Here is a 72,089-nt window from a genome sequence, read left to right as displayed (position 1 = left end):
AGAGGCCTAATCTCACCCTTATGCCTACCTGCATATGTGATGAAAGACACTTGGGGTCATCCCTTATCAAAATGTCAGACCCCCTAATGATGTATTTGTTAAAATGTGGCGACTGATCAGCAAAGTATTGTACACTCGACATGTATCCTCGCCGGGGTCCAGGGCCGGGCAGGGGTTTGGGGGCGGCAGCCCTCGAGAAAAGTGGGGGTCCCGCCCCCGAGAAATTTTTTTTTTTGGTATTTTTTTGATGAAAACCGACATTGTAATAAAACCCTAAAAAGGCCGATTTTGTTTTTGCCCTAAAAACGCATGTTATAAGCGGCTGGGATGCTTAAGGCATTGTAAGGTTGATGTATTGTTTTTGCTGGATAATAAGAAAGATTGGACGGCTGTGTATGGTGGACGTAACCCATTCTGGGTGAAACACGTTAAATCTCTGTGTTATCTGTGTCCTGTTTTATTTCTTTATCTTTTGTATTTAAATCTGCATATAATTGTTAGTTCATATTTGCTTCGGATCTGCTTGAAACCCTAACAATTGGTATCAGAGCGAGGTTTTCTGTGAATTGGCAAGACTTTCAGATTTGAGTGGGAGCAATGGAGGATTCCAAATTCAAGGTCGAAAAGTTTAACGGCCAGAATTGTCAGTTATGGAAAATGCAGATGGAGGATTACCTGTATCAAAAGGATTTGTGGTGACCATTGGAAGGAAAGGCAAAGAAACCGACTACAATGTCAGATGAAGAGTGGGACATTTTAGATAGAAAGGCACTGGGATCCATTCGATTGTGCCTTGCGCCGTCTGTATCATTCAATATAACAGAAACAAAAACGGCTGTAGATTTGATGACAACATTAGCTAAGTTGTATGAGAAACCCTCAGCTTCAAATAAGGTATTTCTTATGAAGCGTTTGTTTAATTTGAAAATGAGTGAGGGAGGATCTGTAGCGGAGCACTTAAATGAATTTAATACAATTACCAGTCAATTGTCCTCGGTAAAAATTACCTTTGCGGAAGAGGTTAGGGCTATCTTGATTTTATGTTCTTTGCCAGAAAGCTGGAATAGCTTGGTTATGGCTGTAAGTAACGCTGTCTCTGGTAAAAATACTTTGGTATTTGATGATATTGTTGGTGTTATCCTAAGCGAGGAAATGTGAAGGAAAAGCACAGGTGAGACTTCAACATCATCGGGTAGTGTTTTGAATGTGGAGAATAGAGGAAAATCAAAAGAAAGAGGAAAAGGCCCTGAGAATGAGAAGTCATGAGGGAAGTCAAAGAAATGACGCTCTCAATCTAGAGGAAAGAAAGATTGCTGGTACTGCGGAAAGCCTGGTCATCTAAAGAAAGATTGTTGGTCTCGAAAAAACAAAGAAGGAGACAAAAATGAAAATGACAGCAAGGAAGCTAATATTGCAAGTAATACTTTACAAGATGCTTTAATCTTATGTTTGGATAATGTTAATGATTCCTGGGTAATAGATTCTAGGGCTTCATTTCATGCTACACTCCATAGAAAATATTTTCTAGATTATGTTCAAGGTGATTTTGGACAGGTATATTTGGGCGATGATGAGCCCTATCAAATTGTTGGAAAAGGAAAGATAAAGATCAAGTTGCAGAATGGTAATGACTGGTTTCTGCAGGAGGTAAGACATGTTCCTAATTTAAGAAGAAATTTAATTTCTGCAGGGCAACTAGGTAGTGAAGGTTGCATAGTTACCTTCTCGGACAGTATGTGGAAGGTCACTAAAGGATCATTAGTAGTAGCTAAAGGTGCGAAGGTAGGCACATTATATCTGTGTACTGGTAACACTTACTCTACCTTAGCTGTTACAGATAAAGTTACTACAGGGACAACAACAATAAATGTTGCAAGAACAGATTCAATAATGTGGCATCATAGGCTTGGGCACATGAGTGAGAAAGGGATGAAAATCCTTCACTCCAAAAATCTATTGCCAGGACTAAAGAAGATTGATTTAGAGTTCTGTAAAAATTGTGTTTATGGTAAACAGAAAAGAGTCAGATTTCTCAAGGTTGGGAAAGAGAAGAAGAGTGAGAAGTTAGAGCTTGTACATTCAGATGTATGGGGACCGGCTCAGGTATCATCTCTTGGTGGCTCTTGTTATTATGTTATTTTTATTGATGACTCAACCAGAAAAACATGGGTATATTTCCTAAAACAAAAATCAGATGTTTTTGGAACTTTTAAGAAATGGAAAGCTTTGGTTGAGAATGAGACAGGAAAAAAGTTGAAGTGTCTCAGATCGGATAATGGAGGTAAGTATTGCAGCAAAGCATTTGAAGATTACTACTCCTTAAATGAGATTCGAAAGAAGAAGACAGTTCCAGGAACTCCACAGGAAAATGGTGTGTCAGAGAGAATGAATAGGACTATCATGGAACGCGTAAGGAGCATGAGATTGCATGCTGGATTGCCCTTACATTTTTGGGCAGGTGTTGTACATACTGCTGTCTATTTGATAAATAGAGGACCTTCAACCCTTTTGGATGGTGGTATTCCAGAGGAGGCATGGACTGGTAAAAAGGTAAATTATTCTTTTCTAAAAACTTTTGGTTGCGAAGCTTTTGTCCATGTTGATAAAGAAAATAGAACCAAGCTTGATGCTAAATCTCAGAAATGTACCTTTATTGGATATGGGATAGATGAATATGGCTATCGGTTATGGGATTTTGAAAATAAGAAAATAATTAGAAGTAGAGATGTTATATTCAATGAGAAGGTCATGTATAGAGAACAGATGCAGGAAAAGAAGCATAAACAGGACAAACAAGAATATGTGGTGTTGGATGAGATTCCTGAAAATGAAATGCCACAGGTACCTGATGCTCAGCAACAACAGATTGTCCCACAAACTCCTGCAAGTGTTAGACGTTCTACGAGGACAAGTAGACCCCCTGAAAGATTTTCTCCTTCTTTGTATTCTATTTTATTAACGGATTCTGGTGAACCAGAAGAATATGAAGAAGCAATGCAGGTAGATGCCAAACAACAGTAGGAGCTAGGCATGAAAGAGGAGATGGACTCCTTAATGAAAAATAAGACTTGGGACTTAAGTCCCTTTACCTGCAGAAAAAAGAGCCTTGCCTAACAAATGGGTTTATCGGCTAAAGGAGGAGGAAAGAGGTCAGAAAAGATATAAGGTCAGACTTGTGGTAAAAGGTTTTGCACAGAAAAAGGGTATAGATTATGATGAAATATTTTCTCCAGTTGTAAAAATGACTTCAATTAGAACTGTACTTAGTCTTGTGGCTGCAGATGATTTACATCTTGAACAATTAGATGTCAAAACAACTTTTCTCCATGGAGATTTGGAGGAGGAAATTTACATGTTGCAACCACAGGGATATGAGGTCAAAGGTAAGGAGAACTTGGTGTGCAGGTTGAAGAAAAGTCTGTATGGCCTAAGCAAGCACCCCGACAATGGTATTTAAAATTTGATAGTTTCATGGCTGAACACAGTTATCATAGATGTCATTCTGATTATTGTGTATATTTTAAGAGATTTGATAATGGCAGTTATATTATCCTGTTGCTTTATGTTGATGACATGCTTGTTGCTGGGTCTAACATGCAACATATAAATGATCTTAAACAGAAATTAGCTAGGTCATTTGCTATGAAGGATTTGGGTGCAGCGAAGCAAATTCTCAGTATGAGGATTACACGGGATAGGAAAAATAGAACCTTGAATTTGTCCCAAAGTGAGTATATAAAGAAGGTGTTGAAAAGATTTAACATGCAGGATGCAAAAGCAGTTAGTACACCTTTGGCTAGTCATTTCAAATTGACTAAGAAGATGTGCCCAAAGGCACAGGAAGAGGTTAATAAAATGTCTAACATCCCGTATTCATCAGCTATTGGTAGTCTGATGTATGCAATGGTATGCACAAGGCCAGATATTGCACATGCAGTGGGAGTTGTAAGCAGGTTTATGAGTAATCCGGGTATGGAACATTGGAATGCTGTGAAATGGATTCTTCGGTATTTGAAAGGAACTACTACAAAAGCATTATGTTTCAAAGGATCTAATGCTGCTCTAAGTGGATTTGTTGACTCTGATCTGGCGGGTGATATTGATTCACGGAGGAGTACTACAGGGTATGTTTTTACTATAGGGGGAACTGCAGTCAGTTGGATTTCTAAGCTGCAAAAGGTTGTTGTACTTTCAACCACTGAAGCTGAGTATGTTGCTGCTACAGAAGCCAGCAAGGAGATGATTTGGTTGCAATGTTTTCTGGAGGAATTGGGTCAGACACAAGAGGATAGCCCATTGTATACTGATAGCCAGAGTGCCATTCATCTTGCGAAGAACTCTGCTTTTCATTCAAGGACAAAGCACATTCAGCTTAGGTACCACTTCATCCGGACTGTTTTGGAGGAAGGTTAGTTACGGCTTGAGAAGATTCACACAAGTGAGAATCTCGCCGATATGTTCACGAAGGCAGTTCCACAGGAGAAGCTGATTTCTTCATCAGTTTCTGTTGGTCTTCTTGATTGATAATTATGAAATTTATACCAGTCGAGTCCTAGTGTTTTATCCAGCGGATGTTGCATGTACAGTGGTGTCGTGTAGTATCAGTCTCCAAGTGGGAGATTGTTCGGTGTGGAGTCTGATCGGTCTCCAAGTGGGAGATTGTTAAAATATGGCGACTGATCAACAAAGTACTATACACTCAGCACGTATCCTTGCTAGGGTCCAGGGCCGGGCAGGGGTTCTGCCCCCGAGAAAATTTTTTTTTGGTATTTTTTTGATGAAAAATGACATTGTAATAAAACCCTAAAAAGGCCGATTTTGTTTTTGCCATAAAAATGCATGTTATAAGCGGCTGGGATGCTTAAGGCATTGTAAGGTTGATGTACTGTTTTTGCTGGATAATAATAAAGATTGGATGGCTGTGTATGGTGGACGTAACCCATTCTAGGTGAACCACGTTAAATCTCTGTGTTATCTGTGTCCTGTTTTATTTCTTTATCTTTTGTATTTAAATCTGCATATAATTGTTAGTTCATATTTGCTTCGGATCTGCTTGAAACCTAACAGTATTTGGTTGAATCAAGGATTGGAGTCACCAAAATTGTCTTATCTTGTTATTATTGAATACTACCCTGTCATGAAGAGTTGAGTATTACCCCTATCTCTGCATCACTAAGGCATCAAATTTGGGACCAACCCATCTGGGAACTACATCATGATACCTCAAAAACACAATACGCATACCAAGCCACAGTAGTTAAGGACAAATATAATAAATCTTGGAGCAACTACGAATTTGTTTGGCCTTCAAAGCTAGAGCAGTCTTCAAGGGAGATAATAGGGTTCATATAATTTGATCATTGTCTTTCACAATCCCAAACAATGAATAAGAGTACTATTGTATTCAAGAAATCATTAGCAAGAAAAGATAAAATGGTGCCATGAGAAGATTTTGATAATGGAAGAAGAAATATTCTCAAACCTTCACAATGACAAATACAATCACGAGCCTTTCACCAGTGAAGAGCAATCCTACACAAAAACTAAGCCCCTTCACAAGGCATGATTAAGACATATTGATAGGAACGCTTCACATAAAGAGTGCCCAAAGAGAAGACTTGATGATAGCAATAGTGATAGCATAATCCATTCTCCATTTTGAGTACAATGATACAAATATACACAGAGAGAAACATCGAACATAGTAAGCCATAGGAAGATAAAGGATCATAGTCCTAGGTCTCGACATGTTTGACTAAAGGCAGATTTGAAATGATTTGCCAGTATTAGAGTAGAGGTTACAAGAATATAAGGGCATAAACAACTCAAAATGAAATAGTATTAGAACAACGTCAAATGTAAATCTTCAAAGCTTCAAATATAGTGACAAAATTAAAGAAATAAGAGTTTGTTATCGACCATCAAAAGATTAGTGATTGACCATCAAAAGACTATTTTATGGCTCTAGTACCAAGGAATTTTCTAGTAAAACAATCTTGATAGTGGTTCCTACTATGAAAGTATGGTTTCTTTTAACAACACCAAGCTTGGTGATTGGTGTACAAGGAAAGGCAGGTCAGTAGCTTTTACCAACAATGATTGATAGCATATAGGACAACATCAAGCATTAGATTCAATAGGTAGCAATCAAGAATCACTATTATATACAAGAAAGAAACTTATCAGCAAGAGCTAGATTCAATAGGTAGCAATCATAAATGGTCATCAACAACACAATGATGTTTGCCATTGAAGAGAATCGTTTATAGAGCTAGAGATCAACAATCACATTGGATGGAAATGAAATGAACCAACAAACACAAGAAATAACTAATGAACACCATTTGTAGACAAACATAAGACAATGATTGAGGTTATTTCAACATAAGAGAAAACATAGTTTGCTACAAGGTATTTAGAATAGTAATAAGGTGCCAAAGCCATTTGGAACAATCAATTAAGAGTAGTCCCTCATTGATATCATTGAAGATTATATTTAGAAGGACTATTAAGGTCATGTGACTATAGAGAACAAATCAAATACAATGCCATAGAATGTAATGGCATAGAAAATGATAAGGAAAATTAAAAAAATGCTAAAGAAAATGTCAACTAATAAAAAAACTTACAAGGATGACGCATATTCACAACTTTTTCACTCGCGCCATGGCCAATATCAACACTAGAAGCAACTCATAGTGTTAGTGTACATACAAGACAATATGGGAGTTAATTATACCTAGCAACTTGTGGTGTTGTTGTTCGTATTGGCTCTGTTGGACCCTAAAATTAAGATTCAATATACATTTTTCAATAAGATTAACTGTGCAACATAATGAAATATTGAAAATTGTGTTATCTTATTGAGCTTCACTTTGTTTCGAGAATAGTTTAATATTCTCTACTTAATAGAGCCAACCACGTGAAGGTAGAAGCTCATTTGGCCCCTCCCCCTCCCTCTAACATTACTCTAAATTCCCCGTTAACATCTAACCTTCATTCATTTTTTCTACCATTAATAAAATATAACATTCATTCATTAATATCACATAACGTTCATTAACACATAACATTTATTGACATTCATTAACACATATCATTCATAACCATTCATTAGCACATAACTACATTCATTAACACATAAAAATCAGTCCTTATCAAATAAGGTAGATTACAATCATTTCTTTTTTTCTTTTTTCTTTGAAGCTATGTAAAGAATAAGTGGAGCATCGTTTTCTTCATGATTTTCCCCCTCTTCAGTTGTTCTGCCCTCTGCTCGTGATCTCGATGTATGCCTAGTCCTATACTAAGGACGAGGACACTGAAGCGAAAGGGGGTCCTCTGCAATAACAAAGAAATAGGTTAAGTTCAAAACATTTTTAATTGTTGTTACAAGTATTTCATTAATTTATATAACATAACCGTGGCGCTCTTTACCTGATGAGGCCACATCATCTTCCACATCATTTTGTCTAGCCTCAATCTCAACATGCTAAACACCCTCTAGATCCTCTGGAGTTGAAATACTAAAGGTTACATTAATGCTGAACACCAATTGCAATTAAATTTGTTTAAAGGAATAATAGTGGTCCTCTTTACCTGATTGGGGAACATCACGTTCCTAATGTTGTGTACCCGGATCATGCTCCACTTGGTCACCACCGACTACATGCTCTAAAATATTAACAAAAAGGGTTACATTAATTACTACACATTACAATTTAAGATGTTTAATTGTATTAATAATTACATAAATAAATTTGAATAGCAAATGAATACCTCCACTACTGGGATGCACATCTGGACCTTCATGTGCAGATCGTGTTTCACAATTAGTAGGCTGCATTTTTGTCATTACTTGCTTATTTAAAACAAATATAGTCACTTTATGTTGGAAGTCAACATCAATTAAATTATTGGTAAAGTATTCAATTTGAAACAATTTTCATTTAGCTTATTTACTTGTGCGACGGATGTACCAGAATCTTGTGTTTGCCCACTCAATTCTTGTAGCCATTTAGCCACGACTGTATAGCCTTGCTGGTAGGCAAGTCTCCTGTCATCTTCTGTGGACGCTCTATTGAATTCAGAGCCCTGCATTTTTGCTTGGTATCGTGAATTTTGCTTGCATTGTTTGATAAAAAAACAATTGTTTACAATTTATAAATATTTTGATGCGATATTTCATTTACTGATACTTACAATTCGTGCGACAAGTTTCATATAACCACCAAAGCTGAGTTTGTGTTGCCAGTGCTTTTCTTGTCTTGCTTTGGTTGCCTTTGACGTGTCACTCAGTCTATGAAAAGTTTGAAATATGTTAGATTATATAAATATAAAGAGTAATTAGTACATAATTACATTCTTAATAGTATCACATACCTTCTTCTGGCATCTAGTGGTGTATTTCTTTTTTTCCTTTCAATTATCTCCTTGGCATCCAAAATCAAGTTCTTCCACTCCCTCTCTGGAATCACGGGGGGACGCTCGTACTTTATGTTGTTCTCTAAATGTGTCTTGTATTGGTCCCTCACATACTTTAGATATGTGCCAGCTTTTTCAAGGAGCTTGTTTTTGTCAAATGTGTCATTTCCAAACAACTCAACCATACAGTTTGTCAGTTCATCTTTTAACCTTTTTTCTTGGTCATTCCACCTTTTAAAACAAAAAGAAACCTGTTAGATTCAAAAATGAACTGAAACTACCTTTATTATAGTTCAAGAAATGGATCAAAGGAAAACTATTCTAGCAATGATATAAAATCAAAATAGTGGATTAGGGTTAGTTCACATATAATGTTCCACCTTTTACGTATGGTGGGCCCAAATATCCGCAATGCAATGTCATTGAGATTTTTTATAAAAAATATCATTTCCTGCAAAAAATTCATGGTATCATTAGTCCAAAAGGAGTGACCAGTAAGTAAATTACAATTAGACTATATATAATAATAATTTTAAAGTACCTGGAACCTTCTGTATCTTTAAGGGAAGCAATTTTTCGTCACTCACCACCAATGTGGCCTGCAATGTTCCCGTACTAGCAATATGGGAAGATCTAGGAAATGATGGTATGTTATCAACAGTAGTCACCTCTAGCGCATCCTCATGTGCATCTCCTGCTGCAGAAAATGAATCCACTATGAAATGCCCCCAAGAAAGAACGCTTCAAGAGAAATAAACACATAACAGAAGATAGAGCAAAAGAGGGATCTACCAACAGTGGGCAGGCCGACATGACGTGCAATAGAGGATGTCTGAATGCTGCGTGTTGCCGACATTGCAGGCGGCAATACAAGCGGGGCTAACCTTTGATAAGGCAACATTTGCACAGGAACATTGACAACACCTGAAGAATAATACATTAAATATATGAAAACTGCAAGAATTGTAAACAAGGATGAACCTTTATTATGAACATTGACAATATCAAGTATGATGTATTTTGGGTACTCAAAGTGATAAGCCAAGCAAGTGATAAGCCAAGAAAATCGTCATCACCTGAACTACCTGCAATACCCTGATCATGGCCACTAGGTTGATGAGGACGCATAAATTGTTGTAAAAACAACAAGTACATATTTTAGTTAATGACATAAAAGAGTATAAAATATAAACCATTATTGAACTTTTGTTATAATTAAAGCTTTCATTACTACTTACTTGCAAGTTTTCTGTTGTCCAAATCAATTTTTGCACCCTCTCTCGTATCTCATCAGTCTGAGGCTCCACGGATGCCAAAGCAACAAGCTCTCTACTAATTTTTCTAATACACCTTTTTATCAATTCCATAGGGTTTGTGGCATTTGCAGGGTCATCATCGCTTAATCCTATTGAGTCCACATCCCTAGAGAGGTGCTTAGGTATTGTAGCTCCCTTTCCCTTTCCTCGAACATCCGTTTGTGACAAAAATATCATTAACACTATCAAAATTACTCCAAAACACTCAAGAAAAGAACATAATAATGTAACAGTTTGCTTCTATCTAATTTGTACAATTACAATGAGGTTTACCTGCTCAGTAGAAGTGTTGCGACCTACATCCCTGTCTGTGCTATGTGGGAGCTATAAAAAGTAACACCAGAAAAATATCTGCTTCCACGTTAGCCTCACAATATGTGTGGTTGGCCACATGGTCCTTTGATTTATTAATCAATTCCAATGCTATTTCAAGAAGATCCTTCAACTTCCAATTCAAAATGGAATTTATCTAAGGGTATTTATGACTATGGATGAATCTCCTTTGATTTTTGAGTGGTCAATTTTTAATTTTGAACACATTTTAAATCCATGAATAAGTGCTTGGAACTCAACTATGTTATCCGTCCCACTAGGCATTGATCTTAACACTCTACACACCACTCAACCACACTAATCTTTGATGATACAACCCGCTCTAGATACACCAGAATTTCCCCTAGATGCACTGTTCAAATTAAACTTATACCAACCATATTGTAGAGGCTTCCATTCAACTAGAGATATTTAAGAGTGGGACTCAACTCCCCCAACCCTATTAATGAAGGGACAATGCAAGCCAAACAAACTCTTCTTCATCATGTTATCCCACCTTGTTAAAGTATTGTACCTCTCTCTTTGTTTTGCAATCTTGCTATATGTTATCTCCACAATTGCAACTTCCACCGTGTTTAGAAAGGAAGGCATACTCATCTCTTTCTCTTGAAAGATCCTTCTGTTTCTGTCCTTCCATAGACACGAGAAGGAAGCAGACTTGTTAAGGATTGGCCATGCCTTAAACAATGTCATGATGCATTGGGGTGTACACCAACCCAGCCTAATTTTATAGAAAGCCACCTCCAACATTTCTATGCAACGGGGTAACACAACAAATTGTAAAATTAAGAATTAAAAAGAGAAAAGACTTATATGAATAAAATAAATTTTGTGTACTAATACTGATTTTTCATGGTTGAATCAAATACAAGAGAATGAAAGAAAATGAAAATTGATATACAAAAATTGAAAGACACAACATTTGATCTTTCATCTCATATTATTGCTATATTCATTTCTTTGGTTAACTCCAATTGTGAGTTGGCATCTCAGCCATAATATTTTCTAGTATCAAGTCCCTTAACCCTAGGTACATTTAGCCAAAAAAACACAGTAGCTAAAAGCAAGGTTACCATAAACACTACCCTCCTTGCCCTAGTACACGTACCATTGTACCTAGTACGGATACGATACGGTATCTGCTTGTTTCCAAAAAAGCATCTATTTTAAGCCTCTACTGATTCACCCAGATTCGAGTGTCCAAAAAATTTGCCAAAAACCTGAGCTGTAAAATTCTAAATTTTGAACAAAAACTGATATTAAATTTTTTTATAGAAACCCTAGTTGTAATGATACCGACAACATTCGCAGTTTTTCAAGGGTGCAACAACTTCATTATGCCCAGCTAAGATCGATCTCCATGCCATCTTGGGACTGTCGCTTCATTTTGCTTGCCTACATTTTGATTTTGACATTTGAAATTTCCCTTCAAAGCCACGTTTAAAAATTTATCTTGTAAAAATTTGTCTTGCGCTCGCAGCTCATTATTTGTCTGGTAAAAAATTAAAACATTTGCCCGCAACATTTTTGCAATTCCTAATTCTCCTTTCGAATATGCATTTGGTTTCATATGTTTGTTAGTTTATATTTTTTCATAATATTTTGTATATTTATAATTATATTTTTATTTTAAATTGAAAAATATAATTTGGTTAAAAATTATTAATTGTTTTAAAGATAGAGCATTTCTCAAATTAAAACATATAATTAATTATATTTAATATATTTTTGAATATCAATCAAATTTTTTTATTTAAATAGAAATGATAATTTTTATTTTTACAATTATTTAAAAAAAAAAATTTAAATGTAATATTCTTTTTTTTTTTTAATCGATAACTAGGATAATATATTGCTTACAAAAGGAAAATTACATCCAAAAAGTTGTTAAACAACTTGCCACTACAAGGGGTCTCGCCCCTACAAAACCATCTGAACCCGAAATAGACACCGGACCTACAGGACCAACCACTACAAAAAACCAACCATACATACACACAACCCCCTCAAAACCCGACAGGCCCAAAGGACCTGTTTAACGAAACCATCCCAAGGCCTCTTCCCGTGAGAAGTTTGGAATGCCCTGGCTGGGGCCTGCAACATGCGACTCCCTCCCTCCACCTGGCATTGTCCCCGGCCTGCCACCACGCAGCGAACCGCGCTCCATCACCTTCACTTGCTTCCGAGGGGTTTGATGGCGAATCAGTGGCCTCCCATCCTCGTTCAGAGGAGCTTCAGACCGAATTGGGGTCTTCTTCCCACGTATCTTCACTCTCTCAGTTGGCCCCAACTCACGCACAAAATGCACTACATCCCTCCACCCCTTCCTTGCGTTCTCGAGCTGAATTTCTATAGGTTGGGAAGCTGACCAAATCACTAACGGCTGCAGCCCCCCCATTTCCACGCCAATCCTCCACCATGGAGCTTCCAGCATCTTCAACCCTTCACCAACAACAGCTCGAGCCACCACGTCTTCTAAACCGCCCGACCATTTGGGTTGCAGCACCAAGGATGCAACCTGTTGCACCTCCTCCGACGACCTTCCCACCGACAATGCCAATGCAAAGAACAATGACGAGATGTCTAGGTTTGTTCGAGGACGGCAATCAGACACCAGAAATTCCTCCCCCCACCATCAACCGCACTGCCATCCAAAACACCTCCCCTTCCACCCTGAAAACATTCATCAGTCTATTACTCGAAATCAGGCCGCGGAATGCTAGCATCTGACCGTCAGTCGACAAGGAAAAATTTGCCTCCATTCTGCCTCGCTTCCACACCAAAACCTGCACACACTATCAAAGCCAAAACCAGCAACATTGAAATGCCAGGGAACCAAATTCCAAGGCCTTAAAAAAGCCAGTGCCATCACATGACATAATTACACCACACGAAGCACATCAAATCACGCATCATCACCAAGTCATCTCACTGATTGCCTCCATCAACACTCCATCGCCGCCAAAGCCACTTGCTACAAATTCGTAGATCACAATCCACGAGGGGCATTACTTCCCACAAATCTAGTGTCAAAATCAACCTTATCAAAAACAGATCGGGTTCACTTCCCTCAAATAAAGCAATTCAACCAAATTCATGAGAACATACATTTCGTAAGTCCTCAAATAAACTAAAGTTGTTATCCAATGAACCATTCGCTCCCACATTTGAGAGCTTGTCAGCCTCTACATTTGCTTCCCTGAGAATGTGTGACACCTTAAAGTCTTCGAACCCACACAGAAGAAATTTCATTCTTGTAATATATTTGTCTGACTGCTACGCCTCCATTCAACCTCTAGCTATCCTGTTCACGACAATCTGAGAGTCTCCCTCCGGGTGGAGTTTCTTCACTCCCAATTTCTTAGCCATTAGGATGGCTTCTAAAGCCGCTTGACACTCAAAATCATTGTTCGACCCATCCACCAATCTTTTAGCTCCAATGGCTAGAATGTTGCCACAATTGTCCCGAGCTATGAATCCAGCACCAGAGACCCCGAGATTTCCCCTAGAAGCGCCATCAAAATTGACCTTAGTCCAATCCTTATCTGGTGGACCCCACTCCTGACTTACTTCACCTATCCTCTGAGGATTAGCCCTCAAAAGCCCATTAGCAGGCCAATGTAATATTCTATTTTTATTTCTACAATTATTTTACAAAATATATATTTTCTTTTCCATTCACTTTTGTGTTTTTAAGTGTTTTTCAGCTTCATATATTTTTATAGTTTTATTTTAATTTCAAATTATAAAATATAATTTGGTTATATATTTATAATACTAATTGTTTTAAGATTGAGTATTTCTTATTTTAAAGCATATAATTATATTTCATATAATTTTAAAAATCAATCTAAATTTTTATTTAAATATAAATATTTTATTTTTATTTCTACAATATAAAGGAGTCTGGTCAGTTACTCGGTACCAACTGCCGACAACCAACGGGTTAACTGTTGACGCTAACACAATTTACCTTAATGCTTAATTACCCGACAACATCATCCCCCCCAAAAAGAAACATCGTCTCTGGACGACAAACAACCAAAATGGGAATGATGTACAAGCAAAACTGAAACCCCAAAACAACAAATTACTGGGATTGGGGTAGAGATGGCGTCCTTGATGGTCCCGTGGATGAGGAAGAGGCCAACTACTCCCGGAGTTGCAACACCTGCTCTGTGCGGTGGCGAAGATCCCTCTCAGCCACCAGCTGGCGCTCCCGAGACCGTTGCACTCTGAATACGGCCTCCATCAGCTTGGTATGCTTCTTATCCAGCTCTGCCCTCGTACTACTCAGACTGGCCTCCAACAAAGCCCTATCTGCCACTCGTGCGGCTGAGGCTATTGCTAACTCGACGCGGACACGAGCCAACTCCTCCTCCATACTCCCTATCCGGGCTCTCTGCTGAGCCAACTCCAACTCCAGTGTCTCCCTAGTGATATCTGCCTCCTGCTGAGCACGACGATGCGCCAAATGACTATCCCGTATGGCCTGCTCGATCCTCCTGAGTAGGCTCTGCACCTGACTCTCTCCAGTCTGTCCAGTGTGCTGCCACTCCTCCAACATCACAGGAAGATCCATGCGAGGCCATCCTCTGTCAACAAAGCATTGCTGAAACACCTCAGCAACTCCTTCAGTAGCAAATGCCAGGAGACCCTCCAACGCTAGCTGCCCTAGGGTCCTGTTGTTCACCAAAAGTGATAACCCAAGACACCTGTAAATCTATCAATAAGATAGCCAATCTCAATCAATGAAACAGCTCAGGGCTTGGACAACATAACATAGGATCCTAATGATCCTCCTGCACATCAAGTTCTGCTAGACCTAGGGGGGTACACCCTTTTGATGCATTGAATACAACAATCACAAACATAAGACTGCATCAACAATGAGCAGACAAACCATTCCACAAGCTCACCAAATTAGGTAACATGTACAGATGGGCTAGATCTTATACAAATAATAGGTGAAATAGAGCTTTGGAAGGATAGAACATTAACTCCTAAACATAAAGGGAAATAGATTTATCTTTTAAAATGTATATCTGAGACCATTCCCAAATCTGTCAAAGACTAGTGCCTTGTTCATTGGGCAGCAGAGTCACTCACAAAACTACAAATATAAATCATAGATGCAAGTCTGTTTTCCTTAAACAAGATATTCATGCATCAATACCTTATATTAATGCACTATTTGATTCATTCACAAATTCATCAAATCTGGATACATATTTCATTATTTATGATTGACTATAGAATTTAAACTCTTCATTGAAGAATGCCTACAAACAATCATACAATCTCCTTGAGATGACAAATTTCATCCTCCTTGAGGATTGAATTCATAATAATGAAAAAACATATCACAGAGACAATCTTGTGGGAAATTACTCATGTCCGACACAAGTAAGACCTGCAACTAAAACCACATTCACAGCACTGCCCTGCAATCTCTATACCCTGAAACAAACCAAAAGCATTTACAAATTTGGGTCATGACATTCAGAAAGTGGAAGCCATCAAATCTGGAGCATTTTCCAAATTTCTGGAACCATTACAACTGAGAAGAATTGGGAATAAAAAGAGGAGGGAAGAAAATCAAATCTACAACTGAAAATATCAAATATCTTCTCTCTAACTGAATTTTACTCCTGGCCAAACTGCTTCCAAAATATCCCACATTTGTCAAAATTAACCTCATAATCAGATTCCTCATTCCGAGAGCTTTCCGAAAATATATAACACTTTATACCTTGGCCAAAAATTGAGTCCTGGGCGAATTAATTCCCCAATGTGCACCATCATTTAAATTTTTCATTTATTAATATAGTTTAAACTATATAATAAACAATTTTAATTTTAATTTTTTGCCTCTGATGTGCTCTGACGCCTTGCCACGTGGCGACCTCCAATTGGTTGATGGGGTTGATCGGACGCCACCTGGGATGACACCTCATCACTGCCACATCATCTGCTTTGTCACTGCCACTTGGCCACCACGTGTACACCACCTCAGTGCCACGTCATCGCCACTGGACTGCCACCTGTGCGCCAACTGTGTGCCACGTCACTGCCACCTCACCAGGACCCGCTTGCTGGACATCTGACTGTACCCGCCACCTGGCTTTCGCAACTTCGCAGGGTGTAACTCGCGTGCATCTTCCTTTCGTGAAATAGCGCGAGCCGTTGATCTCTCTCGAACTTGCTCACTCGTTAACCTGGCCTTCCTCTGCAAAATTTCGCCTGTCTGCCTCGAGAAACGTGCCTACGTGGGGTCCACTTGGTCGCTGCTCAGTCACCTCCTCCTTCGCCTCGGGATGTGTGCTCGCGCGTGGGCCCACCTTGGGCGCCCATAGGCACCTCGTGTCAAAAGCCTTTATGGCTTAGACATTATAGTATGGTGGAGCCTTATACTTAAATACCAAAAAGTTACACTTCCCAGCCAATGTGGGATAAAACGTTTTGCCTGTAGTTGCGTTTTTGAAGCTTCTCTGAGAGTTTAATGGCGTTTTTTGGTGAAAGCTAACACCTCCTCTATCCATATTCAAACTCATGGCGGGGAGGGCTTCTGGAAAGGGGCGTTGAACTGGTCTTACCCCCTCCACTTGCATTTATTTGAAAATATTTATAAATGCCTTCACATTTTGCCATGGCTGGGAACGTTGGAATTACACATGTTCTTGCACTTGCTTGAGGTTTTTACTGCTGCTGCCAGAAGGAGGCCACGTGAGAAAGGAGGATGGATGCCATAGCATTTGCTGAGGTTTTGCTTACTGGAGACTTTGAAAAGTCTCTCTTCCACCAAGCTATGCTATCTTCTAACTGCAAAGGAGAAAGCTTGAAAACTAATCAAAGCCTTCCCAACACCACGTAGGGGCTAATATGCCAACAGCATTGGCTCAAAAATTATTTTAAAACACTCCACACTCCCCAGCAAAGGCATCGCTTGGCCTACAGAGAAAGAGAAGGGGGAGGCACGTGAGGAAGAAGTCACCGTTGAAGCACTCCAAACACCACGCAGCGTATACAGCAATGTTCCACCATTTTGCATTTGCCATTGAAACTGGCTATGTTGCTTGCTGTTTACCACGCAAGGGAAAACAACGTGGGGGCTTTGGACATTGCTTTACACCTGCTGTTGCAATTTCCTTTATTTGAAAATGTCTGTTGCTTTTAGATGCCACGTGAAGGGAGGATCGGCCTTCATTTTCTATTTGAATTTCTTTAAAAAACTTCAATGCACACTTACATGCCATGCTTTTGCTTTAAATAATGAAGTTACCACGTTACATCAGAAAGTCTTATACTTTTCCAGCTACGTGGAGGGAAGGAATGCCAAAATTGCATTGGCTGGAAACATCAACACCTTTCTAAACTCCACAAAGGGAAAATTCGCCAAGTTCACTTGCCAAGTGCACTTGCTGTAGCTTGATGGTTTCTATAGCCTCTTCACCAGCCATCACGTGAGAGGAGGCCAGCAATGGTTTTCTATTTCTATGCTTCTTTTCTTAACAATTTTACATTGCCAATTCACAAACCACGTGAGCTTAGATAGATGGCTATACACCAGCCAATTTGCGTTTTCATACTTTTTGTTTATGGCAGCCTTTGGTATGTAATCGTCCAAAATCATTACATGCGGCAGAGAGGGTGAGATCAATGCGAGCATTATCCAGGATTTCAAGTTTTGTAATAACATCATCGCGAAGGTCAATGGCTGCTTCTATCTTATCTTTATCAACCAATTCCCACACCCCTCCATTGCTTACATCTAGCATGCAAAATACCTTGGTTGTATAGATCAAGAGAGGCATTCCCATTTTTGCATTATCCTCTAGTGGGAAACATATAAGTATTCGACTCCAACAATGGACGTCAACATTACTCTAGAAATGCTCATAAAGCCAAGTCGCCAATAAAATAATGCGCGAGCATGAGCCAGGTCGGGCCCCAAAGTGGGTCCAACTAAATTTTTTTTCGATTTCAAGCAATTGGCCTCTGAAATGCTTCATGAACCTCAAACATACCTCTGGAAACGATCGACATCGTTTTCGGATCATTAATCCGCATTTTACAACCTTCAGGCAATTACGCCACAATTTTCGCATTTAATCGCGAAGACGTAATTTTCAAACCTGTCAAAACACCTTTCTGGAGCTCGCCATCTGACAGGCGTGTACTCTGATATACAAGGATGACTTCTACCAAACGGTTTCTCAAGACGAGTCCCGAGCGAAGAGATATTAATTTTCGAAAATGGCCAACTGGCTTTGTCGACACTGCGGACTTGATGAAGTCAATGTCCTGGCAACACATGATGCCTTTCTCAAAAATATCAAACGACCTCCTTAGGCCCTCAAATTTGAAACATAGGTACCTTTAAGTACATATTAAATCTTTGAATTCTCAGTTCGATCACCAGATTGACAGGATGCAAATGACACACTTACAAAAATGGCTACATTAACTGATATATCACTGGAAGTGCAGAAGACTGAAAATGATAGCTAAATGAATCCTTTTGAAAACTGATCAAATGGATTGATAGAGGCTTGAAATTTGAAAAGTAGCTCATCATTTATATTGACATTAGCCCGGAACAAACATTATGACATGACGCTTACTGAGGCAACTTTTACACTTGTGCGAAACAGGGCTCCGACTAGCTGTCGAAACAGGGACTAGTCAAACCACACAAACTGCAAACAGATTTGGCTTCAAAAACTGAGCAAATGGATTCATCAAGACTTGAAATTTTGCAGACTGACTCACATTTACGCATAGAATTGAATCCATTTTGAATTTATCCATGACGATCAACAGGGAAAAAGATGTAATCGCTCAAAGTAGGCTACTCAATAAAATCTGCATTTGTGCCTAAAATGCACTTCCAACTCACCCCTCAAACTGGGTACCTCATAAACTTATCCAAATTGAATTCTGAAAGTTGCACATCACTGAATAGGCCAAATGAAAGGTGTGGGACATGAATCCCGAGCCTTACCCTCTGAAAATCAACTGGCTCCACTTTCCCTCTCTCAAACTAAGCCATTCAAACTAACTCATTTAGGTACTTTTCTGACATGCAGAGCAAAATTTTGAAATGGGCCTATTAACGTTACTCAATTTTAAATAGTCCCAACAGGTCCCTTCCTTCGTCAAGGCCAAAAGTCTACGTGCCTCACTCTCTACTGTTGCCAAAAACTGAGTCAAGATAGTGGGCTGGTTCTCTGTAGAACCAGGCATCAGAATGTCTACCTGTGGCACCGTATCCTCCGCACCACCCATGTGCTAGAGTAAATCCGTAGGTTCCCCCTGTGCACGCATCTCATGAGGAGAGTCACTGCCCTCTAAATCAACCACCTCCTGACGGTGAGGTGTGGCAGGCGGGGGTCCTACTGGGGCTTTCGGTTGCGCTGAGTATTGCTCCAACCATGAGTCTGTATCATCTCCCTCAACGTCACCCCTGTCTAACCTGACCTCTCCACCTCCATCCACTGGCTCTGTCCAAATAAGGGCTGTGTCCCTTGGCTGAACTACATTGCTGCTAGCGACCTGTGAAATCTGCCCGAGGGCTGGCCAAACCCCAGCACATGGATTGCTGATATGGCTCCCATTGTCACTCCTGCTGTTGGTAATGGTGTCACGGTCCCATCTGTAGTCAACACAGCGGGTGCATATACTAGCCTCCTTGTCTGAACACCTGTAGGTCAGACCACTCTTCCTCCTGGCAGTCCCTGCGTCCCCTTCGGTATCTGGCCGAGGGCAACCGTACCACCTGCGCCTTCTTCCGTACCCAACTTTGGATATGGTACCTTCGTGTGTGAGAGGCGAAATCCGGTATCCCCACCCGAACAGCGAGAAGATGTCTCCTCCGACTCTGCCCCTGAACTACTCTTGGTGGCTGAATCCGACTTGCTAGCAGAGACTACCTGAATCTGGGGCTTTCGCTTCCTGCTGGATGGTGCATCCCCTATGTGTGTATCCAAACGAGTCCAGTAAAAAATGGAGGGCGTGGTAGGGTCAATGCTGTCCCGTGGCTGCCACCCTAGCCTTTCTTCCGGCACCTGTATAAGGACTGCGTCCAGGAATAACCCAATGGCGTGGTGGGGCATATAGAATGCCTTGTGCTTTAGTGTGAGGAACTCATGAATGCGGTCTGATAGCACAGTAGCCCAGTTGTACACCGTCCCATTTCGGAGCCCATCCATCAATGCAATCATCGGCACGGCTGTGTCAAAGGCCCTACTGGCTCCTATGAGACGGCTCTTCATCAAGTCGAGCAAGCACTACCAAGCACCAGGTACTATGTAAGATTTTTTCAGTCCTCACCCCTTGGGTGCCGTAATCCTGTCCCACTCTGCTCCGGTCAGGTTATCCCGACATATTTGTTGTAGTAGCTGATTTTTCCTCTCGGCAGACATCTTCATCGCATGCTTGTCCACCTTCTTCCTTTCGTAAGGAATGCCAAAAACCCTGGCAAAGTCATCTGAAGCAAAAGACACGGTAACGTCTGTGTGTTGGTACTTGAACGAGGAGGTGCGCAACTCATCATTGTACGATTTTATCATCATGCGTAGGTAAGGCTCAAAATCCCAAATGGCGAATATCGACATCTAAATGGCCCAATGCACCCGTGCCCTTCCTAACTGTGTTTTCACCAAAATGTCATCTGGGGACTGCGCTTCTAACCACCATTGCTTGCACACATTGCCGTTCAACCCCTCGAAAGTGATTGTGTCTGCCATGACTTTCGGCTGCCTTTCTTTCTTGCCTGTATCTTGTACAACAACCTTCCCTTTATCCATAGGACAGTCTATAGACGGTTTCCTGGTTGTCTTCTTTGAATCCTGTAGTCTCCTCCTCCAATCCAGTTTTTTCAACTGCCTGGTGCTAGACACCATCAAATGATTTGTTTTTTTTTCCAAACTTATATCTTTCCTCTCCTTGGCACCTTCACATGTTCTTTCTTCTGATTGCAATCTCTTATTCCCCTTGTCTCAATGGTACTTTTAGTTTGCTTCCGTGGTCCGTATGGCCATAATTTTACTTCTCGAAAAATTTGTTTTCCTCTGGCACCCCTGAATCCGTACGTACTTTTTCTTGACTCTGGCAGCCCCTTGGTTCGTACGGAATTTGTCACGCCAAATCTGATTACTGGTGAAGGTCGTACAGACTTTGCGTCTGAATTCTGTACGGAATTTCGGTTCTCCACTTTCCGTACAGAAATCTTTGGCACTGCCACCAAAAAATTCCGTACGGTTTTGTTCCTCTCCTTGCCACTTTAATTTCGTGCGGACTTTTCCCTTCACTGTTTTTGATTTCCGTACGGAAGGTTTGTCTCCCCATCGTACTGGATTCCGTACGGAATTCGCTTTTCCTTTGTTGGGCACTCCTTCCTGTGCTCTAACTTCCGTACGGATTTTTCTTCTGAGATCCGTGGAGTGTTATTTATTGACCGTACAGTATTTCCTTGTGGAATCCGTACGGATCTCTATCTTTTAGTTTCGTATGGACTTACTATGAACGAGTCCCCCTTTAATTCTTTGGCACTTAAAAAAACATTCTTCTAAATTTTTCCGACTTGTAAAATTTTCTTTTTTCTTTTTTTTTTTTTGCTCGCCACTTGCAAATTTCCCTTCATTTCCACAAAAATAATAAAGACAAGTTCCTGCAAAAAAATAATGAAAACAGTGTGTTGCCCCTTGACTCCGCAAGGGGCGTTGCCCCTTGACCCCGCTGGGGTGTTGGCATCAAACCTCCGTTTGATTTGGTAGGTACACTGCAAGTTGGGCGGTTTTTTTTAGTTTGTTTTTGTTTCTTACTTGTGTCGTTGGTTGGGTCCTTCTCGCTCATGGTACACCTTCAATTTAGAGCCATTCACTGTGTCCTGCACTTCCTACCCGTCCAGTGTCCATAGCTTGATCGCCCCATTCGCGTCGACCTCGCGAACTTTGAAAGGGCCCAACCACTTTACCTTGAATTTTCCGGGCTTGATCTCGTTGCGCCCATTAAACTTTAATACAAGTTGCCTTGGGGTAAACCGCATTCTTCGCAAATGCTTGTTGTGCCAACTCTTCCGCCTTTGCTGTGTTGTCTCTGTCGCCCACTGAGCCATCATCCGTCGCTCATCCAATTTGTTCAAAGCGTACAGTCTCTCTCTCAGGCTTTCCATGTTGCCAAGTCGATTATCGATGGCGATTTGGAGACTTGGCACCATGAATTCAACTGGCACCACAGCTTCTTGTCCATACATTAGCTGGAAGGGAGTCTGTCCTGTAGTTACCTTATAAGTCGCTCAGTATGCCCAAAGTACCGACGGTAGGCGCTCCTCCCAATCATCCTTCTCCACTCCGCAAGACTTATAAATCACCGACACGATTATTTTATTGGTCGCCTCGGCCTGCCTGTTCGCCCGCGGATAGTAGGGGCTTGATAAGGAGTGGAAGATTTTGAAATCCGTTATCAACCGGATTATATGATTTACAAAATGTCCTCCTCTATCACTCGTCAGTTGGATTGGAATCCCATACCGCGTAATGATTTGTTCATAGATAAATTTTGCTGTATTGACCGCCGAGTTGTCCAGCAAAGCCCGTGCCTCGATCCACTTGGTCAAGTTTTCTGTCGCCACTACAATGTATTTGCACCGTCAAGCTCTACTTGGTTTTAATGGTCCGATGAAATCCAATCCCCATCTCTCAAACAGTTCCTGGGCATTCGATGGGTTGAGGGGCATAAAATCCCTCTTCAAAGGCCGTTCGACCCGTTGGCATGTATCACAGCTCGTCACCCACTCTCTGGCATCATTATGTAGTGTCGGCCACCATAATCCTGCCAACAGAACTTTCCTGGCCGTGGTGTCGGGCCCCATGTGTCCACCTGTGGGCCCTTCATGTGCTTCCCTTAGGACACCCTGAATTTCCTCTTCCAGGACGCATCGCCGTAGGACCTGGTCGGGTACCATTTTGTACAAGAGGCCATTAATGAGTTGGAATGTTCTGCTCCTCAATACCAGTTTCCTTCTTTCTCCTGGTGGCATCTCCCTCGGAAACCATGATGTCGACAAGTATTCCCCCACGCTTGTGTACCAGGCGGGGAGAACAGCGATGCAAAATAAGTGAGCGTCTGGAAAATCTTCATTCACTCCTTCGGTTGGTTCTCCTGACTGGATTCTCGATAGCTGATCAGCTATCACATGGCTCTTCCCGGGTCTTACAATAATGTTGAATGTAAACTCTTGAAGCAGTAGCAGCCATCGGCTGATTCGTCCTTGGATAATTGGCTTGTTTACCAGGTACATCAATGCCTGGTGGTCCACATAAAATGTGAACGGGGTGGCCAATAAGTAATGTCGAAATTTCTGGACGGAGTACACCATCCCGAGGGCTTCCCTCTCTGTGGTGCTATAATTTTTCTCTGCCTTCGACAGGAGTGTGCTTGCAAAGTAGACCGGGTGATCTAGCCCGTGATTGCCAACCTGCGCTAGTGTTGCCCCTATGGCGAAATTGGATGCGTCAACGTGTACGTGGAACTCTTTGTCCTAGTCAGGATATGTCAGGATTGGCGCACCCACCAACCGTGACTTCAATTCTTGGAAGGCCTCTTCCTGAGCCATCCCCCATGCGTACCGTTCACCTCTCCTCGTTAGCTTGTCCAGAGGGCAGGGTACTTGAGCAAAATTTTTGATAAACTGCCTGTAATACCCTATGTGTCCTAGGAAGGATTTAACTCCCGTGACATCTGCCGGTGCCTCCATTTCCACTATCACCCGAATCTTGTCTGGGTCAGTCTTGAGTCCAGCCTTACACACTATGTATCCTAACAGCTTCCCTTAAGGCACCATGAATCTACATTTTTTGGGATTGAGTGCTAGGCGGGCTCGCCTGCATCTCTCCATGCATTCGCCAAGTGCGGCCAGATGTGCATCTTGGTTACTGTAGATGGACCAGTCGTCAAGGAGCGCCCTGAAGTTCCCTACTGACATCTTGTCAAATATGTGAAGGATTATCCGTTGGAATGTCGCTGGCGCGTTGCATAACCCGAACGGCATTCAGTTATACGCGTACATGCCATCTTCCACTATGAAGGTCGTTTTTAATTTGTCCTCTTTGGCAATGGATATCTGGTTATACCCAGAAAATCCATCCATAAATGAATAAATTTCATGACCGGCCACTTCCTCCAAGATGCTATCCGTAAATGGTATTGGAAACGGGTCCTTTATGGTGACCGCGTTAAGGCATCTGAAATCCACGCAGATTCGGATCTAGTTTGCCTCCTTTTTAAGGGATATCACTATGGGCGATACCCACTTGTTGGTCTGCACTTTGAAAATAATCCCAGCTTCGAGCATACGCTCGATTTCATCATTCACTCTCGTAGCATAGTTTTTATTCATTCTGTACGGCCTCTTCCGTACAGGTACGACCCCAGGTACGAGTGAAATTTGATGTACACACAGTTCTGGCGGCACCCCTTTGAGGTCCTTGTACGTCCAAGCGAATACATCCTTGTATTCCATGAATATTTTTAATGCGGTGGCTTTCAGGATTGGATTCCAATCGTCGCCAACCAGGATGTTCCTTGGCTTTGCTTCCGTGCCGAGGTTTGTAGGTTTTACGGACTCTTCGTACCGGATTGGTTTCGTCATGTCAAACCTATGTGCTGGTGTCTCGTTGACAGGAGCATCCCCTTCCGTGTATTCCCCGTATGCTAGCGGAAATTCATTTTCGTCCGGCTCCTCGTCAACCTCCAACATGTTGCACCCATACAGAAGCTCGTAGTCTTCCATTTGCCAGTGGAAGAGCCCATTAAGGGAATTGGTCTCATCTTCCGAACATCCTTGAATTCCCAGGATGCCTTCCTCATCCGGTTCCCTTCCGTACTTTCCTTCGTCAACTCTGCCCTCGCTGTCCGATTCTGATTCTGATGCAAGTTCTTCACTCAAGAGTTGTGTTTTCAGGTCGATAATAAATTTTCGCCCGGCTTTCTCCATGGACAGCGTGTTACGCTTCCAGTTGTGATTCGCTCTGGCCGCCACCAACCACCCTCTGCCAAGAATGGCGTCGTATCCTTTCTTGGCGAGCGGAATCACCACGAAGTCGAGGACAAATGGTTGTGTCTCGATGGTCACTTGTTGCGCCATGAGCGTTCCAAGAGGTTTGATACCATGTTGATCTGCTCCTAGTAAGTTGAAGGTTGACGGCCATAGTGTCGGCTTGCCAAGCTTCTTCCAGGTTTCTTTCGGAAGCACATTCACTCCCGACCCGCCGTCGACAATGGTGTCAGTCAAAATGGTGCCAAGTATTGCCATTTCTACCACTGCTGGGTGCCGACCACTGTATAGTGTCAGGACCAATGGGTCTGTTGGTGTTCCTCTGGGAACATCCATATTCCGGGTGACCCGACTCTGTGGAGTTACTTGCACCGTACGTAGGAGTGTCGTAGGTAATTGCGGCATCGTTTCCAGGAGGTCCTTCATCTTCACAGGTACTTCAATCTGCAGCATTTGCTTCAGGATATTTTCCTCAGCCTTAGAGCGGAAAGTACTTGCCGCTTCCTGAGTGTTCCCTTGTGCCAACATTTCCTTCGCCACTTTAGCCTTCGCCTCCAGCGCCCGCTGCTTCTCTGTGCGAGGGTCCGGGTATGTGGCCTTCTTTACCTGTGACCGTGTGATTGCCAATACTCGTTCCTCTGTCCTATCAATGTTGAGAAGGTTCACTCCAGACTTTGGGCAAGTTCCATCATCGTGGTCTCCAGGCCCACACCATTTGCATAGTTTTTGTGGAGTTTCTTTTGAGGTGCATTCCTTGGCAAAGTGGCCCCATTGATTGCAGGCTCGGCACTGGATCATTGGCCGTCCCTTCGCATCATATTGGATCCGGCTCCTATTATTATTGTTATTATTGGTCTTCCCCCCTCGTTGGTTGTTCCGATATCCGCCAAATGATGCATTATTGTTGGCAGTTTGCGAAGTTCCGACGGCCGGCTGCTCTTGTGTGAAGAGAACTTGTTGGCTCCTGGTTTTCATATTGTAGGGACATTCCTTTGTCAAATGTCCGGCAATCTGACAAATGTCGCAGAAATCCTTCTTGGGGCAGGACCCCTTGGTGTGTCCGTCACTCCTACAGTCTATACACCACACGCCGTTTTCTTCAGTCTTACTTGTACTCCCCTTCATGGCTTTGAATTCTTTCAGCATTCGTTCCATGTCCTTTTGGAGTGCGTGCACCTTTTTACTCGATTCGCCACCGCTGCTGCTTTCCCTGTCAGAGTTCATCATCGTCGGATGAGTATTTATTACTTTTCTTCTTTGACGTTTTGTGTTCGCTCTCTAGGTCCATCGCCCTATTATAGGCGTCGTCATATGACGTCGAGGGTACAATTTTCATCTTCTTCCATAGGGAGGATTTCAATCCTTCAACGAACCATCATTTCTTCAATCCATCTGCGGGTTGGCTTTCCATTTTACCCAACAATTCTTTCAGCCTCCTACTGTATGCCCGTACTGTCTCCTTGGTACCTTGTTTGGTACTGTATATCTCGGCTACGATTTCATTGTCATCACGGAGCAACCGAAACTCCTCCTTGAATTCCTTCTGTAGATTGGCCCACGTGGCCACTTTTTGCTTGTCAACATCGGAGTACCAATCTATGGCAACTCCACGTAATGTGGCTGGGAACTGCTGTACCCAGTCATCCTGGTCCATCACTCCGTAGGCGGACCAAATAGTTTCACATGTACGGCAATGCCGTACGGGGTCTTCCTTGCCGTCCCCTGTGAACTTTGGCAATTTTTGTTTACTTGCCATCCCACTGTTGGGTCTCGGTCCTCTGATGCCTTGTGTGCTTGTACCTAGTGATCCTTCGCCTCCGCCTCCTACACCTGACCCTCCACTCGTGGGTCCTCCAGAGAAGGTTGACCTTGAACCGAACAAATTGCCTCCCGTACGGTACCCTTGTGCTCCCTCGGCACCTTCGGCCGTACCGTCACCTTCGGTCGTCTCCCTCCAATTGGTTGTCTCCCCCTGGTTGTCCTCTGAAATGGACAAGTTCTTTAGTAGGTCTCTAGTAGCGTCGATCAGGTTTAGATTTTGCCTTGTTTGTTCCACCAACTCTTCGCGACTTCTTATTCTATGGTGGTATTCTGGTGCACTGTAGAGTTCTCCTTCAGCACCCTCCGTAACTTCTTTTAGGTTCCCTTCGAGCAACCCTACAACAGTGTAGAGAGTGTAAATCTCTCCGTCTATCTCTGCCTCCGCAACCTTCGTGACACCTCCTGGGTTCCCTTCGAGCAACCCCTCGGCCGGTCGTCCGTCGGCAAGCTGCCTTAGCCTACGCCTTTGTTCTATTTGTTGTCTGAGATTCAACGCTCTTTGTGCCACTTCCCATTCCTCACTTTGTATCTTTTTATTTTTGTCCTTATTTAGTATATTGGGCATAAATCACTTCCGTACACAACAAGCACACACCATGTACACAAAACACATTTTTTTTTTTTTATTACTTCATCCCTTGTACATAATGTATGTCACTGACATACTTATTACAATGGGGGCGTTCTTATTTATTCTCCCTGGCTGTCAGAGTTCATGTATTGCGCTCATCTTCTTGGCGCTCCCTAAATTCCCGTAGAATTTGCTGCCGTCGGTTCTCTCGGTAGATGTCTTCCCTTCGGTTCTGGAGAGCCAAAAATCCTTGTGCCAAAAGGTTAGGCAGTTTGCTCATTAACCGATTCACAGCGGGGCTTACTCCGAGTGAACTCCACACAACATCTTCTGGGACATCTTCGGCTGTGGCTTCCCTCCTTACGTGTGTTTCGATTGCTGCCTGTAGGATGTAGGAGAAATCCTTCGTGAGTGTCTTTTCCCCCTCGAACAATTCTTCGGGTTCCCTGTCAGGGTCACTCGTTCCTTCTGGTAATGGTTGTCCCATTATCCATGTAGTACGTCCTTTTCCCCGTTGCTCCCAGGTTTTTACTTAGGCAACGGCGCCAAATGTTTCCCCCTTGGGGTGTCAGGTTAAGACATTGCATAAATGACAGAAGTACACAGAATATATGGAACTCACAAGTGTTCTATTGATTCATAATAAGCCAATACATACCATGATAGCAATATGTTCGACTACAATGGCATGCCCAAAGACTGGGAACAAATACAATATAAAGGAGTCTGGTCAGTTACCCGGTACCAACTGCCGACAACCGACAGGTTAACTACTGACGCTAACACAATTTACCTTAATGCTTAATTACCCGACAACATAGCTATCCCGTTCACGACAATCTGAGAGTCTCCCTCCGGGTGGAGTTTCTTCACTCCCAATTTCTTAGCCATTAGGATGGCTTCTAAAGCCGCTTGACACTCAGCATCATTGTTCGACCCATCCACCAATCTTTTAGCTCCAATGGCTAGAATGTTGCCACAATCATCCCGGGCTATGAATCCAGCACCAGAGACCTCGGGATTTCCCCTAGAAGCGCCATCAAAATTGACTTTAGTCCAATCCTTATCTAGCGGGCCCCACTCCTGACTTACTTCACCTATCCTCTGAGGATTAGCCCTCAAAAGCCCATTAGCAGGCCAATGTAATATTCTATTTTTATTTCTACAATTATTTTACAAAATATATATTTTCTTTTCCATTTACTTTTGTGTTTTTAAGTGTTTTTCAGCTTCATATATTTTTATAGTTTTATTTTAATTTCAAATTATAAAATATAATTTGGTTATATATTTATAATACTAATTGTTTTAAGATTGAGTATTTCTTATTTTAAAGCATATAATTATATTTCATATAATTTTAAAAATCAATCTAAATTTTTATTTAAATATAAATATTTTATTTTTATTTCTACAATAATATTTAAATGTAAACATTTTGGAAATGTAGCGATCACATGTCTATATTGCTAAACTAACGAGAACCTTCTCTACTAACTTAGAAAAATGTGTTGTGTATGTATTTTGTGAATGTCATATACTGCCGTATCCATATGGGAGGTCTTAAAAAATGGCCATATACATATCCGATACAGTATCTGTATCCATGTCCATGTAACTTTGGCTGAAAGGAATAGATGACGAAGTAGCACAGTCCAAATAAAACCCATCAATGAAGTACAGTTATCTCATACTGAAAAATCAATCTGGGTAGTTATTAAGTAACATAAATGAAGCAACAACAATTATCAGAACTCATCCCATCTTGAAGAAGTAGAAAAGGAGCCACAAAAGAAACGGTATATAAACATTTGCTTAGATTGGTTGAAGCACACAAGCCAAGTACAGACCCCAAGTTATAGCACAAGATTCTAGGCTTAATGCCTAACTAGCCACCCACAAAGTTAGATATGGCTTGATAAAAGCAGAGAAAATAGCTCTTCAGAAAGATGAAATGAAACATAGGTAAGAAAACAGATGTCTTCTTAACACCATACATAAAAATTAGGAACTTGAGAGAAAAATAAATGCATTACTACAAGCATCTGTTTCCACAAAAAAGCTAGACTGGTAAGGACAACAATAGCTTACCTCAACTGCAGAAGTAAGCACCCTAGAAGATGTATTTTGGTTGGCTGATGCTGGAGAATTCTCACGCTGCTGTTGCCTGGCAGCATTTTCTTTTGTAAGAAATTTGGCATCTAATGGTGGAATTTCTGCATTAAACTCCTGCTCAATATGCTTTATTTCCTGTGCCACTGCACTTCCTCCATTTTCTTTCTCACTTTTTCCTTTTTTGAACAATGTTGAATTTGATCTATTGTTATCTTCTGGAGCCTTCACATCAAGTGCCTTCACTTTTTTCTTTGATGCTGATATATTACCAAGCTGCTTTCCTTTTGACATACTAGAAGTGCCTTGCTCCATATTTGCCAAACTTCCTTTCTTTGACCGCTTTCCAACTCCCCATTCCTCGTCATCTTCACTCATACTTTTATCAGAAGCATCAATTCCATACAACTCCTGCAGAATCCAATTCTTTAAGACAACATACTAGCAAGAACTGACCAGTAAACCATATAATGCTAGAATGAATGATGTAATATAGAAACTCACACACTTATTACAAAGACTCACAATAGCCTGCAGGGAACACTTTAACAGAGGAGAAAACAGTCACCGAAACCAACATAATTGCAAATCTAGTGCAACAGTTCTCTACAGCTACTTTTTAGTATATTCTTCTACATCTCATTGCTACAAGGTACAAAAAAATTGGTGAGAATAGTAGAGAATTAGAAAAAATAAAATAAACAATAAATTGGTTTGGTCAGAAAAATAAAATAAATAATTAAAGTTGTATTTAAACTAGAATGTATTCTATAAAAGCAAATAACAAATTAAAAAATTACTTCTAAGGAAGTTACTGAATATCTTATAAGCGAAAATTCTGTCACCTATGATCAAATTTCAATTTGAATTTGACAGCAACAAAAATTGGATTCAAATCAGAAAATATTTATTTTCTGTACTGAATTATTTTCTTTCTTCTGCTAGAAATATTAATGGCAACAAGCAATGAGCCAATCATGGCTTTAGCTGCATTTACAGGGCAGTGGCACTGAAGAAAAGCCAGGAGCAAACTAGATTGCTGGCAATCCCTACTCAAGGGTTGACTATCACTTACCTATCAAAACTGCCCCCAATTTCTGGAACAAATAAACTTTAAAAAAACACAAATGAATAACTAAGAAAATAAGGTGCCAAAAAAAAGGCAGCTGGCATGTTGTTTGGAGGTTTCACGACCAAAATTACGAACATACTGACTGTTTAAGCTTTACTGTTTTGGAACAGACGAAAGTTTCTTGAATGCTGAAAAATATAGCAGATGGTATGAGACATCAAAATAAGGGTTTTTGCAAGAGAGAATCCAAAATCAAGTTATCTGCTAACATTGGCAAAATAACCAGGGTTAATATATGCAATTAGCAGTTTGTCAAAAGCAGTGAATCATTACCCTCATTTGTGGCATTCCAGTTATCGGATTCTCCTCATTTTGGCATGTTTAATTGGTCTTTTTGGATCCCAAGACATCATGAGTCTATGCATAGCCCACTGAGATGTATTGTATTCATCAAAGATTCTTGTGATACATTCTAGAGACCTGTAGAAAGAAATTTTATTACATGTGTTCAAGAAAAGCGGGTAGAGTTGAGTGTTTTTAGATGTTATTTTAAGGCATTGAAGCTATGTCTACTAGGAGGCTGCCAATTCCTGTAACTTAATAATAGTTCTGATCTGATCTGATCCATGATCCTCTCACTGGATGCTTTTGACTTCTTTCCTTTATATCTCTCAATGTGAGGGAGAGATCACAACTCTTCATTATGGATGCCCTTTGGCAAGAGACACACCCTTTCACCAATAGCACCCTTTGAAAATGTGTAACTCTTCATTACTTCTGCCCTTTGAAAGGGACATAACCTTTCACAATCAGATCTGCACTTCTTATTTAAATCAGATTTGCACTTCTCATTCCCAAATTATCCCCTTCTCAAAATGAGGTTCTCTTCTCCCTTTTATATCCCATGTTTGAGGGAGTCACAACTTTTCCTTCCATGTCCTTTGACCATTCATTAACTTAATTAAGTTTTAATTATATTTAGTTATATTTTTCTATTTTCATTTAAATTTTATTTTTATTCTTTTCTATTTTAATATTATTATTTATTATTAAATTCTATTCCAAAGTGGGGACATTACACCTATGAGGCTTACATCTCTTGCAAATTTGCAATGCTATTTGGAGCGCTTAAGTGAGATATTTCTCACATTTTTGCTGGAGTTTTGTCCCAAAGTAGACTTCTCCAAGGTATATCAGTCTTCTATTTGCTAGGTTATGCTCTCCAATTTGTTTTCATTTCCTTGTTCATTATTGCTTAACAAGTTCAGTTTTTTATGCTCTCTTTAACATCAAGTGGAGAAAGTATTTTAACTTTGCTAAGAGGCATTGAATCTAGTAGGCTGAGAAAACAGTTGAGAAGCCTGACGAGAAAAAAAGTTCGATGCTCAAGCAAGATTCCTCAAGATGGAAGCTGACATAGCAAGCCTTGTTCAATCCATAGAGACCTTGAATATCTTCATGGAGGCACATGTGGAAAAATTGGACAAAGGCCACGCCAATTTGAATGAAGAAAAGTTGTCAATGAGTGAGAAGAGCCATTCCAATAAACCACTAATCAAAGCAAGGGCTCAGATTGAGACTTTGCCATGGGACACTGATGTGTATGCAGAAAAATTTGACAATTGGTTAGCAGTTTTCCATGCATTCTCTTACCTTGGAACAAAATGTTTTCCTTCTAGGTTGAGGTTAGCAAAGCTTGATCTAACTTGGTTTTGAGGTGTTTTGTATTCCATGTAATTAAAATATAAAAGCTCCAATAAGTTCTTGGAATCAATTAAAACAATTTTCCTATTTGTCATTGTCATAACCCCTCTTTGGACATTGGATTATTGTGATTAACTAAATACGATAATTAAAACATTTATTAATTAACATTTAATAATATTGGAAAATCGTCTCATTTATGAGACTTCACGATTTTCTTCTAAAATGAGAGGGTTGTCATAAACCCACATCCTGGTGATGTAATTAATAATAGATTTTGTGATTCTTCATCATAATAATAAATTATCATTTATTATGTAAATAATAATCGATGTTAATAATATTAATAGTAATATTAATCATTCATTAATATAAAAATAATATTAATATTATTACTTATTAATTTGTTATTTACTATTATCTATTACTTACATAAAACATAATTTATTAATAATCTTAAATTAATATAATATTATTATAAATTAATAATATTATTTATTAACAATCAGCCTATAATATATTATAGACTCGGATATTTCTGAGTATAGAATACACACATCTTGATGAAGGTATATTTTACAGCTTAAGAGGAGACCATTTTGAATATAAAACTATTATGAATTACGAGCAGTCCGTTGACACATCAAGAGTTTTACTAGTGGTTGTGGCAGCGACTCTCAGATCCAACAACAAGCATCAATCATTTAAGAGTGCGATTTGTATATGGAATTAAGATAACTACTCTGCTAGCATGAGAGTTAATAAGGAGAGGTCAAAGAATATTGACCAAGGCAGAGTCGACATATACAATAATCAAATACAATTATGTCCAAACCCGATCTAACTAAAGGGAGCAGCGATTGCTTAACATATAGTTACGCAGCCATTATAATATGAAGTATAATCGATATTCCTTGGAAGTAAACCAATGGTTCATGAACAATAAAGGACAGCACTTAAGTCAAAAATTGACAAGGATTATCATTTGTCAAAACAGTGATATATAAATTAAGGGTGGCACTTTCGATTAATGACGAAAGAAGCGATTACCAAGGCAACATTTATATGTAACAAATGGCAGTGATTACTGGAAAGAACAATGATCAAAGGAGCTTGTTTATTTACAGCAATGAAGATCATCCGCCCTCAACAAACATTGATGAATATCGAGTAATGCTAAGGAATCATATTGGCATAGAATAGAGCTACGTAGGAATGAATGATATCCATCATCTTGAGAACTATTAAGTCAACTATCGTATGAGGGGGAGCGTTTGAGAACATAGACGATTCCAATTACCCTTAAGCATGCTTGAGACTAACGTTGTCATACGAAGAGATTAGAAAGAATGATCATTAGTTGGCGTCAAAGGAATAGATAGCGCTTGACAACGGTTACCATAACTATTAACTCAATAAGGAATTAATAATTATTATCATCATAAGTCAAGATTACAAATCTTAACGATATCTTACAAGGTACGATTAATAATTGTATAAAGAAAGTTAAGTATTAAAGGACATGGGACACACCTCTTACCAAGGGACTTATCATTCCAAATACATCATATAAGAAGACAATCATAATAATTCCGAATAGCATAAATGGTTTTATATATTTTTTATTTATTCCAGTTTGGAAGAGCTGGTAGTGAGCAAGGCCGAAGGCCCATAAATCAGTTGAAAGCACATATCTACAAATCAGGAGCAACACTAGTAATTGCCAGAGAAGAGTCTATATCAGAAACAGTATCAACCATTTCATTGCAAGTTGTTGTATCAGGATCAGATGCAGTAACTAAAATTGCTCTAAGTGACTGTATTAAGAGTCATATTAGAGACAGCAAAATATATACAGTTTTAAGAAGTATCATATCTTTATTATATCCTATTCAGATTGCCCAACTTGACCATTTGACCTAGTGTCCAGAACCGGCTACATATACTTCAAGATTAATAGTGTAGAGATCACCATGGATCATATCAGATCAGAACTGTCATTAAGTTACAGGCAATGACATCTTTGATCTTTGTGGTATGCACGGGAATGTGATTAATATATATATGCATAATATATGGGAGCCCGATATCATCCTTATGTAGGATTTAATAAACTTAATAATAATAATATAGTTTTATTATTTCTGTAATTATAATTATTATATAGTGTAATGATATTTTTTTTTTTGATTGATAAAAGGCCGAAGCCAAATTTTATTTCTATTATAATAAATATTACGTCTCCATTCAGTGTGGGCACCGGTAGGAAAGAATGGAGATAAGAAAACCTCCGGTCTAGCCCAGATCCCTTATGGGATCAGATATTATAAACAACTGTAAATTTTACAATTCCTCTTCTGAGGATGGAGGCTGCCTTTTATAGACATTTTAGTTTCTTTCTATACATAGATTCTTTGCAAATCTTTTCCCGGTTGGATCCATCCTTTCAGTTTTGGCGAAACCTCTTATACTTCGAGCTTTATCTTTTGTCCTGTATCCCGAATCTGCAAAACCTTATTGCATCTTGCTCTGCCAGACTGTTAGAAGCATTGTATACATAATAACATGCAACAATCATTCAATGAGTATTAACATCTTTTCTATCTTATGTAGGAGGATTATAGCCTGGATATCCCTTAGCTTGAAACCATCTTAACCTTTTGGGTTTCAATTTAAGAGATTAGCCAGGCTACAATTCTGCCTGCACTAATGAAAAGGATCAATTTCTGTCAGTTTCATCAGAATTTTTAATTACTTCTACCTCTGCAGACATCTAATTCACCATAGAAGGAAGATAAAACATCAACATAAATATATTCATATGCATATGTATGTATATTGATATACCTATATGCAAGTTAGTCAATCATTGAATCGGACAGAATTGTCATGTACATATACAGATGCACACAAATATATATATGTATGGATAAAAGAAACGAAATAACAAAAGAGCACAAGAGCCTATCCAAATGCATATCATATATAGTTCCTTCTGTATATCTGTATACATATCTAAGCCTGAACTTATCCTCTTCTTCCCTCCACAATACTTCAAAAAAACATGCAACCCATACCTCAGGTGTTTGTAAGAACCCGAATGAACCCCATACTGTAAAGAAAGGGCAACTCAAAAAACACTAAGAGATGTCAAACACTATGGCTTTCTATAAAAACCTTTTATACCATATAACCGACGTAGCTGTAACCCAAGATATTTGTCTCGTATTTAACAAAAGGCTTATATCCTATGCTATAATGATAACCATCATTATCCGATACATAGAATAAGAGTCTTAAGTACCAAATTTCAGAATACCAGTAATCTTAGCACGGAGACACATAACCTGCCAGACCCTAATTGTCATTAGAAGGCATAGTAGATTCCTCATTGATGTCAATTCCCTCACTGTCCAGGTAAGTCTCAACCCAGTCTACTCGCTTTGGAGGGGTGACCTGCATGAGCCAGAGCAGGAATACCAGGCTACTTCCAATCTCCTCTGTTCTCGCCTGAAAGATCCCTATTTCACCCACACACAGAATTGGGTATCTAGGAACAGGAGAGGAATGAAATATACAAACAGATATATGAATGTTAATATACGAATAGATATAAATATATATATATATATATATACATATATATATTGTTTCTGTATATATATATATGTATATATGTGAGTGTGTAATTGTGTGTGTGTCTATTTACACTCACACATACACACACATATATATATATATATATATATATATATATATATTCATATATATATATATATATATATATATATATATTCATATATATATATACGTATCTAGGAACAGGAGAGGAATGAAATATACAAACAGATATATGAATGTTAATATACGAATAGATATAAATATATATATATATATATACATATATATATTGTTTCTGTATATATATATATGTATATATGTGAGTGTGTAATTGTGTGTGTGTCTATTTACACTCACACATACACACATATATATATATATATATATGAATATATATATATACATATATATATATATATATGAATATATATATGTATATATTTATATATATATGCATACATTAAATGTCATGAATCAATCCTAAAATACCCGAAGATAAATATATATGTGTTTATATATATATATATACATATATATATATGTGAGTATTTATATATATATGTATATATATATATATATATCTGAAGCTTAATATACCATAATGCAGATATAAGGAATCGGTGACAGCAACCTCCTGGAGCTAATAAATGAGGGGCTTGGATAGGAATAAGATGGAAGAGAGACACGGCCATCCCCCTTATTCAATCTGAGGAAATTCCCTTCCTATAGACATACGAATTGCCATTTGCCCCTAAATTGGCTAACTTGTCTGCTATAGTATTACCTTCCCTATAAATATGTTTAATTGAAGTTTCCTCAAAGTATTTGATCAAATCCAGGGTTCTTATTAATTCTGCTTTCAGTTTCCAGTTTGACACTTCTCTAGTCCTGACGACATTTATAGTTAAGGTCGAATCACCTTCAATTTCCAGATTTTTAATCTTGAGTGATTTAGCTATAATCAATCCCTCCCTCAAAGCTGTAAACTCAGCCATGTTGTTCGTAGCCTCACCAATGGGTTTGTTAATGCTAGCTATTAATGTTCCATCTTCTTGGTGAATAGCACACCCTATACCTGCTACACCAGGGTTCCCACGGGAAGCACCATCAAAGTTTAGCTTAGCCCAGCCCTTTCGGGGTGGCTCCCATTTTGTTAGCTTCCTATCTATTTCAGCCTGACTACCTCCAATCCCTATGAATGGGGGAATTATCAAACCCATCCATTTAGAACGAAGAACCTCATCCCATCTGGTTAAATTAATAGACTTTTCTTGTGTATGTCTTAGTCTATTATTAACTTTTTCCACAATTGTTACCTCGATCTTATTTAGAAGGGATTCTACCCTCAATTTTGATTCTTTAAAGATTCGCCTGTTTCTCTCCTTCCAAATTTCCCATATGAGGATTGCCGGTGCTATTGTCCACACTAGGTGATATATATCCTTTGTTTGAGGAGGTTGCCAACTAAGCAGCCATTTTGAAATGTCCCTAGGTCTCGGGGTCTGCCAACCTAGGCTTGAGCAAAGCCAGTCCCAACATTTTTGGCTGAAACTACATTCGAGAAGCAAATGATCCGCATTCTCTTCCTCTAATTCGCAAAGAGGGCATCTCGATGGTCCTGAGAAACCTAATTTTGAGAACCAATCTGTGGTAAGAATCCTTTTTTGGAAAGCTGCCCATGAGAAGATTCCTGCTTTGGGGAGACCAATGTTATTCCAGCATAGGCTAATCGGAAAATTAGGATTGGTTATAGCTCGTTTGAGTTTTAAAAGTGAATATCCTTCTTTGGCTTTATAAATGCCCGATGGACTACCCGCCCATATTATCCTGTCTTTCCCACTATGTAATGATAAATGCCTATGCCTCAAATTATTCCAGAGGATTTCCTTGTCTGCATTTGTCAAGTTCAGCTCATCAAGGGGTTTCCACTCCCAACCCAAAGCGGGATCATTGGAGATAAGCTTAATATAATCCTTAACAAACCTACCCCTGATTGATTTGCAATGTTCTATTACATCTTCGCTTATACCTATTTTGTCTAAGGCTGTATAGCCCCCCCAGGAGTCTTCCCAGAACAGTGCCTCAGATCCTTCCGCAATATCCCATGTTAGATAATTACTGATCACCTCTCTACATTCTAGCATAAAATTCCAGACTTTGGATCCCTTGGGTAGTATTTCCGTCCTCAGTATACTATCAGGGTTGGAGTTTGTAAGGTATTTCGCTTTGAGGATTCTTACCCATTTAAGATCAGGTTCCGAGTACATTTTCCAGACTAACTTCGCCCCCAGAGCCATGTTTTGAACCCCCAGATCTTTGATGCCAACTCCCCCTATACTGATAGGTTGGCTAATTTTATCCCAAGAAATTAAAGCAAATTTCTTTTTGTCTGAGGTCATGTTCCAAAAGAACTTCCTCATCTTTTTTACCATTTCTAGTCTAGCTCCTTTAGGTAATTGCTGGCAGGACATTTGATATATCGGTATTGCTGCCATTACAGCTTTTAATAATGTAATCCTCCCAGCCGAAGAGAGGCATTTGTTCTTCCAAGAATTCAACCTGAGATCCATCTTTTCTAAGATGCCTTTCCATAATGAATTAATATTGTTTCCCTTATCCATCGGAATCCCTAGATATTTACAAGGAAGTTTCCCTTTATCAAACCCTAAGATATGACAAATATCTGTCTCTATGCTTTGAGATGTGTTGAAGAAGAAGATTTCAGATTTACTCTTGTTTACTTCCTAACCAGAAGCTAATGCATAGATGTCAAGTATCCTTTTGAAAGCCATGGCTTCAGTCCTATTTGCACTTCCCATCAGCATTGTGTCATCAGCAAACTGCTGATGGGTGATGGCCTCCATCCCTTCAGTAATTTTAATGCCTTTAATAATCTGATTCAATCGAGCCCTAGTAATGATTCTCCCAAGGCCCTCTGCCATTATGATAAATAAGAAAGGGGATAAAGGATCTCCTTGTCTAATCCCTCTAGAAATCTGGAAGAAGCCTGCTGGGGAACCATTTATAAGTATTGAAACCCTAGGAAATGAGATGCATTCGAATATTAAGTTAATCCATCGTTTAGAAAAACCAAAGGATTCTAAACATTTACACAGAAATCTCCAATCAACTTTATCATAAGCCTTCTTAATGTCTAATTTGATCATCATAGCAGCTGATCGATTCTGTTGTATAGAGTGCATGACTTCTTGAGCAATAATTATGCCATCAAAGATAGATCTACCTGGCACAAATCCGGTCTGTTCTGCTGAGATAATGCAAGGGAGAATGCCTTTTAATCTATTAGCTAAAGTTTTAGTAATTAGTTTGTAAATTGTGTTGCATAAGGAAATAGGTCGGAAGTCTTCAAAATTTCTTGATTCCTCCTTCTTTGGAATCAAGGTGATGAAAGTATTGTTGATCTCCCTCAAAATACTTCCAGAATTTCTTACTGCTTCCAATGCTTCCACTACCTCCTTACCAATAATGTGCCAGCATTTTTGAAAAAAGCAAGCAGGAAAACCATCGGGGCCGGGGGCTTTATCAGGGTTGAGTTGCCCCAATGCTAATTTTACTTCTGATTCCGTAAATTTGTTGCTTAGCGCTTTGTTTTGATTTTCAGATATGATCTTAGGAATATTCCTAAGCAAAGTCAAATTGGCGTCTATAAGGGAAGATTCTGAACTGAACAGGGTTTTAAAATGGTTCACTGCTTCTGTAGCAATGTCCTTTTGATCTTCCAATAGTATACCATTATTACTCATAATCTTGTGAATACTATTAGTGTTCCTCCTGTTTTTTGTACTGTTGTGAAAGAACTTAGTATTCCTGTCCCCATTTTGTAGCCAATTCTCTCTTGACTTTTGTTTCCAAAATATTTCTTCCTTTGTTAGCGTATCCTCATATTTCCCGAGAAGCTCCTTTTCTTTGAGGAAGCTATCCTGATCCATTCCTAGTCTAAACACTTTTTCATTTAGGTCTGCGATTTCTTTTTCTAATGAAATTTTGGTTTCAAAAATGTTACCGAATACTTCACTATTCCATTTCAGTAGCTTGCTCTTGATATGTTTTAGTTTATTTACTAGACAAAACATCTTTGAGCCCTGAAAATTCACCTCTGACCACCACCTGGAGACGAGATCATAGAAATCCGGATTTTGCATCCACATTTTTTCAAATTTAAAAGGGCAACACCTTGGTGTTGCCTCACCCTCAATGTTGAGGATGATAGGATAATGGTCAGACCCTGATGATGGGAGTAACGAAGCTGAAAGATTAACAGCTAGATCACTCAAGTTCCCCCTAAATAGGAATCTATCTAATCTCTCTGCGATTTGTGTAAAGCCTGATCTTCTATTGTTCCAGGTATACACTCCATTACTAGTTTCTATATCTATCAGATTGTCATGAGCAACCCACTCTCTAAAATCTTTTAAGGACTGCGGTTCCCTTCGAATACCACCCTTTTTTTCTGATAAATTTAGGATAGCATTGAAGTCCCCTCCTAGAATAACAGGGGAAGAGGTGTCTAGCCCCATCATGTACGATATTTCAGACCAAACTCTGCGCTTTCCTGCATCTGGGATCGGGCCATAAATGTTAATTAGAGTAAATGTGAGATTGTTGTGTTTGCTAGTTGCCTTTCCCAATAACCAGTTTCTGTTTCCTGCTATTGGACAAAATAATGTGCTACGCGGGTTCCAAATGATTCCTAAACCACCTGAAGCTCCCCTGGCTTCCACAAATTCACAGCTAAGAAGACCTAATTTCCTTTTAAAAGCCTCAGCTTCTACTTGGGCCAGTTTAGTCTCTTGTATGAGAACGATGTCATGTTTCCATTTTATAATGTTGCGTCTAATTAGACGCTGTTTGTTAGGGGCATTCATGACCCTAACATTCCATGTTGAGATTTTCATTGGACCGTGGGAAGGCCCTTCCCCTTCCTAGCATCAAAGAAGGCTGTTAATTTGCCTTGATCCTTTGCATTTCCATCCTGCATTCTTAATTCGCTCAATGATTTTCTGCCTCTACTTTTAGCTTCTTTAGCGCAGTCAGGAAAAAATTTTCCGGCATAGATGTTTTTTATCCCTAAGGTTTGCTGGGAATCATTCACTTCCTTTCCATCATCCTCTCTCAATTGGGACTGAGCTACTGTGTAATCATTATCAGGGAGAGGTATGATATCTCCTTCCCTATTCTCATTATTATCTTCCTCATCCATAGAAGCCATGATTTCCTGAATTAGAAACCTCTTCTCGGCTTCCTCTTCCGGTGAAAGATTTTCAATTTCTTTATTATTGAATACCTCTAATACTGCAGCCATTCTAGAAGAAATTTCTTCTTGATCTACCTCATTTTCTTGTCCCATGTTTTCGATTGTCTTTGTTTCAGGTGGAATTCTCAATGAATCCACAGAATTGGAGATTCTTTTTGACATCTCCACTAGGGCTTCTTCTTTAATAGAATTTGCCTCTTCTATTATCTTATCAAGATCTCTGATATTACTGATATTATTGAGTTTATTTTCATCTGCGTGAGCCTCTAGAGGGCAATTAGCTTGTACAGGGGTTGATTGCAATATGATGTTTTCATAAAGTGCTGAAAGAGGGTTTTCCTTTCGATCGACACTTTTTACCAGTTCTGGGCATGATTTCAACCATATATCAGTTTCATTTATGTCCCCATTATAGAAGGTGGGATGAATGCTCCACTCCCCCCTGTTTGATACTAACATGGTGGGTTCTAAGTCCGGAGAATCAATGGCTGATTCTACTAAGATTTTGATGTGCTTATTTAAAACCTCTCTCTCTAACCCTTCACAGCCCAAAAAAGACCCAAAATGTTCCCCTATGCATTCTAAGATTTTGAAATTTATACATTCGACTGGTAATGCGCCCAGATTAATCCATCTTGGGCATTTATTTAAAATCTGAGAGTGAGGGTCGAAATTCGGCATCCATTCACAGCGTAAGAAACCATATCCTTTATATAATTTTAACTTACCATAGAGAATGTCATTCCTTGTATTTTGATTATCACACAGAATTGAGAGAAAATTATTTTCCAGGAGAGTAATACTTACCTTTCCCGGATATAGGGCATACCACCAGTCGATAACCTTCTTTATATCTTCTCCGAATCCTGTCCATTTTGCAAATACCCCACACTGGCTATATAGATTCCATTGGGGTTCCATCAAATTTGCCGGGATGTTACATATTCTCCTCTGCCTAATCTTAGGTTTTGGCTTAAAAACTCTAATTTTCCCAAGCGGCACCAGATTAGCCCCAGATGCCGGAGATTGTTTTGTGTCTATGCTTTTGAGCCTATCAAAGTTTAATGAAACATCTCTTCGTTTGCCTATCTTCCTCTTGTTTTTTTTTGAGTGATATACCTGCCATTTCCCGTCGGAGGGTTGCGACTTGGCTTCGGTTTTACCTGCCCTAATTTCTTCATTTTTCCCTAATATGCCCGCTCCATAAGCCGAATCCCACCTTGCGTTCAATATCGAATAATGGGCCAATGTTTCTCTTGCAGGGTGTTTCTTGCATGGCGGGCTGAAGACAGTAATACTGCTCGGGCATGTGGCAAAAACCTATCTGCGCCCCCCCGACGGATTGCTTTGAAAGTTCGCTGAATTATGATTTTGCATATTCGCTATCAACAATTTATAATGTTAACATTGCGTGCCTTCTATATAGTGTAATGATATTATGTGGGAATATAACTTAGAAATTATTCTTTTAAACTGACCTTCAGCAGACTTATAAAGGAAATTCCCAGATAGCCAAATTACATAATACTAGTATAAGAGTGAAACATATGTAAAGCCAATGTATAAGAACATAAGAATGGTAGACCAGATCTGTTATGTGTCAGATCTGTCTGCCACATTACTAATATATGTAAAGCCAATATATAAGAACATAAGAATGGCAGACCAGATCTGTAATGTGTCAGATCCATCTGCCACATTCCTATATTTACTTATTTTGTATCTATATAATTAGAATGATCAATGAGGGATAACATAAAGATGGATAATAATAAGTATTAATATAATAATTATAATTATTATTAATATAATAAAAAGTAGTTATTAATTAGTAAATTAATAAATATTTATTAAATCACCAAAACAAAGTATTTATTAATTAATTGATAATAATAAGTATTTATTAATTAAAAATTAATAAATGCGTAAATGATTTATAAATAAAAAATAGGATTAATTATTTAGTATGGTAAGATAGCTAGTATTTGATGGACTAAAGAAAAGGTAGAACATCCTAGGTTGGATTCATGTTAAGATAGTTTTGTCTCTTAATCGATTTAGTTAAGTTATAAATATATTGGAAATCAATTAATTACGGTTAAAACTGTCTTGAACCAAGTAGGGGACATTACAGTCATAGAAATGAAAAATCTGAGTTACCAGTTCAGCCCCTTGGACCTGCCAATTTGGGTCTGATCCAGCCCAAATACAGGTCCAAGTTCAGTATGAAAGGAGATGACCTAAGGTACTGCAAACGCCTTCTCTTGAGCCAAATTAGGCACCCAGCTAGGCCCACCATGAAAATGTATTGCTTTTTTGGAGTATTTTAATCTTTTTCTATTTTGAAAACAAAAACAAAGCGATTTCTCTCATTGTGAATGCCAAAAAAATATCATTCATCCTTGTTGAACTTTCATTGTTGTTTGCACAAATAGAATTGAAGTTTGTTTGATGAAGGTTTCGATGTGGTTGGTTTGCTACTCTTTCCCATGTGCAAGAGCCCATTTGATGAAGGTTTTGAAGTGGTCAGTTTGCTACTCCTACCCATGTACAAGAGCCCATTTGTTGTCAAGGAGAACATGGACAGATTTTTGTAGAAAAGGTAGGCTTCTTTCAAGTTTTTGATTATTTTTCTACATTTCATTTTGTTACAAACGAATTATCTTGTTTTATTTTCATTTTTCTATGAATCTATGGCACATGCTTAATTTATTTAAATAAGTAATCTATATATCTTTAAGTTTTCATTTGTTTCAAAAGTGTTGTTTATTGAACTTGTTGCCCTAGGGCTTACAATGGCAATAATTCTAGTTCCATAGGCCGACAATGCTTCAAAACAAACCCAAATTCTCCCCTTTGGATAAATGTTAATATGGAACAGCAACGTCCAAGTGTGGGAGGTTATATTTCGAATTGCAATTGATGTGATATCAAGCATTCAAACTCATATAGTCAAGTGAAAGCCAATTTGTTATATTTGGATTCACAATGGATATGATATCAAATATTCAAGCTCATATAGTCAAGTGAAAACCAATTTGTGCCATATTTATAACTAGGCATCAAATCTTGAGTAGAAAAAAATAATGTCAATGCTAGTAGATTTCCACAATCCTTGAGACTGTCTGTATGCTGCTTCTGGATTTGATTGTGTGAGTGTTTTTCGCATCAGTACATTTTTTCCTCTCTATCATCCTAATGATGGATCACGGAGTGTGATCCAAAACGTTGATGCAAAAAACATTCACAAAATCAAATCCAAAAGGAGCATACAGACAAAAAATAGTGTACCGATTCCACAGAGAAAATTATAGCACATTAACGAGCAATTAAAAGTAGATTAAGAAACAAACTTCAAACTAAATCATCCTTTGTTGAAGAAAGAAGCTTGAGGAATATAACCATCATTTTGTGCCCTATTGTCCAGGAACACATCACAAAAGCGCTCATGTTGTCCTTGGAAACATGGAAATCCCGCCAAGGGAAAGTTTAGGAGTTACCTTGCATTTATACCCGTCAACATAAGGTAAAATCCATGATTTGAGAAGGTCGACTTGGATAGAAAAACGTGAAAGTCCCTCCAAAGTATAAAGGATGAAGGCTGACATAACAAGAATAGGGAGGTGCTAATATGAAAAAGCATAAAGAAGACTTGGCCAACTTGAATAAGAATGAAGGAAATTGCAAATTGCAAATTGAAAACAAACAAAATCCATATTTCTGACCTTTCACAAAAAGGTTAGGAATGCTCCAAAACTGAGCATCTCTAACCCCGTGGGCCCGCTTTGTCAAGAAGGTTAGAAATGCTCCATTTTGGAGCATTCTTAACCTCCTTCATAAGAGTTTATAAAAAAATGCTTATGAACAGGTTATGGACATTCACCAAAGCATACAAGGGATAGATGAGGTTATTCAGATGTTCTAGTTGCAAACTGCTCTGGAAAACATAATTGCACGTCATGAAAGCACATACACTACATGTGAAGTGTTTGACAAAATGTTGCAGAATGCAGATCGTGGGACATACTTATGGCATGCAAATTGTCTTACAAAATGCCTCAAAGATGTCATCCCATTGAATGCAAATGTGGAAGCAGAGGTAGCATGCAAAATGTTTGACTATTTGCCTATAAGAAGTGCGAGTTGAAAAGTCATAACTTTCTGTTTGACAGAATGCCAAATGTGGAAGCAAAGGCATCGTATGTGAATCGTTTGAATTGTTTCCTCGGAAAGATGTCATCTCATCTAATGCTATGAACGCAAGATCTGTAGATTTGTTATAAGTTTTAATCTTTCAGAAAGTGCAATTGGCAGGTGTAAAAACCAAATTCAACAACCTTTGTTATCATCTTTCCAGCCGCACAAAGCTAGAGAAACAGACATGACAAATGGAGGAAGCAGGGCGTTAGGTTATTGGTGATACACAATTCATATATCACTCACACTGTGTTTTACCTGCTTGCAAGGCGTAGAAACATATTGTAATTGCATTTTATTGAAGGTATAAGGATGTGTGCAATTTGTTGGGCAGATTGTCTTAATGATAAATGTGGAAAAATACGCAATAGACGAGGTCCATTTCGATATCATAGTTTGAAATGCTCTGGTGGATATGTATCCAGATTGTTGAAGATGCACAGTAATTGTTCGATGGAATGTCACAAGAGATATGATCTCATGATAGGTTCATTAAGTGTTGAGTATGCTACGGACAAACCATGACCATGCTTAGCATTTGTTATTCTTGACTTAAAAAAGGGGCAATTGGGGTGAATTTCAAATGGTACTTTGATATGATAAAAAGGATACAAATCAAATTTCTTCAAGTGCCTGATAATTTGAAGAGGATTTGGCCCGATATCGATCTGTATCCACGGTCGGGGCTAGATCCCCAATTACCTTTATGACTACTGACTATGGCTTTCGAACCGCCACTATATCTCGATCTTTAAATGGAATTATACGGCCTGTGAACCAGACCTCGTGCCGCTCATGGGCTGGTAAACTTCCTAAGCATTGGGCTGGTAAGCATCCATACCTCGTGCTAGTTGGTGGAGTGGTCATCGTCCCGACCTCGTGCTCAGTTAGCAGGACTCGACTGACTGACTGTAAAGCCCCAAACTGTTTACCTTGAACCAGTAACAGTATAAGTAAAGGCAACATAATGATAATCACTCTAAAAGGTGGCAGCATCTCTCACGGATCCAAATGATATCTCATGGATACCAACGTTACAAAAGAGAACACTAAAACAAAAGAAAAAAAAATGGACATTCATCAATGAACAGAGGTATCATTTTCATAAATCATGGTGAATATGTATGCAAACTATGAAGTCCTAAGATTGCAGCATATAGATTAAATGACGAACGAAATGGTTGTAGATTATACAGGAAATGAATTCATTGAAGATGCCTTGGATATTCTTAAACATATGTAATTAATGGATCAGAGCAGCAACTCTATGAAGTCTGGTTCCAATTCATTTTACTTTTAAAGAAATCTCCTCATAGAAAGCAAAGAACAGAGTGTGGAAGCATAGGAAAGGCAAGGGACTTGTTTGATAAAATGCCTTAAAGTTTAGAGGAGAATCTTTTGCTTAGAGAAATGACACGAATTTGAAAGATGCATTGCATTTGATTAGTCCAACTGATGAATTTGAAACCACCATGGTCATTGAATTTGGTTATTGCAATCATGGTTAAAGATAGGGATTTACATTAATTATAAGGATGAGAAGTGGTTGATCTTAGCAAGGGAAGTTATATTTTTATCCTTCCGATTAGATGACTTCAAAGAATGTGAATTATCCTTGTGTTATCCATTTTTGACAGGCAAGCAACAACCACAATTCTTACAAGTGGTAAAATAACTATGAAGATTCATCTCAAGTGTCATGCAATGGATCATGAAGTCAAGAAAGGACAAAGCTTTTCGTGATGGACATCTCCTAACAACAACTTGTTTCTTCTTTCAAAGTCATAATTTTTTGTAAAAGTGACTTATGTCACATATTGTAACCCAACGTTAGAAAGTTGACTTCTTCTGCGCATAAAAGTGTAAGTTACTAACTCATTGATATTTACGTAGAAAAGAGTTAGTTATTAACCCAGGATTGAAGTTGGTTATAAGGTAGTTATCCTATAAGCCTATAAATAGAAGGCTTTTTGTTATGGTTAGGAGGGACTTTTTACAGAAGGAAAAACTCTGATGGAATTCCAGGAGAAACTTGTAATAACATTTTGATTTGCACTATGTATAGAAAGTATTTTGGACTTGTATATTTTCAAAAGGATAATGAAGAATACGTCTTAGTTCGTGTGTTCTAAATGTATTCATGTGTTATCATTGTTGATTTCTCGTATGTCAAATTGGTAGTCTTTTTATGTATATGTGATTTGTACAATTGATGTGATGATGCACAAGCAACCTTTGGTATCTTAGTTTGAATGTGTTGAAGTATCTTATCTCTCCGTATGTTGAGATTTGTCATTCTTCTTTATCGTCATCTCATGGCTAAGCATATTACCTTATAAACTCCCCTTGTAATTTGTTGCAAATGTTGAGAAATCTCAGTTGATGGTCGTATGTCTATTGTTGGGGTTTCTATATTTATTTCTTTTTAGTTCTATGTTTTCTCCTTTATGTACTTTCAGGTTAAAAGTACACAAAAATCCTAAATACCCTTATCATACGAGGGAGCTGCCCCTCTCAAACGCAGAGGAAGATCGTGTTTCACAGAACAATCTCTCCAACTGTTGGAACGTTTGTCACTGCTCATCGGGCAAACAGGGTCAGTTTCAGGCAAACGACCGCAGTGACAAATTTGTTTACCAAAACCTGGCGAACTTTTATGAGAGCCTAAGATTCCATTGGAATCTTCTAGATGCCAAGAGGAAGTTTGAATTAGGTTTGGGAAGCATAAGGAAGCTTCTACGTGCAAAACTTGGCATCATTATTTTTGGAGATTTTAGTGTTTTTGCTCTACAATTTGCTGCCATAGCAGGTACAACAGGTTTGGAGACCAAATTGGTGATGAAATCCTTCAATTGTGGACAGGTTGGATGAAACCCCAGCCATTTCTATCAAGCCAGCACTCAAGGAAACCTTCAAATCAGGTCTAGATGACCATTTTCGGAGGGTTTGTGTGATCTTTCTGCAATTTTAGAGGTTGAGGCTCAGATCTGGGCGGTTTATTGGCACTTTCCAGCAGATTGGAAGCATTTTTGGACAGCCGTACCTCTCCCTAGGGCAGCCATACCATCCTTAGCTGCCTAGAGATTCAAATAAATAATTGGGAGGATTTTTGAAGCAATAATTGTTGGTAAAATCATTGTCAGGGCATAGTTAAGATAATTTGGCAATCATTTTGGACAAATCTCAGCACATTTGGAAGCAATCAGCAAAGTATGAGGGATTTGGAAGCAATTTGGATGGAGTCTTCTGGCAGGTTTTTGAAATAAGCTTCAGATCTCCTGTCTGATCATCAAATTGTTTCAGATAATTATTACTATGGTGAATGAACCTCATTGAAGGAGTTGAATTGCATTGGAAGCCATTATTTTGCAAATTGTCAATAAAACCCTTATTCCAAGATAGGTGTGGGATCACCTGGTATGCAACTTTGTTCTCTCTAGATAATAAAGCTTCCAAAATTTGTTTCTGTAGTTGCTGTTAAAAGTTTTCAGAATATTCAATTCTAATTCAGTCAATTCTTTCATTGCATTTCTTGCGTACATCTCCATACAAGGCATTGATAAACACAAAAATCAGAAACAATTCAAAAACCAAACAGAATCCAATCATCCTTATCACTGGTCAAAGATTAAGATTTGAAACTATCAGCAAATTCAGATCAGATTTTAGTTGGGGATCTTTCAGGACACTTGTACCATTGGAGCATCACACTTGGTGATTTCTATGACAATTTCAGATTTGAATAGAATCATCTTCCTAGGGCTTATCTTAATCAAACACTCAGGTCTGTAACTGCCATTATCAGTGATGCAATCTTGCTCAAATTTGGTTAATGTTGCATATTGAAGATGTTCAACTGAGTTCCATGAAAGCTTACACCCTTGGAGTTTCAGTCTTGAATATTCTTGACATTGAGAGTTATTTGATCTATTTTTCAGTCATATCTATATCTACACTTGAAAATGTGAGTACTAACTACTCAGATCTGAGAATATTTATATGATACGGGTGATAAGTTGGTTGTCCCTTTCATATTGGACTATAACCAGCTCTTTTCATTTGGGTTAGTGCCATTTTGGCTGAAGTTGAGGTTGTGTTCAGCCAATCTAGGATTTTGGTAGCTAGTTTTAGTGATTAGTTTAAATTTTGATTTGCTGTTTCAGTTGGTGCTTTACATAAAAAAAAAACAGAATATTAGCATAATCTTAAAAAAGGGACATTATACAGTCAGAAATGTAAATTGAAAATACAATCAGTTCCAAGTTTGTTGATTAAGTAGTGGTAGATTTTACTCCTTTTGAATGTTTCTGGTGTTACTTTTTATAGCTCCCACATGTACAACCTGTTGATGTGTATTTTGTACACGACCAAACACAGAATTCAATACCTAAAGGTACCTTATCCTCTCTTGAGCAAAGTTTCCCGACTGCTGAAGATCTCGCCGAAGGATCAGTCGAAGCAACTCCAAGGTTCTTGTATGTAGGTTCTCTACTCGTGGATAAGCTCTTTGTGGTATGATGTGATTTTGCTGGAATCACAAGGGGACTTACACTTGATGACTAAACGTCTGATTTGCTTTGAATATTGCTGGAACACAGGATTTCACTAGCCTAGATTTTTTGAAAAAAGGAAAAAAGGATGAGGGCGAGGAAAGGATCTAATTCTGACACTATGAATGTAGGAGCAATGAATGACCTTTGATGAAATTCTAACTAAGTCTTGTTTTGACATCCCAGGACCTTCTCCACAAGGTTAGTGCGATCTTCGGAGGAAAGCTTTATGATGTTCAGATCATCGCTACAAGCATAGACACCATCAGGCTGATGCATATCAGTGAAGAAGCGACAATTGAAGTTAGGCTTAAGCTGAATGATTCCAGTTGACTACACAAGGCAAGTCTGCAATCAACAAACTGCTAGTAGTATGGATATACAAATTTCACCATCGATCAAACACATTTCTTCCACTCATCTAATAACGTGAAATCAAATATGAGAAGTATAGAGACCATGCAAATTGTTGAATCGACCCATAGATTTCACCATTTCTTCAATGAAGTTTACAAGTCTTTTACAACAACATCTTGGCAACAATCTTTGCCTTCTCTTTGTATTCTACTCTAACTACTATTCTATCAACTGACTATTCACTATTAGCTAACTATTCACTTACTATCAACTATTGACTAACTATTAGCCTTTACAAATGAGGAGCCAAGACTTATATATCGCCCTCAATTCAATTCAATGGCTAAGATCAATTTGAGATCAATGGCCAAGATTTTACAATGAAAACCCTAATTAGGGTTTGTTACAACAAACTTAATTCTGACCAATGAAATAATTGCATTATTTGGACACATGTCTTCTCTAGAATATTCGACCAATGGATAGCCGGGGTAGGTACATCGAAGTTAGTGCCATCTTTTGATGAGTCAGGTACATTGTATCTAGACATGTTGAAGTGGATCAACCCGGCTAGAGGAGTGATGACTGGGATGCCACCTTGTCTGACACTTGGTTGATGCTCAATTTGGTGATGCTGAGAAGCTAACTTTAATTAACTCTTCTGAAACTATCTGCTTCTCCAACGGACCCTTGCTTTGATCCTCTTTTGTCTTTGATGTGCAAGATGGATGGTGTACCTTCCCTTACAATGCTAGGCTAGAAAAGGTCGTCCCTGTCGATGCTGGGCTGGAGGAGGTCGTCCTTGATGATGTCTGCTCTTCTTTCATCTGCAAAACAAATCAAGAGATGATTAAGGACACATAATAAATTCATTTCAACATAGCATTTCTTACCTTAAATCATCAACAAGAAGATATCAAAATGAAGTTTGCTTAAAATCCTTTCCAAGGACAGGCTCCATAAGAATTTCGCCCTGGACCCTTTGGAAGGGTCAGGGGCGAATTTTGCATTCCTGGCTCAAATTCTTCTCACTTTGTGATCATACTTGCTTATATACATGCCCAAGGACGTCCTCATTTTCAACCAACACCAAGCTTGATGTAAATTTGGGGCAAAAATGGAGGTTTTAAGAATTTCGCTTTGGACCCTTTGGAAGGGTCAGGAGCGAAATTCAAGCTTTAGGTCTTAATTCCTCATCTCCTTCACTTCAATTCATCCTACAAGGAAAAGAAACATCATTTCAACCTCAACTACGCCTTAGGACTCAAAGTCTTGACTTGACACAAGGAGAAAATAGGGATTTTGATGAATTTTGCTCTGGACCCTTTGGAAGGGTCAGGAGCGATTTTCCTTTTCTAGCCCAAAATCATCATTTTTTCAATCCCAATCTTCTTTGCAAGGTGAAATTTCATCTCTTTTTGCCTTAGGAACAAGGTTTTAAGCTCAAGCAAGGTTAAAAATATATGCTTGTAAGGAATTTCGCTCTGGACCCTTTGGAAGGGTCAGGAGCGAAATTTCCTTCCTTGGCCAAAACACTCATTCCTTAACTCCTTCAAACGTCGTTAAGGGTTTCAATATGCCCATTCTCTCTTTCAACATGCCTTGGACATCAAAACTTGGCCAAATAAGGAAAGAAATGAGGTCTAGGAGGATTTTCGCTCTGGACCCTTTGGAAGGGTCAGGAGTGAAAATCTCATTCTTGACTTGATCCTTCATCTTTTGAACTCCAATCTTCTCTGGAAGGTAACAAAACATCATTCTTCACCCAGGAGACAAGGTTTGTGGTCTAAGCAAGGTCAAAAAAATAGGCTTGCAAGGAATTTCGCTCTGGACCCTTTGGAAGGGTTAGGAGCGATTTTCAAGTTTTGAACATGTTCTTCCATCCTTTCAACTTCAATTCTCCTCCAAGACTAAGGACACATTGCCTCACTCCTATCTAGGCCATAAAAATCAAAATTTCAACTTGTCTTGCACGGAAAAAAGGGTGCTCTTAAGAATTTCGCTCTGGACCCTTTGGAAGGGTCAGGAGCGAAAATCTCATTTGGCTTCCAAATTTGCATTCTTGGTGACCAAAATCCACTCCAAAGCAATCCAAATGACCTCTCTCATGCTTTTCCAAGCTTGGCTTTGTTCAAAATTTGGAAGAAAAGATGATTTTAAGGATTTTCACTCTGGACCCTTTGGAAGGGTTAGGACCGAAAATCTCTTTTAGGCTCAATTCCTTCATCTTTCATAGTCTCTAGCAACTTAAAGTCACTCTTAAGGGAAACTTCCTCTTGATTTTGCCTTATCCCACACTTGACCTAGCAAAAACTTGATAGCAAAAAGAAGTTTTGAGAAAATTCGCTCTGGACCCTTTGGAAGGGTCAGGAGCGAAATTTTCATTCTTGACCAAAAATCATTATTTTTTCAACTTGAAACTTCTTTGCAAGGTAGGATTTCATATTTCCAGAGCGAAATTCACTTTCCTGGCTAGAATCCTTCATTTTCATAACTTCCAAACATTCTCAAAGGCTAAATCATGCTCATTCTTCTTCTCATCATGTCTTGGTCATCAAGATTTGGCTAAATAAGGAAAGAAATGCCTCTTAGAGAGATTTTCGCTCTGGACCCTTTGGAAGGGTCAGGAGCGAAATTTTTAACTTGGGCTAGATTCTTCATTTCTCCCTTTCAAAACGACCTCAAGAGGCAAAGACAAGTTATTTCTCTTCCATCCACGTCATAATAAATCAAAACTTGATCTTCTTCATTGCAAAAATAAGAGCTTTTAGGAATTTCGCTCTGGACCCTTTGGAAGGGTCAGGAGCGAAATTCCAATTTTGGTCCAAAATCCTTCATTTCTCAACGCTTTCAAACACTTCAAAGGCAACAAGAATGTCCATCCTTCCTTCCAAGATACCCTGCAAATCAAAAATTAGTCAAACTTAGGAGGAAATGAGCTTTAAGAAGATTTTCGCTCTGAACCCTTTGGAAGGGTCAGGAGCAAAAATCTCATTCTAGGCTAGATTACTCAGTTTTCAAACTTCGAACCACTTCAAGAAGCAAACTTAGATCATTTTCCACCTGAGGAAGAAGGTTTCAAGGTCAAACAAGGTAGCAAATGGAGTTTATGATGAATTTCGCTCTGGACCCTTTGGAAGGGTCAGGAGCGAAATTCTCCTTTAGGCCAAAATCTTGTTCTTCAAAATCAATCAAACTCCCTCTCAAGGCAAAAACATACCCATTCATCTCCCATCAAGCCAACCCCTAGCCAAAATAAGGAGGAAAACAAGAGTTATAAAGATTTTCGCTCTGGACCCTCTGAAAGGGTCAGGAGCGAAATTCCTAATCTTGGCCAAGATCCTGACTTCATTTTCACATTTCTTCATTCAAACAAGCGTTTTTACCTTCATTCAAGCCTAGGAATGCATTAGTTCTAGGTTTTGGTCAAAGTAGAATGTCTTATGGAGAATTTCGCTCTGGACCCTTTGGAAGGGTCAGGAGCGAAATTTGACATTTTGGACTCTCCGTCAGGATCATTTTATGGAATATAACATTTAAATATAAGAAAGAAGAAAGATTCTTCTTTCTTATACTTTAAGTTATATTCCATATATACTTTCAGGATGTTTGAGAGTGGTTTCGGACCTCCAAGAGTTATATTGCAAAATCTAGTTTTTGGAGGATTCTTCAGTTTTCCAGACTTAGTCAAATTTCAGGATCAGGACATTCCAGACTTAGCCAAATTTCAGGATCAGGACATTCCAGATTTAGCCAAATTTCAGGATCAGGGCATTCCAGACTTAGCCAAATTTCAGGGCATTTGAAGATCAGGATGATATTCCAGACTTCATCACTCACCAACTCGACCTAACTCAAACCCTCAAGAATGATACCCACTCACAAAGCAAGACACAATTAGCAACGAGAGCAAAACCAGGCCCTAAGGAAGACTCTCAAAGAAACCCTAATTTTGGGGCACCTGCTGACTCCCCTGGCTCAAGCAAAGCCTACCATCCTATTGATCCCCTGACGACACTCAAAATGCAAAGGCTAACAGACAAACCCTAAACACCCAGGAAAACAAACCCCAGAAAGCAAAAAAAAGCAAGGGTCCCCATTTGCAATGGGGCGATGTGTGAATATGTCACAACACAACCCAAAGATATTTCTCTATATCAGAGCAAACAAATATTGGATCATCAAGGGTTCAAAGAGTTTCATGTTGTACACCTACTGTTGTAAAGTGAAGCACAAACAGGCCTTGAATCATCATGGGATGGTGACTGGCAAGACTAGAATCATCCCTTTCAAGAGAACCTATGTTGAAAAAGTTCCTTGATATCCAACAGTCCATCATTTGTATCATCTAGAAAATTGGATAAAAATATGTTCTGAATTTTGGCCAATGTTTGTTTTGCAGTGCAAAGTGACATGACATATGTGTTATCAATTGAGGGTTTCATCCACACTCATTCATTGAATCTATATATTTTGGGAACCAAAAGCAAGCCTTTGTATTAGGGAGGTGAGTTTATGTAAAAGAATCCAGTTTGTGTACTCCATGGTATGTTTTGGAACAAGGGACAATCTCTCAAATGCTGAAAAACATATCAAATGGCACGGGGACATCAAAATGCATGTTTTGCTAGGAGAGAATGAAGTTTAGTAGACGCAAGTTTTGTGAATAGAGATTTACAAAACCATTTCTTGCTAGATGATTCTTAGTTTTGGGTACCACCACTAATAATATGGTAGAAACTCCGACCTTTCTATAAAACTTACAAGCTACTTTAAGAGTGGATTACAAGGAAATACAAATTGAAGGAGATTCATAAATTGTATACAACATAGCAACCAAAGTTTTTTGGGGGAAAAAATTAGCAAACCAAAAGTACAAGAAATTTTCAAAAAATCACAAAAAAAAAATCTAGGGTGGCAACACCTAGCACAGTTGACAAGTAATGCTCCTCACAAGATCTAGGGATGGAATTAAGGGGCAACGCAATGGATAGGCACCCCTTCACAAGGTCTGTAGGCAACACATCCAATTAGGTCAAGGGGCAACTATTTTTCATAATTTGACTGTTTTTTTTAACAAAGCTTCAAGACACCTCCAAACCTTTCAAAAAATGCTAGATTGTCACAAGTGCAGATTTGGCTACTGTCAAAATTTTATTCATTTTTTTAATTAATAATTATATAATATTAAGTTTTGATCCAAGTTCTTATAATTTTCAACCAAATAAATTGTAATTTTTTTCACATTTTGACTATGAACTAGTTGATTTTTTTCTAGAACAAAATGGATTACTACTAAGGTTGTGAAATCCAACTAAATTTTTTAATGATTTCAATTTTTTTTAGTTTTTGAAGTAATATGAATAATTTTAATTATATACTAAATTTAGAAAAAGCTTGCTATGCTACCTATGAGTTCTCCCATTTGCCCTACTTCTACCATTCATACTATTTCATGCCCACACCACAATTACATTCATGTTGCACATACCAGCAACCTAAGTCACAAGGTTTGAATTCAAGTTCATGTTCAACAACAACAAAAATCAGATGAAGTTTGACGAGGGGAAAAAATTCAAAAAAAAAATCATGATTAAATTTGCCTTAATGTAAATTTAATTTGTTTAAAAATATGTATTATATTCACAAAATTATTAATTATGAAGTCTAAAATAATATTATATTAAGTTGGGGATGACCCCACAACGCAACGGTTAGCAGTGAGCCTCCTACATGGGATGTCTTGGGTTCGAGCCTACTCGATTGGTTCTTAGCTCCAGGGAAAAGCTAAAAAAAACCGCTTTGGTTGTGACTTATCAAAAAAATATATATATTATATTAAGTTGATAAATTTAAATATTTAAACTTGTTCAATTATTAAATGTTAATATTAAAAAATAAATGGGGTTGACCTCACAATGCAACGGTAAGTTGAAAGCAATGTTAATACTGCAAAAATTAGTTCGAATCCCACCTAGTTTATGCAAGTTATGGCGACATTCAGGCCTAGATGGAGAAGTCAGACATAGCAAGTGAAGGCTGGAAGTGTTGGCGGACTATGCCCCGCAACGTGTGAATTCAAAGACAAAGGAAGAATTGGAGGAGACCGCATCAGGTGGTGGAGGGAAGAACAAGAGGAGGAAGGCGTCAGAGGAGAAGGAGGAAGGCTGACAGAGGAGAGAAGAGCTAGAGGTTGGAGTGACAAGGAGGATAGGAGAGATAAGGAGGTTGGAGTGATAAGGAGGATAGGACAAATAAGGAGGTTGGAGTGATAAGAAGGATAGGACAAATAAGGAAAACAGTGATAAGGAGAGGAGAAATAAGGAGGAAGGAGTGATAAGGAGAGGAGAAATAAAGAGGAAGGAGGAGATCAAGAGGAAATTGACGAGAAGGAAAGAGTCAATACAATTGCCTTGGGGTTAATCCCAACACCTGAGGATAAAGTCCCTCAAAAATATGGCCTCGCTGGTTCATAGCTCCAATCAAAAGCATTCACCGATCATAAAAAATATTAAAAAATAAATAAAAAATAAGTAAAATAATATTTAATTTAAATATATTAAATGTTAATTTTTTCATAAAAATTTAATATAAATATAATAACATTAAATGTTTTATGAATATCAATTATAAAAATCTAAGTTACGGATTCGCGGATTCAGCAAAAATAAATAAAAATTCTTGGGTACGGGTACGTCCGTACACACACACACACACACACACACACATATATATATCAAACATCAAAATTATATATGTTCAGACATAAAAGTATGAAACATACAATGTAACTTTCCCATATAATGATAACAAATAAATGATACATAATTGTTTTTTTTACTTTTATGACCTGTGGGCCCCGTTTTTGGGAACCCATCGGCCTTGGTCCTCTCGGGTTCGCCTGGGTTCCACCTGGGTCCTGCCAAAGTGGCCGGGTTTAGGACCCACAGAGAACTCGGCCACCTGGGTAGGACCCGAGTGCAACCCAAGGAGAACCAGGCTCGGACCAGGACCGAGCAAGAACCAGGACTCGGACCCAACCTTTTTCCCAAGAACCGATATCTGTTAAGCATGTTCATGGGAATATGTGGATCAATGGAGGGAAGGGAGAAGTGGAGGGAACCATTAAGGTTGGGATTGATGTCTAATGGAAGGCTCAACATCTTTAGCTACTCAACAGTGCATTTGCACATGCTGAAAGCATTTTTGGGTCTGGTAGGATTGGATAATATTGATCTAATTGTAATGTCCCCAAATTAGAGATGCCCTATTTCTGCCCTAATTGAAGGAAAATAAAGTTTAGAGATACCTATTGCCTTGACTGAAACCCTGCAAGTAAGTTAGAGAACATATAATAACCAAATTTCATTAAATAGATCTATTAATTAGGAAATGCCAATAATACACATGTAAGATATAGCTCTAATTACAATATGAGATTATGCTGAGAATTCAATCATAGCGAGCATAGAAGAGGGTGATTAGATAGGGTGCCCCAGAACCATCTATCCTAGGCCCAAGCGTGGATCTCATTCCCCCTTGGCCTCATCTGGCCAATACCATATGAGGTGGAGTACCTAGTGAGGTATCATATCACTATTTTCTCTAATCTTTTAATCCTTGTCCTATGTCTCATGATTAACACATCAATTCATTACAATAGAGATCATGAGGGCTGTCATCGTAGGGTGCCCTGGAAGTCTATCCTTCGTAGGCCCAAAGGCAGCACCCTCTATACCCCTTTGGCCTCATGGGACTCCCCAGTCTTATACCATGAGGTGCCATGCCTAGAAGGTGACCCCATCACCATTTTCCTCTAACTGTAACTCTCTTCCTCTATCATGACTAGTAACACTCTGAATAAACCAACAGTAGAATCTCATAATTCAGATTTGTTATAGCAGATATAAACAGAATATATTGTCTAACAGGGATATCCAAAATATCAACAGTGTTCAATTAAAAATATGCAGAATATCGATATGATAAACATGCAGAAATATACAGATACTCTTATGCAGAAATGGTCACAAATATTGCTACAGCATCAGATGTATGTGCACAGAAAACTCATACCAACTAGAGTGTTAAGTCCGACTACTGAGAGAAATGTCTGATATCTATATATAATCAGAAACCTTCGATGGTTGAATGATAGATGAAAAATTGATTGATTGAATGAATTCCTTTGATTGTATGATTTCATCGATTTGAGGTATTGGTGATTGATAACGTAATGAAGGCTAGTTTGGTATATTGGTGAATGATGATTGAATGTATGCTGATTTGATAGAATGATTTGCTGATTGATGGTTGCTTGATTTATATGATTGGAATGATGATTGTTAAGTGATCATTGAATAATTGGAATGATCCCTTTTATACTTCATTGGTAAAAGGGTCACCATCTTTCATAAAACTTGGGTCACCACCCTTCATTGCTACCTTTTTAAAATAATATATTCTTTCCCAATTGTTCTCTCTTCCTCCCCTCCTCAAATGAGACCTTCTCCCTTTTATATCTTCCATTGTGAGGGTGAATTCCCACCCCTTCAACATGCCTGCCCTTCGAAAGAGTCACAACCTTTCACAATCACCACCCTTCGAAGGAGTCACAACCTTTCATAATTTCTTCCCTCCTTTGGAAGAGTCACTTCCTTATTCACTTCACATTCCTTCCTTCCTCCATTGACACTTTCTTGATTCACATGCACCTTCTCTCTTTTCTCCTCCATCTCCCCTATCAAATGAGGTTCCCTTCTCCCTTTTATATCTCATGTTCGAGGGAGTTGCAACTTTTCATTTCATGCCTTTTGACCATTCATTAGCTTGGTTAAATTTTAATTATATTTAATTTTATATTTTAATTTAAATGTTATTTTTATTCTTTGTATTTTAATTTTATTATTATTATTTATTATTAAATCCTATTTCAAAGTGGGGACATTACACTAATCTAGTCTATGACCATTTTGGAGGAATTCAAAGATAATCTACAATGCTACATGAAATGGTGCATAATGAGATAATATACGAATGTATTATGGATATGCTGATTCCAAAAGTGTTATGGGAAGAGAATGCTATACAATCTCATGATTGGAATTGGGCAAGATAGAGGGAAAAAAAATAAACAGCCATTGGAACCAACCAAAATTGACTTCTGGCTGCAACAGTTGTGCATGGACGTGATGGAAATCAGAATTTGGTTAGTATCAGTTCATAAAGGGCTTGTGGAAATTTCAAGTAGCTACATAATGCCTTATATGGAACACAATCTATTAACAAGGGAAATGAGAAGGGACTCTATATTGCACAGGTCGAAATTTCATGCTCTTGCTGTAGCTAGGGAGGAACTTATGTCTCCAAAAGTGTAGCTAGTGCCAATCTCTGATTTGCTGTTTATAATCATGCATTTGAAAGATGACATCACAATCATTTGGGCAGTGGTGGTAGTAAAATGGGTCAATTGTGTTGATTGCAAGTTTGCTGGTCTGGTTAATACTGATTTTTTGGCATCAAGGTGCATGTTTCTTATAATTATTTTTCTTTTGTTGTTTATAAGTGTTCTCCAGTCAACTGCATTCAATCCAATATGACTCTATTCCAGTCTCAACTAATGTTGTTTTATTGAATTCTGAATCTGCTCTCAAAAAATAAAAAACAGGATGGAAAAATGAGCCACAAAATTTAAAACATGCAATTTTTCTAAGGCAGACAAACACAATTTTTTGGTGATTAAATTGTGAGTTTACCATAGATTGTGATTACTTATCACCTCAAAAACATGCCCAATTTCAGAATAATACACTCAATGGTTTCCACATTACATTCACTTTCAATTTTCCACTATGTCAGGAATCATTTCAAAGCTTAACAACTAGAAAACTGGAACAAATAAAGTGCCACAATAAGGCCAATTAAGAGCAATTATCCATTTCTTGCATGCAACAAAGCATAGCAGTGGAAGAAACTACTGTGAGGCACAACCACTTTCAAGAATTCATGACATAGTGGCTCCTCTAAGATAGGCGAGAAATAGTAGTAATTAAACATGTACTGGGCTGCCAATGCAAGGCTATTTTCTTGACAAGCAATGACCAAAGCAACCACACAATCACTTTATCTAACTTGTAACTATAAAGTTTATTTCAATGAACCAAAAAAGCACCAGTTACGCAAGACAGTCCAACTTTTACTAGAAAGCATGCATTCACATAATACCCACTATTTGCTGCTGAACTACTGAAATCAAACACTCCCATGGCACTTCCATTTGCGAAACAGGAATCCACATATTGTTGTTCTAATTTTTATTTCAAGTGGTGCAGTCATCAATTATTACAAGATCGCAAGTGCAATGTCAAATAATTATATTCTTCCAAGAAGCTTTAAAAAGTCAAGCAATTATATTCTTCCAAGCTTTAAATCAATATTGATAACTTTTCTGATTTAATGAGATGATAATATACCACATGCTTGACATTCAAAACCAAGTTATATTTTCACAACAAATTTAACACCACAATGTGATCAATAAAAAAAAATATGCAAGCTAACATAGCATTCCAATAATCTTTATGAACAATTGTGATACTTGAGATCATAACCTATAGTCCAAATAAAACAACTTACATCATGAAGCTTCTTATAGTCAACTTCTCGACGATGCCTTTTCCCTGAGACAGGTGAAGTAATATCATCTTTCTCGTCTACATCCGAAATTTTGGGCAGTTCAGAAATTTCCTGAGCATTCTTGTCCCTGGCCATTTTAAACTTTTTCTTTCTTGAGCCCACCAAGTGCTCACTGAAATTCTCTGAGTCACCTTCTAAGGAGGATTGAGAGGCCTCATCACTTTCAGAACCTTCACCACTTTCATAACCTTCATCATCACTGCTTGAATCACTTGAGTTGCTAGTATCATTTGTGCCAAAACTCTCTTCAGATCTTGAGCCCTCCTGCTGTCTATCATCAGGTAATTCCAGAGCATCAGCATCATAATCATCATCTTCTGTGTCATCAGATGGCATGTCCTCTAAGTCAAGGGGTACCTCATCTCCAGCTACAATGGCAGCTGTGTCGGCAAAAATTTTCTGCATACCAAGTGTGAAACATCTAAATACCTGAAGCTAAAATTCTAGTACATTCCAAAAATATTTACACTGAGCTGGAAATTGGCACATTTGTCAAATGAAGAATTGCCAAAGCACAAACCAAGAGTTTCAGTTTTCACTCTGTACATTAATACTAACATGTCTTTCAGATAACTAGCATACTTATTGATGGTGGGCCAAGGGTAACCCAGGGCCATCGAGTGCGGGATGTATTGCAAGAGATGATAAAGGAAACCTGATTGCCAAAGGTTTACAAAATTTGGGAGAAGGTACAAATAATGCTGTGGAGGCAAAGGCTGCTCTCCTCACGGTTCAATTGGTGGGTCTGTTGGGTACCCCCAATATTCACTTAGAAGGTGACTCGCAGATCATCATACATGCCATCCTTAAAGGCAGAGCTGAAAATTGGAAAATTGATAAGGATATCCAAGAAATAAAAGTTCTACTTGCTACTTTTCAAATTTCCAGGTGTCTCACATAAGGCGGGAAGGGAATCAGGAAGCAGATGCTTGTGCTAACCAAGCTTTTGAAATCTCAGAAGGAAAGACAAAAGTCATTAGATTTGGCCACAACGGTCAAGTATTTGAAAATTTTTGAATTCAAATCACCTCCATACTTGGCAAGTTTCAGATGTGAAGTGATAATCGGGGTGGAAATTTTTGTTTTTCCTAGGGATAGACTTATGGTCGTTAATAGGACGGCGTATTTATTGCAAAATGACATCCGTTCTGCTGGGAATTATTTCAAATCCCACTATGATCTATGGTGATGCGTGTGGCCCCGCTGGCTTTAACGCACTTGACAATGTGGCAGCGATAGCCCATGGAGATATACGGTTTGGCAGAAGATGGGGAGCTACAGTTGGCCGATGATCTACATGGTGGTACATGAGAAATCCTTTCGCTTTTAAAAAAAACCATGTCGAGGTGGATTTTCAGATCTCGGAGGAGTGGGATTTTAAATGCTAAGCTTTTGATCATTAATTGATCTTGGGTGGCGATCTGTACGTAGGATGGCAAGTCTCTCATAAGAAGGCAATTGTGGCCCATTGTTCGTGCTGGATTAGTCTACTCAAAGAAGCTGCAGCAAAGTTGCTCTTTTTTCTGCAAAACAATGGAGGTGAATTTCTCTTTAAGGGCCTTGAAGCCAACGGTGACAATTTGGGGGCCGATCTCGGACGAACAGCTATCAAATATTTTCTGCTTCGAGGACAGGGACTTCTTAACACGGGTAAAAATAGTGCTCAGCGAAGAATACTTGACTGCATCCTTCAAATAGCGTAGCAATATCAATGTGGCTTCCATGTTCACAGCATGGTACTTTGAGCTAGAATCGAAGGAGATTGTACGTTAGGTAGTGGAGAATTGTGTCTGAGAAGATTGGCGGGGAGGACATAAGAGCTTCCTAGAGATGGCGAGAGCGGGACAAGGTTTTGCTTGCCCGGGGGGAACATGGCTCCATATGAGCGAATTCGTCCCACCTTTGCTCCCATTTCTGCTTTGGAGCACAGATAACAAGGAAATTTGGCAAGCGTCGGCCCAGGTGGGGAGACGGAGATTAAAGACTATCTGAAGGCATTGGAGGCCTGGAGCCTTAGACAGGAGTTGGAGAAATGGGGCCAGTATGACCAGCGTATGCCATCTGTGGATACCACTTCTTCCTCGCGTCGAAAGTGAGGTCGACCGAAGGGCGCAAAGAAAAGGAGAACCCGGTCCCTTTGGATTGGCTTCCCCCTAGAGCAACGTGGTGATGATGTACAACCGAGGCCAAAAAACGAGCAGGGGGAGCCTCCGGACGACAAAGGCAAGGAGATCGCAAGAGTCTGGTAATGGGCAATGTGTAGGCGGTTCTATTTTTTGGAACGATAACTGGGATTTTGATTTTTGCAATGTCTGTATGTGCTTTTGCAAAGGGGTAGGGCCGTAAAACTGTTTCGAGGGGCACCATATGGACATACTATATAATTTTGTTTATATGGGTGGTGAACATTCTCTGCTGTTTCTCTATAAATATGTAACACAATTTTGATATGAATACAAAAACAACATTTACCAACCAAAAAAAAAACTAGCATACTTATTGAAATTTGCCAGTTAAATCAATGGAAACTCACCTCCCAACTATCCTCAAGTTCAAATTCTGTGCCCAGGTAATCATTGACTAAATCTAAACAATCAAGTTTGCAGTCACACCCTGGGCAGAGCCAACCTTCATCACCAGGAGGAACTGCAATGATCAAATCAGCACATGTTGATTAAACAATACAATGTTTGTAAAACTACTTTTCTATGATATTTTTGACATGCATCAAAAGAACAAAAGTAACAAGTTTAGAGCTAAGAGATTACTGTCTTCAGTTGCCAGAGGAGGCTCAAGGCATTTCTGATGAAACCCACAATCACACGCCCCGTCACAAAGGACAATGTCATTATCTGGAAACAAGTCTTTTGACCTACACTTTGCACAGAAAATCTGCAACCATTGTTGTGTGATTAGCATAACAAGGCCTGCCACTACCATTTCATTAAATTGAACCCGCTACCAAATACTACAAACAAGCACACAGAGCTCACTACTATGCCCACATACATCCTCACTATTCACTTGACCCTGTGAATCAAATGCAGCTTCTTCAAGAACTCCCTCTAATAACAAGGTATGCAGCTGGTGGAAAGCTTCACGAATTTGAAGCTTCAACTGCGAAATCTTTGATGCAGCTTTTTGAAGCTCCTTTTCTGGTCTGATCTTTTCTTGACTGCATGGAAAGCCCATAATAATTTTAACAACTTATGCAAACCATAAGATTTGAAGGCATAAGCAATGAATTTATTCCAATCGGATCTTAATTCTACAAAAAATAACAACCAATACCATGATGTAAACATTAAAAATGATAAAGAAACAACAATTAAGCAGATACACATAAAAAATAGATAACCCATGACATTTAACATGCAAAAACAGCTAACCAGATTGATCATACATGGTAGAATCCTGGGTACTTACCAGAAATAGTTTTTTACTTTTGTAATGATGCTACAATTTAAAATGTTTCAAAATTGAACTGCCATTATGGAAACTTTTCAGATTACATTGTTTCCTATTTCATTCTAAGTACTGATCAACATTTTCTAGTTTTTGAATTTTCCTTACTTTTATCATGCATATCCCTGACACTGGTAGTAATAGATGCTGGGTCTACAATAATTACTAATATGATCATAAATTTGCCAAGCTTTGTGATATAAACATCATTCAAAGCATGTTAAGGCCAACAACATAATATACTAACAAAACAATTTAAAAGCACGCTAGAGTCCTTTTCAAAATTCTAAAAGAAAACAAGGCCATGACAGAAGAACAGTATGCTTGCTAGAAATTGCATCTCTTGTAATCATCCAAAATTCAGGACACTTTGTCATTTTTCACCATCTATATCTACCTTTATAAAGATGTCAGTCTAGATGAATGTCACAAGCTAGGAAGACTTGATTATGGGAAAGACTCCATTTTTAAGTGCACTGGAGCTGGACCACTGCTAGGATGGGCGAACTTCAGTGCTTAACCCCCATGAGTATCATCTATATGTAATGAGTGCCAAGTAAGCTATTCATGCTCATGGGATGATTTCTTGTGATCTACTATTCATAAAATAACAAATGAAGATTGACTCAAAACTATGCAGCTATATCTTAAATATCATATCATATAAATAAATGTGTTTTATTTACTTAGAAAATGGCAGTGTTTAGCATTCCATGATCTAGCTACTGCCACTCATTTGTGCACTTCATTACAGATTTTATGGACTAAATTTGTTATTTAACATTGTCAGACATTCAATATGATATTATGACCTACACTTTTTAATTTAACTAGGTTGTATATTGATGCTTTGCACCACCATGTTCATCAAGGCAATTTTATTCTGGGCTATTTCTTGGAATTTATATCATTATGCCGATATGCACCTACTATTTACATCACATTATGATAGACTTCACTTTGATACTAATTGATTTCACGTGCTTATTATGCATATACTAGATACAGGTCCTGAAGGTGGAAAGACGACACCAATAATAGATTGACAGTTAAAAGTTTACATTGATTACAAAACCAAATTAAAGAATGGCCAAACAATTATGTTGACAATTTTACCACTGTAAATTGGCAGTTCTGTGACGGCGGCATTTAAAAATTGCTATCTAGGTGTTGCTTGGAATAATTGAGAACATTACACAGCTAAAACACTCCAATGGTGTGTTACATTTCTGCTTTACAACAGAATTTTTGGATATTTAATAAAAAATAAAAATAAATAACCATGAACAATTAAATTAAACTAAATTTATAATATTAACCTACAAATTAACATTTGCCATTAAGTATCTTCTCATGGAGGTCACAAACTCACTGCCCACTTACTCCCTTCAACAACCCTATAGAGTTTCCTCAACAAAAAAAAACACTCAATGATTATTGGCTAAGCATCCAAATGTTTCCACAATACCAGAAAGAAACAAATTTCCAATAAATAAATCACACATAATATCTAATAGTCTGAACGATAAAATTTGAACAGAACCTTACAGTTTACACTATATACATTAAAAATAATAAAAACTGATTGCAGGTTTCATATGCGAGTATTGGGAAGAATGCCCTTGGTTAGTCAAATTAAATAGTAAGTGGATTTCATTAGAAGAATTACAGCTAACATTAATAAATAAACATGTCTTAATTACATGGCAAAGGTAACTGTTAGGGGTAAAAACGTATGTTAATATGAATAATAATTATAAGTGTGTTATGTGTGTTTATGTTTTGCTATTGCCGAGAGGTTCCCGTTGGGTAGTTGGGAGTTGGTGACGGTTGGCAACTTGGCCAACCGTTGGGTCTATATAGTGTTTGGTTGGAACCTCGGCAGGGGATCATGTATGAACCATTGGAGACATTGGAATAAAGATATAACTTTCTGGTCTGATTATTATCATCTGTCATTCGTGTTATGATGTACAATTATTCTGTTCTATGAATGCTTAGTATATGCAGGTACTGCTGGGTTATTGATTATCCACCACTATACCTTTAGGACTAAACATTTTGGCGCCGTTGCCTGAACAAACTTGGAGATAACCATGGCGGCAGGCAAAAGCAATTAATGGGCCGACCATTTAACCAACAATTAATTGTCGTGGACAATGACACGCACGAAGAGAGTACCGTGGAAGAGGAACAAGAGGATCAGTTGACGGCAGACTTGGTGGAGTTGTGGGACGTGTCGGTCACGTAGTACGTACGGCGAGAGGCTCAGGAGAGAGCCATCTCAGAAGGTACGGTACATGGTGAACTCACCGTCAGCACCCCCGTCTTTGACCTACTCGGAAGTATTCCAAGGTTACTCGCCAGGAATTTGATTGCACTCCAAGACCAAAGGGAGGAAACGGCAAACGAACTTCGATGGCAACAAGTTCTCCGACGGTACGAGGAACGGAGTCGTAGGGAGGAAGAGGAGAGGGAGGCCAGTCAATGCCGTACCTCTGGCACTTGATGCCCCTATGGCCGAGCAAAGACAGACGTACCACTGCTACCGAAGGAGTAAACGAGGGAACTGTACGGCGATCCCTCCGCATAAAAGAACAGGCCAATAGGAGACGACGACTAAGAGAAGTTGCCGACTCAAGGAGTTCGGAGAAACACAACAGAAGTCGGAGTGTGAGTCGGAGTCATAGTCGGGAGAGGCAAAAACCGTGTACGTGGAAGGAGTTGGCCGAGGTCGCCAGGAACCTGCCACTTCCAGACGTAGCAGAGGAAGATCTCGCCAACCAGGCCCCACACTTGACGTCAAGTGAAGAAGACTCCGGAACCGAATCACAAAGCACCCAATCAGAATTTTCCGAACAAGGAGAGGAGGCGGTACGAGACCTGCACGAGGAAATCGCCACTATTTTCGAAGCGACATTGTCTGGCATTAAAAACTTCTTGTTGTCAGAGGGCATCAAAATAGGAAGATCGGACCCGGAAATCCCGGGAAGGAGGAACTATAGAAGTGAAGGTGACCAAAGCCCGGTTGGCAGGGACCCAACCAGACCAGGAGCGTACGGCACCACCCGGACACATAGTACCTTCCCGGCATATAGCCATTTCCAAGCACTACATAAAACCGCACAAAAAAGAACGATGGCACACACCCCGGAGAAACAAAAACTTCCAAAATTCATGGGCGACGGATCAGAGGATCCCGTACGGCATTGCAAGACATGTGTTACCATCTGGGAAGCAAATGTCCAGGACGACCGGGACTACTGGGTGAAGGCATTTCCAGCCACCTTATGAGGAATAGCGATTGACTGGTACACAGACCTTGATGCACAACATAAAACATCCTGGAGTAATCTGAAGAAGGCCTTCGAGGGAGAATTCAAACTCCTACGGGACGACAACGAGATTGTGGCGGAAATTTACAACACCAAACAAGGAAAAAACGAAAGTGTATGCACATATAACAAACGGCTGAGGGAACTACTGAACAAAATGGAGAACCAGCCGGCGGATGGCCTCAAGAAGCGGTGGTTCGTAGAAGGATCGGTACCATCCCCGAGAAGGATGGTGAAAGTAGTACCTCCGCCATCGTACTATGAAGCATACAATTGTGCCATGGATATTGAAAGTGAAAACAAGACATCCCGGGGGAAGCGACTGAGCAGCGATGGTGACAGTACGAACGATGACAGCGATGGAGGATCAAAAACAATGCAAGCACTCCGCAAAGATATGATGAGGATGATGAAGGAGTTAAAAGGTGACAAAGAAAGTGGTAGGGAAGGAAAAGAACTATGGTGTATTGACTGCAAGACCGAAGGGCACACTAAAGGAGGTTGTCCTTGTAAAGTCTTCTGTGACATCTGCCAAATAACGGGACATTCCACCAAGGAATGCCCGTACAACTTGAAGGCACGGAGCACACAAGTGCTCTACGCCCAGCCCGACCAAACCACGCCACCAGCAACACCTCCAAGGCCAACCACAAACCCTGACGCCTCACCCGGAGGATACAGAAACAATCAACGAGGGAACAACAGATCCAATAACACACCAAGGAGCAGGATTCAATACGACGGGAAGGGGCGACCCATGATTCAGTGCAGGAAGTGCAATGAATGGGGTCACTTTGCCTGAGAATGCCAAAACGGAGGTGATGTAGGAAGTTTGTTGTGCAGATGGTGCGGTCCAGGGAATCACGAGGACATAGATTGCCCAAAACAAAAAGGGGTGAACATGCTCAATGTAGAGGGATCAAAGGAAGACGTACTGGCAATCACAAGGTTGCAAAATAAGAAAGCCATGTACCCGGACCCTCGCACAGAAAAAGAAAGAGTTCAGGAGGCAAGGGTAGATATCCAGCGGGCGATGGCTGGAGAACGGAGGGCCTCGCACCTGGCCGCCGATATGTCGGTCTGGTCGGAACCAGAAAAAATTATCATCAAGCAGATGTTACAAACCACAATACCTGTACGGGTGTACGACCTTCTGCAGACCATGCCACAGATAAGGATGGCTTTGACAAATATAACCATGGACACTACCCCTGGATAGGAACACCAAACGGTGGCAGACCCATGCAGTACGGACCCAGGGAAGGAACCTGGTATGGATGCCATGAATCCTATGCTACTCACGGTGGGCGCTGGGCGGAAACCAGCAGTAGTAGAGAGGGGTATAATGGGACAGAAGCTTTACTAACACCATCGTTGATGGCAGGTCCGGAGTCAACATACTACTGGAGGGAACTTGGCGAAGCCTACCCTCTGGCCACCAACCTTCCACCTGGTCGGTGCCGACCAACACGGTATCAAACCCCTCGGCACCCTCATGGCACAAAAGGTGGTAATTGGGACACAGCAGTTCATCCTGGATTTTGCAGTCATTCCAATGGAAAGGAAAGCATACGACGCTCTTCTAGGAAGGGGGTGGCTGATCATGGCCAAAGCTAATCACAATTGGAAAAGGAATACGCTCTCAATCAAGAGTGACGGTCATAAGTATGTAATTGATCTCAGGAACCAGTCCGTTAGCGAAGAGCTCGCGTCATCAGACTCCGATTCGAAAGATTCCAATCGATGGGAGTGGGGCTCTGAAGGAGGCAAAGGCGGGAAAGAACCCGACGAAGAAGGAGTACTAGAGTTAGACGGGTGTTCGGAGGATGGAGCCAGCTCAATGGCAGGACTTTTTCATTGGTAAATGGAGGACTATGAGGTCTTCCACCCGAAATGTCACATGCTGCAAATATGTGAGTTAGGAGAATCAAGCGGGGAGATCAAGGAACAATCCTTTCCCCCAGAGTATGGTAGATATCAAGAAGGAATGGCAAGAGTGGATGGCACGCCAACACACCATTTTGACAGGGATAAACCCATCAAGTACGAGGAACGAGATGTGGAGAAGATTAATCTAGGCAACGAAGTAGTACCTCAGATGATACTGGTAGGAGATGAATGGAACCCGGTACTGAAGGCAGCAGCCTTCAAGATATTTTTGGAATATAAAGATGTTTTCGCCTGGACCTACAAAGACTTGAAAGGAGTACCGCCAGAGCTGTGCGTACATCGCATAACCCTCGTACCAGGAGCCCAACCGGTACGAAGGAGGCCGTATAGGATGAACAAAAACTATGCAGCCAAAGTCAATGAGGAGATCAACAAAATGCTAGAAGCAGGGATCATATTCAAAGTGGAGACAAGTGACTGGGTCTCCCCAATAGTCATCTCCCTTAAAAAAGAAGCTAATCAGATAAGGATATGTGTGGACTTCAGGCACCTAAATGTAGTAACCATAAAGGATCCATTCCTGATCCCATTCACTGACAATATTCTGGAAGAAGTCGTCAGGCACGAGATGTACACATTCCTAGATGGATTCTCCGGGTACAACCAAATAAGTATTGCGGAAGAAGATAAGTTGAAGACCACATTTGTGGTGGAGGAAGGAGCGTACGCCTATAACCGCATGCCCTTCAGTCTATGCAACGCGCCCGCGACCTTCCAGCGAATAATTCTGCACATTTTTGACAAGATGTCAGTAGGAAATTCAGAGCATTCCTGGATGACTGGTCGATTTTCAGCGATCAGGACACTCATTTGAAGGCCTTGGGAGAGTGCATGGAGAGATGTCGGAAGGCTAGGCTAGCTTTGAACCCAAAGAAGTGCAGATTTATGGTACCATAAGGGAAATTCCTGGGCCACATCGTCTGTAAGGAAGGATTGAAGACAGACCTAGACAAGATAGGAGTAATTGTCAACATGGAAAGTCCAACGAACGTAACAGGGGTGAAATCATTCCTCAGCCACGTAGGCTACTACCGGAGGTTCATCAAGGGCTTTGCGCAGGTGTCGTGGCCATTAGATAAGTTGACAAGGAAGGGAGAGCCATTTGTATGGGGTACGGAGCAAGAAGAAGCCTTCACGGAATTAAAAGACCGACTAGTGAGTGCACCGATATTGGTATACCCAGACTGGAACAAAGAATTTCACGTGCACGTGGACGCCTCCAACTTTGCAATTGGTGCTACCCTCGCCCAGGTAGGGACACAAGGACTAGACCATTCCGTCTTCTTCGCAAGTCGACTCCTATCAAAAGCAGAAAGGAACTATAGCACAACAGAGCGAGAGGCACTAGGGATGGTGTATGCAGTTCAGAAGTTCCGACACTACTTGTTGGCCACACCGTTCACATTTTATGTGGACCACCAGGCACTAATGTACCTAGTGAATAAACCAATCATTCAAGGAAGGGTAAGTCGGTGGCTACTGCTTTTACAAGAATTCACCTTCACCATTGTCGTACGGCCAGGGAAGTCCCATGTGATTGTAGATCAGCTATCAAGGATCAGATCAGGAGAACCGGTCGAGGGAGTAAACGAAGACTTTCCAGATGCACACTTGTTCCAAACTGCAATACTACCAGCCTGGTATGAAAAGATAGGCAGTACCTATCTACTTCCACATTTCCAAGTGAGATGCCTCCAGGGGAACGGAGGAAATTAGCACTAAAGAGCAAAACCTTCCAACTAATTAACGGACTTCTATATAAGATGGGCCCCGACCAAATCTTGAGGAGGTGTGTCATGGAGGAGGAAGTTCGCGGTGTACTAAAGGAGGCACACGACGGATTGGCAGGTGGACATATGGGACCAGATGCAACCGCCAGGAAAGTGCTCCTGGCAGGGCTATGGTGGCCAACTCTACACACGGACGCCCGAGAGTGGGTGATCGGATGCGACACCTGTCAACGAGCCGGAAAACCTCTCAAGAGGGACTTCATGCCTCTCTTTCCTTCCCAGCCGCAAGAACTATTCGAATGATGGGGTCTGGACTTTGTGGGACCCTTGAAACCAAGTAACCTACATCGGTGCAGGTACATTGTGGTAGCCACAGAATACCTCACTAAGTGGGGAGAAGCTAGGGCCTTGCCCGATAACACAGCTTTGAGTACGGCACGGTTCTTGTACGAACAGATTGTCACCAGGTACGGGATACCACTTCGAATCACTAGTGATAGAGG

The 72,089-nt window shown here is 39.5% G+C and overlaps 2 protein-coding genes across 2 annotated transcripts; both read right to left on the bottom strand.

The window, feature by feature from the left end:
• Positions 1-7,204: 7,204 nt before the first annotated feature.
• Positions 7,205-9,347, bottom strand: LOC131041032 (uncharacterized). The gene is made up of 9 exons (XM_057974014.2): positions 9,217-9,347; positions 8,805-9,121; positions 8,383-8,655; positions 8,203-8,299; positions 7,963-8,094; positions 7,780-7,840; positions 7,600-7,674; positions 7,438-7,512; positions 7,205-7,341 (listed from the first exon to the last, which is right to left on the bottom strand). The coding sequence occupies exons 2-7, from the start codon at positions 8,888-8,890 to the stop codon at positions 7,622-7,624; spliced, it is 702 nt and encodes a 233-aa protein (XP_057829997.2). The 5' UTR covers positions 8,891-9,121; positions 9,217-9,347; the 3' UTR covers positions 7,205-7,341; positions 7,438-7,512; positions 7,600-7,621.
• Positions 9,348-28,324: 18,977 nt separating this feature from the next.
• Positions 28,325-64,313, bottom strand: LOC131041015 (homeobox protein HAT3.1-like). Its single transcript, XM_057973992.2, has 6 exons — positions 64,116-64,313; positions 63,875-63,998; positions 63,640-63,752; positions 61,047-61,505; positions 29,615-30,046; positions 28,325-28,627 (listed from the first exon to the last, which is right to left on the bottom strand). Exons 1-6 carry the CDS (start codon positions 64,296-64,298, stop codon positions 28,325-28,327), a joined length of 1,614 nt encoding a protein of 537 aa, XP_057829975.2. The 5' UTR covers positions 64,299-64,313.
• Between the last annotated feature and the right edge of the window lie 7,776 nt (positions 64,314-72,089).

This window comes from Cryptomeria japonica, chromosome 3 (assembly GCF_030272615.1).
Source record: "Cryptomeria japonica chromosome 3, Sugi_1.0, whole genome shotgun sequence".
Taxonomy (NCBI): Eukaryota; Viridiplantae; Streptophyta; class Pinopsida; order Cupressales; family Cupressaceae; genus Cryptomeria; species Cryptomeria japonica.
The sequence above is the reverse complement of the archived record's forward strand: the minus strand, read 5'-3'. Positions and strand labels throughout refer to the sequence as shown.

What these genes read in the sequence shown, in the direction of transcription:
- LOC131041032 (XM_057974014.2), bottom strand. Translation starts at nt 8,890, where the DNA reads ATGAATTTTTTGCAGGAAATGATATTTTTTATAAAAAATCTCAATGAC. An exon ending in GGGCCCACCATACGTAAAAG is followed by an intron (nt 8,656 to 8,804) that starts GTGGAACATTAT and finishes TTGTTTTAAAAG; the next exon opens with GTGGAATGACCAAGAAAAAA. An exon ending in TGTGCATCCCAGTAGTGGAG is followed by an intron (nt 7,675 to 7,779) that starts GTATTCATTTGC and finishes TTAATATTTTAG; the next exon opens with AGCATGTAGTCGGTGGTGAC.
- LOC131041015 (XM_057973992.2), bottom strand. Translation starts at nt 64,298, where the DNA reads ATGGGCTTTCCATGCAGTCAAGAAAAGATCAGACCAGAAAAGGAGCTT. An exon ending in TCCTCTGGCAACTGAAGACA is followed by an intron (nt 63,753 to 63,874) that starts GTAATCTCTTAG and finishes TGATCATTGCAG; the next exon opens with TTCCTCCTGGTGATGAAGGT. An exon ending in ACTATAAGAAGCTTCATGAT is followed by an intron (nt 30,047 to 61,046) that starts GTAAGTTGTTTT and finishes TGGATTCTGCAG; the next exon opens with GAGTTGTATGGAATTGATGC.